This window comes from Catharus ustulatus, chromosome 6 (assembly GCF_009819885.2).
Source record: "Catharus ustulatus isolate bCatUst1 chromosome 6, bCatUst1.pri.v2, whole genome shotgun sequence".
Taxonomy (NCBI): domain Eukaryota; kingdom Metazoa; phylum Chordata; class Aves; order Passeriformes; family Turdidae; genus Catharus; species Catharus ustulatus.
The window spans coordinates 14,298,967-14,359,914 of record NC_046226.1 but is presented as its reverse complement, the minus strand read 5'-3'; the positions used below and the strand labels follow the sequence as shown (position 1 = coordinate 14,359,914).

At 38.3% G+C, this 60,948-nt stretch overlaps 1 protein-coding gene across 3 annotated transcripts; it reads left to right on the top strand.

Moving 5' to 3' along the window:
* The first annotated feature begins 4,903 nt into the window (after positions 1-4,903).
* On the top strand, positions 4,904-40,335 carry VRK1 (VRK serine/threonine kinase 1). Of its 3 annotated transcripts, XM_033062966.1 has the most exons (14): positions 4,904-4,989; positions 5,574-5,726; positions 12,071-12,229; positions 13,713-13,768; positions 17,955-18,024; positions 18,422-18,509; positions 19,904-20,012; positions 20,148-20,240; positions 21,263-21,395; positions 22,618-22,738; positions 23,601-23,659; positions 24,431-24,609; positions 28,973-29,066; positions 38,980-40,335. In XM_033062966.1, the coding sequence occupies exons 3-14, from the start codon at positions 12,076-12,078 to the stop codon at positions 39,060-39,062; spliced, it is 1,239 nt and encodes a 412-aa protein (XP_032918857.1). In that variant the 5' UTR covers positions 4,904-4,989; positions 5,574-5,726; positions 12,071-12,075; the 3' UTR covers positions 39,063-40,335. The 3 variants fall into 3 exon arrangements, with proteins under 3 accessions (XP_032918857.1, XP_032918858.1, XP_032918856.1); XM_033062967.1 differs by lacking the exon at positions 5,574-5,726 and having other exon boundaries at positions 4,913-4,989; positions 28,976-29,066; XM_033062965.1 differs by lacking the exon at positions 5,574-5,726 and having other exon boundaries at positions 4,913-4,989.
* The last annotated feature ends 20,613 nt before the right edge of the window (positions 40,336-60,948 follow it).

The window sequence follows — 60,948 nt, the reverse complement described above, 5'->3', positions numbered from 1 at the left end:
TGAACTGCAGTCGTTTATTTTTAATTTTCATTGTATTGCATCTCCTTCCAAGGAAACAGTCAATGACTTCTGCCCCTATTACTTCCTCAAAGAAAGTTTATATGAGACAATTAATTCACAAAAAACCCTATTTATATGAATATGGATTAACTTTTGATATTAAAAAGGATGAAATGTGCTAATTTTCATTAGCTTTTTGCTGGTTTTTTTCCCCTCTGAACAACACGCTCCTCAGACAAAAATTGCTGTCTCCAATCTTTTATAAGATCTTAGGTCTTTTAGCATGTAGCTTAGAAGTAAAAATATAACCTAAATGATAGATTTTTAGTGCTCTCTCTCTCTCTCTCATGAAACTGATGGATAAATGCAGAGATGAGAAATTATTATTTCCTAGATTTAAATAATTTAAGGTGCAACACAGTATAATAGACCCAAACTGTGTATCTTCATGGGTCTGCTGATATCTGCTAACCTTGATATTTTGCCTGCACATCTCTTCCACAAGTTTTACTGTCCTTTCAAATGTGTCCCTTACAACTGCAAAATCCATTCCAAGCCAATATTCTTCCCTCGACCCAGATTTTTCCCCTTTTAACTGTCTGTAACCACTGACTTGTCAGAAACCAGGTTACCTATATTTGTTCTATTTTGGGAAGTGAGGAGACAGGGTAGAACAACTAACAAAGCTTTTGAATTTATTTGGTATTTACTGACTGTAATATCTTTGAACAAGTGCTATGTTTTCCTCTGTATCTGGGTAACATTCAATAAACTTAGCTTCTTGGCAAGGTATAGATGATAAAAATATACAAATAAGATGCAATCTAATATAATAAAGTGAAACATAAAAATATATAAAGCTGGCATACTCATTTATTTTCTGTGAAAATAATTGAAGAGAATGCTAGAGGAAGTAACAAGTACATGGTGATTCTTTATTTTTCCCACCATACAAATACATTTTCAAAAAGTGCGCAGAAAGATCCTATTTTTTCTATTTGTGAGCAAAAGAGTTAATACTGCATTGTTTAAAAATCCACTGTAGAAAACATACAACAGCTTAGTGACCTTGGAAGAGATAGTGATGTCTTTAAGCAGTGGAAAATATGGAACCATAGATGGGGAGTACAAGGTACAGAGCTCTCCCTGTTTGCATCAAAAGAGGGTTTTAAAAAATATAACCTCATTCTTTCGTGCCTTTTGCTAGAGACTAATTACGTTAAGAAATCACTGTTTGATCAGTTAAGTCCACAGCTAAGTATAGGCTCACTTCATTCAAGAGATCTATATCCTCTGAGCTACAAAGAATAGCAAATAATAAGTTTATAGAATTCTGGTTTCTTATTTAAATAGCATATAGTGACAACACTAGTATTTAGCAGAGAAGTGTTTGGAGGTATGCTAATGACCACAAGAAAATTTCAAACCTCCATAATGTGCTTTAATCACCAGCTGGAGATCAAAAGCCACCATGTGATTTTATACAGCATGGGCAGCTTCCAGAACTGCCTTACATGGAAAGAGATCAATGGCAAAATTGGTAGATACAGCAAAGCTTTGCAATAAAAGCGTTTTATGTATCTTGTTCAAAGTATTTAAGTGCCTTTTAGATCACTGATTGAACCATAGACATTATAAAGTGGAACCTTTTAATACCAAAATAAATTTGCAGAGTAAAATTCCATTACAGGAAAAAGCATTGCACTGCAACAGGACAGATAATAATTCTTTCACATGTAATGGGATATATGAAATGTTTGATGATAAACAGAAGTTCTTTGCATCGTTACATTTGGATCCTGTGCACTGCTGCTTGTGTGCATGTGAGTGAATCTACAGTGTAGGCTATAGAGTGCCCCCAGACAAAATGCATTTGTACCTATAAATATCACTCTAACTGGGATTGGAGGAGACACTTCACAGTCAAGACAATTCAGTCATTTAAGCAGAGAAAAAATGCCCATGCATATGAGTTTGGACCTTGACCAAAGAAAACATAGAAATGTTTACAAACTCATGAAAGTCCTTTAATTTGGATTAATTTAATGCACTTCAAACAAACTCTAGTCTTAGAAACTTCAATTTATTTAAAATTATTTAGTTTAACAGCTTCAAATCATGTGTCTGTTAGCATTACAAAACTGCCAGAAAAAAAGTGAAACTTCCAATAGATCTCACTGTGTAGCTTTTCTTCCACAGCATTTTCATCAATTCTTTTAAAACTTCATCCCCCTGCTATTGAATTACTGGGTACTCTGTAGAGACTGAATCTCTTCTACCCCGTATTCCATTCCTCTCTTTAACAAATTAACTACTTGGGGAATGAATACAGATGATACTTTAAAAGAGCTGCAAGATTTAAAAATATTTTTCCTGCCTCTGCATCTTAATTTTGAATTTAAAATGTTTTGAAAAGTACAGTTAATAATGTTGCTTTAATTCATAGTATAGAATTGAGAGTCATGTAAACCAGGTCTTACTCTGAGATTTGTTACAGATTTCCTTTATCACTTCAAGCTAAACAAACTTTACTCAGCCTCTCTGTGTCTGATTCTTCATTTGTAATAAGAGGTAAATATTTATTTGCTGAAGTGATTCTTTATTAATTTCTTTAAGAAGCTGACCCTAACAAAAACCAATATTATACATTCCTTTGGTGAGGAAAACTTAGATGACAACCTCATCTCATGGGGAACTCTTTAGATGGATAAGTAGTAACTATACTGAGTAAATAAACAGTCTCATCAAATGTTCCAGATAACAGTTTCTTATTCACTGCATTCTGAAGGAATTAATAAACAAAAAATTAAATTCCTTCCTAAAAATACAAAAATTAGTATAACATAGCTAATCCATAAATTAGCTTAACTTGGCTAATTAGTCTAACCTTTCCAGATACCTGGAAAGATGGGAAAACCAGTTTTGTTTCTATCTACCTTTTAACAGCACTCAGACACAATATACTGGTCTCCTAAAATACAAACAAGCTCTGAGGTTACTGGGTAGATAACTTTAAATTCTCTTGAAATATACATTAATGGACAAACAAGACAACTCTGGAGTGCCATACTGATATTCTCAGAGAATAGTGATTACTCTTTTAAAGTTTAATAAATGCACATTAGATGAAAAAAGCCACAGCCTTAATTTAATTTAAGTAGCCTCTTTCCTCCGAGGAAAATAGTGTGAAATGTGAATGGGAGGACAAAAAGTAAGTTTACAGTGAACACATTTTCCCCTTAGTGTCAGTATATTCCCACTGCAGGACAACAAGTGGATATGATGGGAAGTATAATTCCTTGTACACCAGAGTAGGTTCATGGTGGGTGCATGGCAACAAAAGGTACTGAATCAAAAGCTTTTTCCTTGGAAAGTGATCATTCATTTTCAGACAGTTTATGGACTCTGACCACAAGGTTTATAGGAAAACCTTTTATGGTCTAACCATTAATGAGGTCTGCAATTTGAACAAAGTGATTTTTTGGTACGGTAGCCCTAATCTCTACTCCCATCTGTGTACTCTTTTATCACATATCTGTGGCGGCACATTGCCCCCATTCATTTTGGAATTGTCTGCTAAACTTTATTAATTTTTGTGGTTTTAATGCACTGTGGGTAGTATGATATGTTGTTTGAGCAATGTATATGCATTTTTCTTCTCATTTTACAAAGTAGAAAAATAAAGAAGGTTGCAGAAAGAGAACATAAGCCATTTATTTATATAATTTTTGGAAAAATGGAAATGTGAAGAACATAATTTACTTTACAAACTGAGTACTACATTCTATTAAATTGTGATTCATATGTAGAAGTAGAATATTTATTAAATTTCTCAATTAATGTTCTCTATCAGCATCTTAAAACAGTTTCACAATCCAAGTAATTCAACACTAAAGAGGATGGTACTGTAAGTGAAATGTTATCATGTCTGGTAGTGTTCTTCACTCAGTTAAAACAAACTTTTGGTCTTTCCTATGAACTGTAATACCCTAGAACATTCAGAAAAGTTCAAATTCTTGAACATCTCTAGTAGTACCTAGTATTTCAAAAATATGTTTCTATTATTCTTAATGTAGCCCAGGTGGTCAAGGAAATCTATGTAAGTATGGTCCTGATGATCATACTACAGAATGATAATTCTTTGTTCGAAGCTATTTAGTACCTCTAAAACTACAGCATGTGAAGACAGTGGCCATGAAATCATAACACCTTTTTAAAGGTTTGAAACCCCCTGTAAATTAACAAAACAAAACCAATGCCCTTTTCTTTTTTCTGCCTCATTCCCTAAATTCCCTCTGTCAATTCACAGCTTGGCAGAATCAGGTGTGGATGTGCGGACATTTATACCTGACAATGAAAGGAGGAGCAATCACTGTTCCTGGAAGTGTTTAAGGAAAGGCGGGACATGGCACTTAGTGCCTGGGCCATAGGCTGGATTCGGTGATCTTTTCTAACCTAACTGATTCTGTGCTATCAGCTTGACAAAGGCCTTCCCAAAGTTATTACATACTACGAAACAAAGGTTTCTTCTAACTCTCAAAATGTTTTCACTAGAAAGAGTTGGGAAGCACTGGAACAGGCTGCCCAGGGCAGTGGTGGAGTCACAACCCCTGGAAATGTTCCAGAACGTGTAGATGCAGCACTTGGGCACTTTTGCGTTCAACATTGGTCTTAAATGTTTTCTCCAACCCAAGCGACTCCATCGCCGCCAAAGATTTCAGCTCTTGGCCCTTCCCGGGCCGCGGTGCCTGTTGGGAAGTGTAGTCCGTGTCGGGCCCGCCTGCGGCCACTTGTGCGGCCATGGACTACGCTTCCCAGCAGGCACCGCGAGCAGGGCGGGACGGAGGCGGAGGGCCGCTCTCGGCGGACCAATGGGCGCGGGCGATGCTGGGAGGTGGCGCCGGGGCGGGCGGGCCGCCAGGGGCCGCGGGCAGTGCGGGAATTTCGGACCGGGAGGAAGGAGCGGCGCCGGGCCCGCTCGCGCAGGAGGTACTTGGAGCCAGCGGCTGCCTCTGGGGCGCTGTTTGGGTTTTTTTTTTTTAAGGAGGCGAGTTTCAGGGCACTGTTTCGTATCCACTTCGCGGTGTCGAGCATCCCCGGCCCTTCTGGCGGGTTGCGGGCGGTTTTCCCCGCTTCCCTCGCGGAGGAGGCCGGTGGTAGCGCCGGGGCCCGCCCGAGCCTTGTTCCTCCCCAGGGGTAAGGGAGGCGCCTTCCCTTCCCTCTCCGGGCCCAACCCATGGCGCTGCAGGCATCTCCCTGGGCCGGCGGGGAGGGAGAGAAGGGGAGCAGGTGGGGCAGAGCTCCCTCATTGCACCCTTGAGGTCTGGGGCCCGCCTTCCCTTTAGGGCTGTGGGCTCTGAAGCTGCCTTCGGTGACTGCGGCCTAAGTTGTTCTCCTTCCTGTTTTTTTTAGCACTAAGGCTAGGTGGAGGAGGCTGAGTAAAAGCTATGCTCTGTGCCACTTGTGAGGTTCGTCACCTTCAGGATTGTCTCGGTGTGATATCACCTTGGTTGGGAGGCATCTCTGAGTTTTGCTTTTAAGTAAACTTTTTTTTTTTTTTTTTTTTAATATAGGCCTACAAGTCATAAAAATCTGCGATTTTAGGATCAGGAAAGGCCTGGTGTCTAAAAATGGGGCTAAGCCGGTTTCTGTCATTAGCTGTGGTTTTTCTTCCTATTTCTTGCTGTTCGACATCCTTGTTTAAAACTTCACCAGCTGCAGACAAGGTGAACTGTGTTGTTCTCTTTGGTTTTCAATTTGTGCTTAAACTCTCTAAGTAAACTATAGGCTTTTTTTAATTTTTAGGGAATCCATGGGCCCTTTTTATGGCAAAAAAATACAAAAACTGTTGTGAAACTTCCTGTAGCTATTACTGTGTCACAGGGCTTGTGCTTTCATCTGTAGGAATAAGCTGTCCACTAAATTCTTGGGGATAATCCCCAAGTGAGGCAGGATTCCTAATGAATTTCAGAGCTGATGGTTTTTATACAGTGTGCTAAGTTATCGAAAAGCTTGTAAGTGTCTCACTCACTTGTATTAGGTATTTGCAGTTGGAGTGATGCGATTTGGTACCTTACAGTGCTCACTGGTTTTCATTGCAATAAATGAGTGATAATTAAGAATTTCAAGAGAACCTTAAATGACCTTAAAAGGAATTTTAAAAAAGGTAACATGTTCTTAGAAAGCAATATAAAATTGGTAACACAGTAATTCCTCTTGTAAATGGTTGTTTCCTACCTCTGAACAAGCTGCATTCTGAAATATAGAAGTCATCTTGGTTTGTTTAGCAAAAAAAGGATGAAAGGCATTTCCTTGGTGGTGTTGTGATTACGTATTTATTAATAATTGTGGTCCACCAATGGCATTTATTCATTTTATCTAAAAAGAATTTTTTTTTTATTTCTTGGGAGAGAACTTGAGTGCCTCTTTTTCCGTAAGTGCCATTAACTAACCGGTATCTTTATCAGGAGCTTAGATTGGAGACCTTTCACCGACAATGATCAACCAGTCACAGAATGCCTGATTTATGCAATAAAGTCTTTGTTCACCATCTACCTCACTCGGTGTGACAAGTCACTGGCACATCAGTTATTTTTTGTGTGCTCCTTGAGCAAAAATATAGTTATGTTTTCTCCTTGGTTTTTTTTCACTTTTTTTTTTTTTTTTGCAAGCAGAGGAGGATTTCTTCCTTTGACTAATGAACAGTTTTAATGATACATACATTTCAGGTCTTACTAGAACTACCTACTCATGTAGGAGCACAGGTCATCAGCATGCCTTCTCTGGGTTGACAATGAAAATGCATCCTACTAAAATAAACAACTGTAAAAATTACAATTTCCAGAGAACAAAAGAGGAAGATCAGGAGGCAACCAGTTTGACTTGACACACAGCAGAAATTACTTCAAAATAAATTTGTTTTGTATTCATTTCAGAGTTTTGTTGATAATGAATGGCAATAAGAATTGAGAAGTGGCTATTCATATTTATTCCAAGAGTTCAAGTATCGCTTAGGTAGCAGCCATAGCAGACAACATTTATAAACATAACACCACTGATATGCAGACAATTTTGCATCAATGGTGCTATCTCAAGTACAGTGTATTCTGTTTCTTCCAAGATGCTTTATTAGGTAGAAGCCTTTGTAGTACTAAGAGGCTTCTGGAGAGCTTAGACAAATAGACTTTTGTTATTCTTACTACTTAGTAGGAAAATCTTTGTTTTGAGCACATTGTAGTGACATAAAATGCTGCTGTTTACAATCATGCGCCTTGAAAATTGTTCTTGTCAGGTACCTTAGTTAAGTAGGGTCAGGTCTGACACTTAAATGATAGTACAGTACTTGACATCCATGGCAGTGTTTCCAAGGACTTTAGAATGATTGCAGGAACTAATGAATTAAACTTCACAATACCTGTAGATAGAAAATATTTCCTTTTGTTGATGGGAAGAAGTATTGAGAGGAAAGTTTAAGATTTTTTTTTTTTTTTCTTTTTGGAGGGGGGTGGTGGTGAATTTTTAAAGATGATTTTAGGGAGAAGTAGATGGCTTTATTCCAGTTGTGCAATGTACAGTAGATAGCTCTGTATCATGTTTGTTGGTGCACAAGTTTCCTGACAAACCCCTTGTGTTTACTGTACTACGAGTTGAAAAGCACATAGAAGGATAGAATTTGCACTGAATTTTAATTTTCTTCTTTCATTTTTTAATTGTGGGGTTTTATTTTCTAGTTCTGTCTTTTCATGTAAAAAATTTCTGCTGTATCCAGGTGTCTTTGACTTCAATCAATAGAAGATATTTGAATGGATTTATCCAAATAAATGTGAAAGCATGTGCAGCCATTGCTTAAATATTTCCTTGGGTAACAGCTTTTTTGCACGAGAGTGAGTGCTTAGTACTGTGCATGCTGCCCATTGCAAGCGATCAGTGTTTGGCACCTATGGCCTACTGATAGTTTGACCAACTTGTAAGTAGGCACAGTGCCATGTTAACAGATGGGTATGAATACAGACAGCCAAGAAACCATGTATGTGTATCTAGTGTATTTGTTAAGGGCAAGGTTCCCAGCTGGGGACGTTCAAACTTATGTCCATTTTGAATTTTTGCTTTTATGGATAAAGGGAAGTTGTCATTAACAATTTTTTTTTAAATAAATACCTTCAGGCATACAATTATTGACCATGTTAAACAAAATAAGCGGGGGTGTGGAAGAAGAGGGGAGCACCAGCTCTTCCTTTGATACTCTTGAGGAGCTATTTTAAGTAAATTTAATTCCTTTTTAAGCAAGGCTGCTATCAAGAGTCTCGCTGTGAATGTCAAAGATGTGGAGTGTATCAATAGGTTTATTTCACAGGCTTGCTAGCCTTATTGTAAGATAAAAATTTTTCTTTTATGGGCAACAATCTGTCCAGCATTCAAGCACCTAAGTGTGTCTGTCCAAGCCTTGCCCAAATTATTTGTAATAAGTCACAGATCAAGGGGGTACAATCCTTCAAGCCCTCTGCATGGTTCTTATATTGACAATAAGTTGTTTCTTAGCTTAAGGACAAGTATGCTCATTTTGGATGCATTTTGGTATCCTTTAGATGACAGTGTGTGTCATCTTGTCTCACATCTGAGTCACTGGGAGATGTTGCTGATTTTTGCACATTCTTGCATTATGAGTCAGCTTTGGGGCTCCACACTTCCGGTTTATTTCATTAGCACTTCTAATAATTTCAGTCTGCACTTTGTTTTAATCCATTTCCTCGTTTAGATGTCCTGTAAAACTGCTTAAAGGTCTGCAGTGATCTTTCTGGCCTTCTCTCGTAAGTGATAGCAACATGTAACCTTTTCTACTGCTCTGTTCCTTCTGACACTTTGACACTGCTGCTTTCTCATTGGTCTTATCTGAGCTGGCTGGAATTGTCTTTGGTGCTTGAAAGTCTCATTTTTCTCCTGTAGAAAATCTGGAGGAAGGATCTTCCTCCATGACAGTAAACTATGTATTACCTTGAAGATTGAAAAAAATAAAGAGACAAAGAGATGTAGAGAGGAGTTTCTTGAAGGCGCTGTGGAGAATGATGTGGGTAAAGCTAGTCTTAAAATTCATGTCTAAGATGTGCCTTGATAGTAGGGAAGAATGTTTCTGTATAGAAGTGGAAATATGGAGAAGGTAATGCAGAATTAAAGCATCTTATTTCGTGATGATGAGGAAGCTTGCATTGAGTGCAATATAATTATTGATAAATACCAATATCTTCCTGTGATGTATTTCATAGAAGTGTTTTGTTGAAGTTACTCGTTTAGATATAAGTAATAAATTCCGTATGTAATCCAATGTGGTCCCATGACACAAAGATACTTCTCAAATAGGGACCCTAAAAAACAAGAGCATTGGCCTGGAATGATGTACCTTCTTTTCTGTGTTTATGCATGTATTGAGTGTCTGTGGTGTCTGGAGACTGCTTGCTGCCAGAATCCATTACTCTCTGACTAGATTCTTTTAGATGCTCCATGTATAAGAGATGTAATATTTAATATCAAATTTACTTCTTTGAAGAGAGTTGATGCTGTGTGAGATTTCTGATTTAGGAGAGTGATATAAAATATACTGGAAACAACACAATTGTAAGTTACACTTGGCAAAATATAGCAATTGCAATGCACAGTTCAGTTATGTGATTCTCATTACTGATCTCTGCAGTATGTCCACTGTCACAATGCTGGTGTCCCCAGCCACTGGGAAGGCATATCTGGATTGCAACCAGCCCAAGCCCGTTGTTCTCTTCAAAGTTATTCTGCTAGTTATTTAGTTTTTGCATGCTTGTGTTGGACTTAACCTCCTGTTTACTGTCCCCAAGCTGGCCTGGCTAATTTGGGGAGACATTTACACCTCCATTTGTTCCAGTCAGGAATTCTGAACTCCACTCAACTGTCATTTAGCTGTTTTCCTAAAACAAAGGGCATCCACTGGCACCCTTTGTGTTGAGCTCCTTGTGAGTTCCTTTGCAGTATTGTCAAAGCTGCTTGGGCACATCACCATTCTCCATCTCCACGGAGTTTTTTAGCTGCTGTTGGGCTTTATTCTGTGACATTCCACTTCGAGGGGTTTGGCCAATCAAAGCTATATAGCATTAGTGGACAGAACAGCGTTTTCAGGCAACTTGAAAATTATTCTTGCCTTTAGTTAGTAGGGAAGTGGCTTCTGTCTTCAGATTCTAGTTGGGTGACAGACATCATTTGAGGAAGAAAATTTGCTGCAGATACCCAGTCAGAAAAGTTTTGTCGGAGGGAGTGTGCTTTTGGAACAATTGTCACAGTTACGCAGTTTTCTATTTGAGAAATTAAAATAAATCCTAGAGGAACATTAGAAATTAAAGAAGAAAACTAATGCTAAGTAACTGAGTTTGGAGTAGCTAGACAAATAGGAGAAAGTTATTTTGCTACCTAGAAACTTCCCGGATTGTGTGTTAATATTGCTTCCTGCTTACAGCAAAATACTAAAATCCCGCCAGTGACAATGGTATCTTTTAGAAAATAAATGTGACTTGTTTGTATGACATTTATATTCATAACGTATAGGGAAAGATCAGTTTTTTGTAAAATAATTTATGGGGCAAATAATTTTGTAAAATAATGTAGGCCTTTCATGTAAAGAAACCTGGTGCATTCTTTGCTGTGTCATGGCTGCATATTCGGTATTTTTTAGTGCAGCAAAGTCTGACTCTGCTGAAACCTGAAAAGCTCAAAACAAGGCCTTCTGCCAAGAAGGACTTGGAGGTGATGGTGGATGAGAAGTTGTACATGAGCCATCAAGCAGCTCAGAATACCAAATGTGTCCTGGGCTTCATCCAAAGCAGAGTGGGCAGCAGGGCAAGGAAGGGGATTGTGCCTGTCTGCTCTGCTCTGGTGAGACCCCACCTGTAGCATCCAGTTCTGGGATCCCAGCAAGTAAGGACAAGGACCTGCTGCAGCGAGTCCAGAGGAGGAGCACTAAGATGATTAGGGGGATTGAACACTTCTGTTATGAGAGTCTGAGGGAGTTGGCATTATTCACCCAGAGAAGACATTTTTGCAGCCTTTGGTATTTGCAGCCTTTGGTACTTGCCTATAAGAAAGATGGGGACAAACTTTTTAGCAGGGCTTGTTATGATGAGACAAGGGATAATTGTTCTCAGATGAAAAGGGTTTGTTTAGAACAGACAGAAGTTAGAAATTTTTACAATCAGGCTGGTGAAATAGTACAACAGGTTGTCCAGGTAGGTGATGGGTACCCCATACCTGGAAACATTAACATTAAGATTGGTCAGGGCTCTGAGCAGCTTGATCTGATTGAAGATGCCTCTACTCATTGCAGAAGGACTAGATGTCATTGAAAAGGTCCTTTGCTATTCACATTCTGCAGAAAGAGGCATATTCCATATAACAGTGGGCTCTTACATTATTTCTGGAAATACTGCTTATCTGAAACCTGGGGTTGTGAAAAGGCACCAGTAGTAGTTTCACACTTGGCATGTCATAGTAGGTAGTTATGTACTAGTTTTTTTGTGATGACCTACTCAATACTACCCTGTAAACAATAACCAGACTTTCATATTTTTTGCTTGCAGTTATATAGGAGAAAAAATAAATAACTGACTTTTTTTTTTAACAGCTAAGAGGAATTCCTCATATTACTACTGAAGACTTGCAGATTTTCAATATGCAACTTTAACTCTAGGAAGACTGATGAGCTTTATTTCATAAGTTTACTTTTTTCTAGGTTTAGACCTGTAATTGGTTGTGATTGATTGAATGTGATAGATTCCAAGCTTTTTTTAGCATGTATTATACAAAGTCTTGTAATAGGTTTCTCTTGTTAAGATTTTTGCTGTCAAATATTTTTGTGACGCCTGGAAAAATTAGTTGTTTCTCACTTTTAATTCATGCCAATGAAACTGCTTACTGCATTTCTTTTCAAGTATCTTTGTAGCAACAAATTATGACTTAACCCATTCTTTTTTGTGTTTCTAACAGATTTCTATGTAAAACAAGTTGCATCAACATGTAACCTATTTTTTTTTTTTCATTTTTACTTCACTTTCTCTAGGGAAAATGCCAAATAAGAAAACGGCTGGAAAAAGAGCCCCTGCAAAAAGGAAACTTGCTGAAGTGTTTGCTGTGGGGGAGGTTCTAGCAGATACATCAAGAAAAGAATGGAAATTAGGTGTCCCTATAGGGCAGGGAGGCTTTGGACGCCTATATCTTGGTAAGTGTAGCTATCTTTGATAATTCTTTAAAGTGGAGAGTAGATGATTATCCCTATTCAAAACAATGACGAGTTGGCCCTAAGTTAGAAATATGAAGTGTCTTCATGTGTTCTTTTCTACTAGAACCTTAGCTTGGGTCATGGTGTTGGGAAAAAATGACAGAAATAGACAAAAGGTCATTTTAAACACTAATTTTATGAGTTTCCAGTGGTAGTTCATTCTTTTTAAAAATCAAAATCTTTATTAATTTTTAGCCATGGAAAGGATAGTTTAGTATTTATTTAAATTTGAATTTTGGTCTGGTTGAAAGACTGGATTTTTGCAGGAGTGTCTTTATAATGATGAATTCTGAACTGAAGCTATCAGTGCATATTGTCTGGAGGCAATTGGTCAGCAAGTACTTGGACTGGTTTTGACTTTGGTATTGCTTTCATTTTTTCATTGCTTTGTGAACTTTTGGCATGCCATATACTTTCTTTTTAATGTAACCAATGCTAAAAACAAATCGATGTATTGGACTCTACAGTTTAAAGCCCCAGTTTGGGTCTTGGTTTGCAATTCTGTTACAAGAAAAACTTCTTAAAGTGAAATAGTGTTCCATACTTAGTATCTCTTTCACTTGGACAGATGGACAGATAAGGGAGGTGTTGAGACTTTTCTACTTCATTGCCCGTAATCATTTTACAAACAATTTGGAAGGGGTGAAAGTTAATGTGATCATTATAGTATAGTCTTCCTCATCTTGGGGAAAAGGTTATGCTGGATTCATACTGAGTTGGAAAACAGAAAAAAAATCTGTCCTGCTTTTAAAATGAACAGACTGCAGCATAAGTGGGTTAAGGAGAAAAACAGGACCAGTGGGTGGCTTTTTGCCAAAGAAGCTTTCAACTTATTACTCAGTCTCACTCAATGAGCTACTAAATTTACTTGAGTTCCAACTCACTCAAATTCCTGCTTTGTTCAAACCAAAGCTTGCCCTCTGCTTCCCCATCATTTGCACAAAGCTGTGACCCTGACTGTTCCTGTATTTTGTACTTGCCTAACTTGATGTTCTTCATGTCTGTATCTTCTGTCACAAATACCAGCAACTTAGTAGCAACAGAAGGTCACTTTTGAATATGTGACATAGCAAAATGGAATTTCTTTTTTTCTTTGTACCCACAAATGTGTATGTTTATAATAGTCCAAGAGAGCAAAAGAAACACTATTGAATAGGAAAAAGTTACTGGATAAAAAAAAGAGAATGCCTTCATTTAGTAAACTGCCTGTACTCAAACAGAAGGGAGAATGCAAGAATGCAATATCTGTACACAGTAACCTTCACATATAGCATGATTCTCTCACCAATGGCTAAGGTACTGGTCTATGTCCATGTCAGCACCTAGTTATTTGTTGTATGTTTGTCCATCCTGCATAACAAGTGAGTGTATACTGCGTGACAGTTTCCTCTCCTACTACTAATAAAAGCTTCCTTTTTAACAGCTGATGTTAATTCTTCAAAGTCGGTTGGCAGTGATGCCCCTTATGTTGCAAAAGTGGTAAGAGAGCATTTGAATCTTTACTTCACAACTTGAGAATATTTGTTCTAGAATATAATGTGTAATTTAAAACATCTTCTGAAAATAATGCAGTTGCTAAGTGCTGTTTAAAATAAAAGTGTGGGGATACAGAGGAATGCTGCTGTGGATTGGGACTCCTGTGTATGAGGGACATCATAATAGAACATCAGTGGAGTTGGAAAAGATCCATGAAATGGAACAGATTCTGTGTAGTTTGCTTCCTATAAACAGCACAGATATCACCAAATGAATGAAATCTGTCTAGCTTTTGGAGAGTTTCTGTGATTCGCAGTGAGTCTCTGTGAACTGTTCTCACCACTGGATGTTGATAAACTCACAGATCACTTGGGACTAGAAACAGCAAAACTTTAATTCCTGAGGTCTCCACAAAGTTATTTAAATGGTTTTTCATAAACCATATTCTTGTTCTAATTTCTCTTGAACTAAAATAACATTTACATAATTTTTCAAAACTAATGAATATAGAGAAGAAAAAGCATTGTGGATAGCTCATTTTTAGCTCATTGTAGCAAATCAGAAAATTATTCTTATTACTTGAAATTTTCTTATGGTTTTAGTCTAAAAAAAATATTTACTTGGATTTGACTATTTCTCTTCCTTCTTTTCCTTAAATTTTGCCAGAGTATTTTGTATAGATCTGGTAAGATTTTACAAAGTCTTAATAAAATACCTGGGGATATGGGAATAGTCATAGTAGATCCAGACCCCTAATTTTCTTGGTGGTACTTCTGTTCCTGCAATAAAAGTAAATACCAGATAACTGTACAAGAACTTCATAGTGTAAAAGATTAGTTTTTCAGTGCAGTTCAGAACTGCACTGTTTTAACTTTTTTTTTGGTTAAACTGTATGATGATACTGAAATACCTTGCTGCAGTAGCCAATAACTTTGTGTATATGTTAGTGCTTTTAACATTCGTTCCTGAAACTATAAGGTTAGGTTAATTTAGAGTAAAATACATTTTGGTTAGTATATGCCTTTAATCTTGGTATTTACATCTGCTGACTAAAGGGAAATTGTACAATACTGGTTTTGATACTGTTCAGATACCCCAAGGTACAGTTTGTCATGACCCTCCCTCTGAAATGTTGTCCCTTGCTGAAAAAAGTAATACTTGCTAAGCAAATGTCAGACTGCCACACTTTCAACATCAACCTGCTGCTGCTGCCTTAGGTGTTTCTGGGCAGGAATTCCATACAGAGCAGGAGCCCCAGCCTGCAGTTATGTGGTGGCAGCCTGTGTTACTGTGTTCAGCCTGTGCTCCTGAGGGTGGGGGTGTCCATTGTGCATCTGTTTTAGAGGCAGGTAACAACAGTAGCTTGACTGGGAGAGGCTTCTAATTACTGGCTCCTGCTGAGTTCAGACTGATCAAGAAACAGGGCACCATTTAACTTCTATGGAAGAATCTGGTTTGACTTGCTGGGAAAAACATCAGATATGCATTACTTTATGCTGTGTGTAATTGCTGTCACCCTCTTTAGCTGAGCTTGAAACCCGTCCATCCTCTTCTCTCCACTTTGGACTCTTAACATAAGAGTAGCCCCAAGTTTTGGGCTGCTCCTATGCTAGATTCACTTTGTTTCAGCATTTTGTAAATACCTCCATTGCCAATATCCCAGATGACTACTCACTTTTAAATTGACTTTCATAATTTTGTCTTTATGGCAATAAAGAGTAGCCCCAGTCTTTGTGCTAGCCTCACAAATGACCCATAACATATTATTCCTCTACAGTCTGGTGTAACACAACTATGGATAAGAGCCTATTTTCTGATGCCTGGGTGGATTCTAGTTTTTCCATCAGCTGAAGCAAAGTGGTTAACAGCTTTGAACAATTATTAGTGTTTAACAAAATATGTGCTTCTATAGTAATGTTCTTCAAATTAAGCTATTAAAGCAGGATGGAAATTGGCTTAGTCTTTGACATATCCTCATAGTATTGATGTCTGAGCAGTATGAAATGAATCACAGTTTTTATGAAGAAAAGAAATGCTTTTTAACATGTGGACCTTTCAGATGTCATTGTTCAGGAGTGGATGCAGGGTTTAATTACACTTCATTACATTGCTGCCTGAAAAAGATCATTAAAACACTACTTGAAGTTTGTTGAGTTTTGACATGTACTCTATAATCTTTCATTATACTATCTTTTTGAATAAGACTTTAATTTCAGTTTTATAAATCATGTATTTAGAATGACCCTGGGCATAAAGCTGTAGAAATTTGTGTTTGCACTCCTTCTCCACTGTTATGGCAAATAGTGGATGCTGTGTAAGCTTTTTTTAGCATCATATATCCATTTATTTATATGTAGGTGGAATTAATGGTATTGTGGGAAAACACCTTCATTATGAACTTAAAGATCTAGTTTATGGTTAAATCATTTATCCATCCTCCAAGTATGAAAATACAGTAGATTTTTCTTTCTGACCAGAGAAATATACACATTTCCAGTATCAAGACATAAATTTTTGTGGATTAATTTATTTATGGATAAATAATGTAAGAATTATTAACACTACTTTTTTTTGCTGTATTTTAGTAGGAAAACAACATTGTTCAAATCTATGTAAATTAAATGAAAATTATATATGGGAATTTATATTCTAATAAGTTAGGGTATTAATAGATAATGCTGCCCAGGATCAGGTGAGTAGGTCAAGTAGTGTGTGTTACAGGTAACTGTAATCGAAGAATTAATCTATTTAACCCTTGTCCTCTGCATATGTAATCTCTGTATTGCTAATTTGTTGTCCACTGTGGATGAATAAACTAACTGTGAAGGTAAACATGCAGGTACCAAAGTTGGTCTGTCTTTGGTTTCGGTTTTTTTCTGGCTCCTCCTCACAGGGAGAGGCCAGAAAGCTGTCTTGGCTGCACTGTTTATCAGGGCTGTGCTGCTGGAGAAAGTGAGGTGGAGACAGGCAGTAGCTTTGTAATCAAGTGCCCAGGCCTAGGAGTGGTGCCCAGGCTGGAGTATCTGGTTCCAGCCGAGCCTCCGAGCCTGCGCATCAGAGCGCAGCAAAGCTCAGGGGCGCTTTGGGCTCTGCATTGCTCCAGTGGGCTTGGACAGCACTGAGCCTCTCTTAGCTCAGTGCTGCACTCTGGCCTGGAGCACTTTGCTGGATTGCTACATCTGCGTTTTAAAGTTAAAATTAAACTAATTTAAGATTGATGTGTGTCTAATATCACATTATATTATTCTTGAGGTTCTTTGCTAATAATTGCATACGTTTGTTATTTTTTAAGTGTAGGATATTCTGAACAGGTACTTTCACAGAGTTAGAATGAATTTGGATATATATGAGTAACTACACAAAAATATATTGATTAAGCTCATCTCAAAATCAATTACTCAAAAATTACAAGAATTGAGATAATTTTATTTTTCTTTTTTCTTTACCAAGTTTTGGAAATGTAGAATCAAGATACTCGTCCATCTGCTGATCTTGCAGTATTTCAAATCTTTGGTGTTTTCATATCTATTTCTCTCTTGAACTTTATTTGTAATACACAGTTCCCATAGATTTCTCCCTTGAAAATGTAACTGCAATGTATTAAATACAAGTTAGACTTTGAAGTCAAAATAGCAAAATAGGTGTAGCTCTTATAATTTAGAGAAATTTTTAAATCCTCTGTTATTTTTATCTTGGTCAACTACTGTATGGAGGGAACAAAATGCTTTATGTTCAATAAGAATTTAACTTTTGTAAAGATTTTTTTTCATTGAATCATTTCAGGTGTTATTTTAAAATCAGTAAAAGCTACTACAACTGATACAATCCAGCTGTAATCTAGAGAATCTGAGATTACGTTGTTTAATGTTCTCTGCTAAACTTCTGCCAATAACTGTTACTATTTCTATACTTTCTTTTTATTATATTTACATTTATTATCAGTTAATTTCTTATTCTTCAGTCTTTTCTGTGGGACAGTATTTTTTGATACCCTTAATGTCAAGTAATTTATAATAAAAATAGCTCTTAGAGCTAAATTTCTTTTATAATAAGAAGATATTCTATTGAGTTTATCTGCATCAGGTAGAGCATTTGAGGGAGAATGTTTTTTATGGGGTGAATGCTTCAGCTTTAAATAATTATTAGGCGTTAAACAGCAGTTTTTAATTAATTTTAAATTGTCTTAAAGGAACCCAGCCAGAATGGACCTCTTTTTACTGAGTTAAAGTTCTACATGCGAGCTGCTAAGCCAGATGAAAGTAAGCAGTCTATTAAAATGTTTTTAATGAACTACAAGCATTTATGGAAATAGAGCCTGTAGAAGTAAAGTAAGATTGAACTTTGAGAATCTCTTTAGGTAATTTTCAAAATTATGTTTAAATTATTGAAATTGAATTCAGATATATAGTAAATTGGAGGGTTTTGGTAAGAAGTTCTTTGTAGTTCTGTTGGTAGTATTGTCTACATTTAAACTTGAGTTGCATCTCTGGCCCTACAATGGATATGTGGTTAACTTTCTTGTATACTTTGCATATACATTTCCATGAAATAAGCAGCTCACAGGTATGCAAAAACTGTAATCAATGCGACTACTCCCTTTTTATGTAAGTCTCTACTCATGCAAATTCATGAACTTGAATTTATTTGTATTTTCAGTTCAGAAGTGGACTAAGTCCCATAAACTGAAATATTTAGGTGTACCAAGATATTGGGGTTCTGGCTTGCATGAAAGAAATGGAAACAGGTGAATATATCTTTTGTTGACATATACGGGAATTTATTTAATCCACAATAATTATCTCTTTTAGCCTAAGTTACTTTATAAGGTGTATTTTCTGCTTATTTTCATATTGTTCACTTCTGCTACAAATTTTCATGTGCATGGCAAGGCCATGTTTAGGGACTGTATGAATAGAAACATTTTGTCTGTATTCTGTTTGTTACTCCTATTTGTTTTTGTTAGTCTTTATAATTGAGATTTTGTGAACATTGCTGTAAAACCATTATGCTATTTATGTATATGTGGTTTAGAAGCTTTTTATGTTTTAATTAAAAGAGAGTAAATTTCTAATGTTCAAGTCCTGGAATAATATAACTAAAGTTTTTCTTGTGTGCACTTAAAGAATATTTTCACTCACAAATATTAAGGACTTAGTGCTCTCTCAAATCTGTTCCATTTTCCCTAGGGGTGGGGCTTTTTCTGTCTTAATCTGTGAGCTAGAATAATTGCTAGTCTCATGTTAAATTTGATTTAAGTCTAGAGATAGTTTTTAGTGTTGTTCCATGCCAGGAAAGGTTTTTGTTACTTGATCTTTAATGTTAGTGCTTGCTTATGTAATAGTCCTTGCTTCCAAACAGCTGTGCTGCAAAGGAGTTTTAGTAGTTCTCTGGCAGCTTACAGTAGGTCAGGCTTTTTTGTGTGGCTCACTATATAGGGCAGTTGGTGTTAGATGCCTTAGGATGTCAGAAATATCAGTGTTTCAGTAGGTCCTCAACTGTAAAACTAACCTAATGTCAAAACAGCATTCATTTTGAGAGCAAAACTTAATGTAGCATTTTTCTATCTTTCAAATAAAAGTGAATTTGCATTCAGTGTTAAGTGCAATAGTTTATTTAATATAGCCACTATGAACTCTTATAATTCTAGAAACAATTTGTCTATAGCAATGACTATCAGAACACCTCTGGCAAGTGATAGATTTTTATTGTTAACAATAGGTCAAAAAAGTTTGCAATAGATTTCAGCAAGGGAATGTTGTAAGTGAACATGTTAAATCACTTAGCCATTTATAAAAACTAAGAAATGTATTTTTGTAAGTGGACGATGCTTGGTTTTACCTATAGTGAGTTACAATGGGGATGTTTTCCTCTGTGAGTGCTTGTTATTTTGTTACGTAACTAGAATAAAGAGCAGTTCTTTTGATGGATGAGCATTTGAGTAGCTGATGTAAAAAAGGTAAGAATTTATATACAGCATTAAAAAACGCTGTATTTTAGGTATTTCCCACAGTTTCTTTTGAGAGAGATGTATTCAATCACTAGTTAGTATGGTTAACACACAGATAAAATACTTTCCCTGAGTACAATCCCGTAACTTTGCTGGTTTTTGGCTTTTATGTTTTTTTTCCTTGAATTTAGCTACCGATTTATGATAATGGACAGATTTGGCAGGGATCTTCAGAAGATGTATGAAGAGAATGCAAAGCAATTTTCCCATAAAACTGTACTACAGTTAGGCCTGAGAATAGTAAGTTTAAAAAATACATTTTATTTTCTAAATCTGTCTTCCCTCTGTAAATGTCTCAGTCCCACTCAGTGCCGAGTCCAGGTCCTCTGGTGGGCAGACCTGGGTACTGCATTTACATGACTTTTGTTTTGTTAGCTTGATATTCTGGAATATGTCCATGAGCATGAATATGTGCATGGAGACATCAAGGCTGCAAACCTCCTTCTGAGTTACAAGAACCCTAATCAGGTATTTATAATGCATTTTACTCCTCACATTTTAAACCTTCTGTTTGACAACAATGAAAGTGCTTTGAACCTGTGAAATCTAGCAGAAGCTCATTTTTAAGAATGTATATGGTAACATTATTTCTGCTTGACATTTATATCTAGTTAATATTCTGCGATTTTTTTAATGCATTTTGCTGGACAGTTATCAATTGACTATTTGGCCTAAATAGTATTCTAGAGAAATTCTTGAGAGATTAAAAAAAATTGACTCACAAATAGGTATTTTCAGGTGGAAGCCTAAAATTATATAGCACACTGGTAAATTATGTTTGCCTGTCTGCATTGTTACCTCTTTGCTTTGTTCAAGAAATCCATCAGATAAGTGTTATGTTACTTGGAAAAATTGGTCTTTAAAATGTTGATTGTTCCACTTGATTTACGGAAGTCTTTCATTTTTCTGCATTTTTAGCTCTCTTCACTGTTCAAACAATGCGTATTAGAGTTTCAAATTATGTATTCGTTCTTGCCCAAATGTTTTAGCTCGTGAAAGATGTGAAATATTAAGTAATTTCAGTTCTCTTAAAGTAACTGTGTAGTTAGTGAGAAGTAGTAGTATGTAGTATTGTTTGAATGGATCAACTGACTTTAAAGAGGGTAGCATAATGAGTGTATTTATAACTCTATGGACATTACTTGGTTTTTTTGATGTTACTTGTTTTTTTTGATGTTACTTCGTTTTTTTTTTCTTTTTTAAAATCTGATTTTACTGGTAATAACTATTGTATGGCACTTGCCTTCTGCAGCAGCAAGAAGTAACTTTCAGATCAGACTGCTTTATGGCAAATAAAACCTAACTGGCATATTGTTTTCAAATCAGGTGTTAAGATTAATAAAGTACTGAGAGTCATTCAGAGTTGAACAACTCACTATTCTTAATACTTTCAAAGAAATTATGAGAATGGTTTGGAGTTGCATTTATTAGTTGTGGATTTTTTGTATTTATAGTTCTTTAACCTTAGAATGCTTTGTGGAAATTGCTAGGTGTACTTGGTGGATTACGGACTTGCCTACCGATACTGTCCTGAAGGCGTTCACAAAGCATATAAAGAAGACCCTAAAAGGTGCCATGATGGAACTATTGAATATACCAGTATTGATGCACACAAGGGTGTGGGTAAGGATGTAAAACTCAGCAATAGGCATTTTCATATCCTTTTTTATAAATAAAAGACCTAACAAAACTCAGTGCAACAAATAAACAGTTTTCAGGTTTCTCATTCTAAAAAAAAAAAAAAAAATTTTTTTCCTTTTTTCTTTTTTTTTTCTTTTTGTTCTTCATGTGCTATGCTGGTGTTTTCCTTTTTTTTCTATTTACTAACTTTTACTAATTGGACTTGTAATCTAACTTTCTTAAGATCTCCTTAATTTATAAAGATAAGAGGTTCAGCATATTGCTTTTTATTAACCAAGTAGAAATGGAATAGTGCTTGTGAGATTTTGAGTCCTGGTTTTAGGAGAAAAATAGCTGTTACCAATATGAAAATATTTTTCAATTTAACTCAAAAACTTTCATTTTATTAATTAATTATGCCTATTGTTGCTGAACATCAAAAAGCAAGAAGTGAGAAAAGGTTGAATTTGTAAAGGACAAGTTTATCTGATTAATTGTTAGGGATTTATAGTGAATATCAGCTTTATTTTCTTAATTCTTAAATTTGCTTTATTACCATAAGAGTATTTTCTGCAAAAATAACAGTTGTTGAAAAGTTTATTTACTTGAGGGTACTTAAAGCTAAAGATAACCAAAGACAACTTGATCTGCCAGTTTATACTAGTGTAGTCTGTGGTCACTATACATGTGAATTGTTTTGGTGGGGTTTTCTTTTTGGTTGCTTATTTCTAGGTGGGGTTTTTTTGTGAAGACTTGGGGGTCTGATCTCATACTGTCCTTTGTTTAGTTTTCAGGTCACATAAAATAATTCAGCATTGTAGAATATTTTTGGGGGAGGTGGGATTTCAGCGCTTTTACCTTTTTGTAGACGAAGGGAAGTGAAAACTATTTTGAACAGAAAGTCAATCACATCACTAACTTGTTCTATTTTTTCCACAACCCTACTACTTAAAAAGCTTCCCAAATTGGGATAACTGCAGCTTGTCATGTCTTTGAATGGGAGAGATTGATAAAAGACTTGAAAATGAAGTGATCCCTCCAGGTGTAGGAACAATATTTTTTCCTTCACAGCTTTCATGCTAAAATAAAGACATAACAGATACAGTAGTGTTACATTGTTAGCATTGTCTTAATATATTTAAAAAATTTTACTGTTGTTAAACTCTGTGTGCTTTATTAGCTGATGCTATGGTTGGGGTTTTTTTGTGTGTACATATATGTTTAGCACCATCGAGACGTGGTGATCTGGAGATTTTGGGCTACTGTATGGTTCATTGGCTTAGTGGCCATCTACCATGGGAAGATAATTTGAAAGATCCAAATTTTGTCAGAGACTCAAAAATCAGGTGAGAAACTATTTGTTTTCATTCTCTTTTGAAGGTGAAAATGTCTTTCTGTAGAAATGCTTTGAACTTTCAGTGTGTTCCATTTCGGTGAGTAGCTATTGTTTTGTGAACCCCCCATTTTCCTTTCATGTCTGACATATCCTTGACTTGTAATTAAACTTCCCTCTTACTGTTCTGCTGTCTTCTTTTGCATATATGAGATGTTTATTTTTCCACTGCAATATTGGCACTTTAGAATTGCCATGGTGAAGCCAAAAGCACTCTTAGCAGGATGCAGGTTACCATCAGTCATGCTTTACAGGAAGAGAAGTGTGGAGTGTGAGTCTCTTTAACACCATGCTCTGATGCATGTGGCAGAAATGAAGGCTAAAGGGGAATCTTAAATGTCTTTGTGCATCATTCTAGCTAGAGCACTACCGTTACAGGATTTAAAAATTATTTTTCATTTTGTCCCTCAGCCTCAATGTCAACAAGCCTTTGTCTTCCCCTCAGCCCAGATCAACCTTCTCTTGTCACATATTTAATATGAAGAGAGCTGTCCCAGTGCAACAGTTTCTGTCTCATTAACAAGTATTTGTTATTTGGCTTCCTTAGCATTGGTATATGAGGATTAAAAATGGACCAGTTCCTTTTCTTCAGTCTTCTGCTTGCTTTTAAAAATCAAAAACTGTTTCAGATGACCTATCTGGCCCGTAGATTCACAAATGTGCTGCACACCTAGAAATGACTTCACTAAGTCATACCAGAGGTTTATTTCTTGTATCTGACAGTGGCCCAAACTGGGTACTTAAAAAGTTTATCAGAATAGGACAAGATTGGAAATTCAAAAGAAACTGTAGTTTTGGCTAATTTTGTTTTTCAGATGTAGAGATAATATTTCCATTTTGATGGACAAATGCTTTCCTGGGAAAAATAAACCAGGTAAGAGGAGCTATTTTAAAATACTTGTTTATTGAAATTTTGACCTATTATAATTTTTCCTTTCAATCAGGAACAGCAAAGTGGCATAAATTAGATTGCTGCTTAAGAGAAGTCTAAACTCTTCATTTTGTAAATTGATTTTTCACGACTGAATTTTAGATATGTAAATTTAAGAAGTAATGCAAACTTGAAGTATAGGTTGTTCCTGTTTGGCAGAGGAGATTTGCTGAGTGCATTTTTTTTTTAAACTGACTCTATTAGAAATGCACTTTTTTTGGATCTTAATATTTAGTTATTTCCAGCTATTGCTGGTGACTGGAAGAGTTTTATCATTCAAGTGTGACTTGTTTGTTTTTTCAGTGGTCTAATGTTTCTTGTATTGTTTAGTATCTGTTTCAGTCTTGAACTGATGAAGTTCTAAGACAACATTGAATTTCCTGTTCCACATTCTTAGACGTAGGCATAAGAAATACCATGTAAATAAGCATTCACTGGTGACAATTGGCCCATTAGATTTTTTTACGACTGACTGTTTTCTTCATTGCAATAAACATATGAAAAACAGTGATGCTGTCATCATTGGGTAATGAACCTTGGTATAATTTTTTTACTAAAACGTGTAGTAGTAAAGACATAATTATTATGAATTTATAAATAACCATTTCAAAAATAGCATAAGTAGTGCATGCATAATTTCTGTCTCTTTTGTAGTAAGAGTGAATGATTAAAATGTTTTCAAATAGAAATTAATTGGAGGTGCCATTTCTTTAGATGAATTAACCAAATATATGGAAAAGGTGAAACTGCTCAGCTATGAAGAGAAGCCTGTTTATCAGCATTTCCGAGAAATACTTCTGCAAGGTCTCAAGGCCATTGGACAAAAAGATGATGGCGTGCTTGACTTTGGCTCAACAGAGAATGGAGACTTTCAAAGAAATCCTGTGCAAAAGGTTTTACTACAAAAATTCATGTCATTTTTTATTGCACTTTGTTGAGCTAAGTAAGAGTTAGTGGTGTTGGAAGCAAGTGTCGTAACTTACTCCAGTAGTAAAGGAAAGCCTGGCAGAGGCGGGGCCAGCAGTGTGGGGGGCGGGCGGACTGAGCCTGAGCCAGCAGGGCGGGGGAGCCTGGGAGAACTGGGGCTAGCAGTGCAGGGGAGCATGGCAGAAGCAGGAAGCCCGGTGGGTGGGGCTGCCTGCAGCGGGAAGCCCAGCAGAATCGGGGGCCTGCAGTGCCGGCCAGGGCGAGCAAACGCGGCAGTGGTGCAGACGGAGGGGGTGGCCGGTGAGCCTGGCAGCGGCGGCGGCAGCTGCCCCGCCGGCAGGGCGAGCAAACGCAGCAGCGGGGCGGTGCTGACGGGAGAGGGGGGCCAGTGAGCCCGGCGGCGGCTGCAGCACCACCCGGCCGGCCCCGCCGAGCCGTGGCGCTGAGCTGGGCCACCCGGCCCCGTCGGCAGCCATGAGCGGGCCAAGCCTTCCTGGCCCCGCCCCGAGCCAGTAAACCCCGCTATGCCGCGATCCTGTTACTAATTGGCCAATTTGTGAAAGCTGCGATTAAATAGTGATATGTTTAAGTCCTAGTTGCACACATCTAATTCAACTTAACTAATGGTTAATAAAACTTAATACAGAATGATGTTTATAGAGGCAGTTTCATAGTGGACCGTACCTTGGATAACAAAATTTGTATACTTAGATATAATGACATTTGAGCAGGTGCACAGTTGGTTAATTTACTTATTTCTTTAAATTGGTAAAACACCAGGTGGATCAGAGTACATCTAAGATTAGTCTAGTTTTTGTTTCATATTAGTTTCCTTTCCATGACTAGTTAGTAGCTTAGTTTTAAGTATACATCTTTATGCCAAGTATTTGATTCTGGAATTCATGTCTTGATTTCACTGTGATCTAATATGTTATTTTTGAGTCTTAACTATATTGGTAGGCTAGGGGTATTTTCTTTTTTGTATTTAAGAAACCTTGAACTCTGGACTTGAATTCCAATTTGAATATGGCATTAAGGACTTTTGAAGTTTTAGGGGAAATGTATGTTAAAACAGCTTATACCCATAAAAAAGTGGTCACATAAGGGGACAGTAATTATCATCTTCTACTTCAAGCCGCATTTATTACTTCTTTACTTTTCTTAGTAGCAGGTGGACAGTTTATTGGTTCCTTTAGCATGAACCCGAACTGAGAATTATAATACAGGATAATAGTACAAGTACATTGCCTGCCTACTGACATGATCAGCAGAGTGTTAAAGACGAGGAAAAAGTAGGAAAAAAACCTGTAAGATTCTAAAGTCTTCTGGAGGTGTATGTTCAGCTTTCCTTAGATCTGTTTAGTGAATAGTATTTTGGCTAAAATCATACAGCTGTGGTCTCTATACTGACATTTTCTGGTGAACTGAGTGTAAAGGTCCCTCCAAAAGAAGAGTTTGATAGTGTAAGTTCTGTTCCCTTTGTGGTTTGATATGGCTTGAGATCTGTATTTGGGGGAAAAATGATGTCTTTAATGGTTGGCTGGTTTCTTTGCTGAGTGAGTTGGCCTGCTGCAGAGCCAACATCTGTGACCTTTAATGTCCTTGTCCAGCAGAGATGTCTGGTGCACATTTTTAATGGAATAAAAACTTTAAAAATCTTGGTTTTTTAGCCTATATCAGTCAAAACCATTCCCAAAGGGTGAGATAATTCTTTTCTATAGATTCTTACCTTGTGACATTAAATAGAAGTAGGCCTTTTCATTGGGTTTCTTTCTTATGTATACTTTGAGAACCTTATGCATGATCAGCTTACTCAGTTGTCACAAATATGAAGATAAAACAAGGAGAGCTACTGGCCCACTTGAGTAAGTGTTTTCAACTGTCTGCTTCATATTTCAGTGGACTTGATGCTTCATTGTGCCAACTGCTAGAGAATCGGGACAGAGTAAGATCAATGGACGTCATAACCTTACTTTTGACCAAACACAAGGACAGATGACTCTTCCTTCTATGTTGTAGGCCTTGTAGCAGCTGCAGTATGTGCTAGGGTAGAAGATGACTTAGTGTTTTCAAGATAAGCTGCAAATTCCAAACTTCATTAAAAACTACTGTCCGTAATGATAATTTACATTTTACCTTGGAAAGCCAGGATCTTCTATCATGTGCTGAATTTTGTTTGGCATGCTTAATGTCTAATTTGAAAAGGAAAAATGCAGTCTGGCATCCACCCTTGAGAAGATTGTGACCTCTAACAAAAAATATCTTTGACATTTTGGCTTTACTGATCTTTTAATCACAGCAGGTCTTAATACACCTATTCTTGATTTCTTTTGGTGCAATCTACCATAGTATTTTTTTTTAAATGGTGTTATTTGACATTCTGAAGTTACGCTGTTTCATAGCTAGGAGATAATATTTCTAGCTTCTATATAAATATGTTCTTATAATGTGGGATTCTCCTGTTCTAACAGCTGATTGAGCCATGGTGGGCATTATATGTTACATATAAGCAAGGTTGTTCTGGAATCTCAGTCGTTCTCCAGTATTGGTATCTGGATAAAAATCATAGATGTCTGCTGTATTAAAAGTTAGCATTTTGTTTTCTATAGCATGGCTCAGGTTTCCCCAGATGTATATGAAACATAATCCATAGCTATGCTTGAGGTTTTTCCTTTTGTTTGTTTTTTTTTCTGTATAGTAAACATGCTAGTTTGTGAGCATGTTATTCTCTAGTAGTTCTAGACAAACATGAAGCTAGCAGTACTATGTATTGAAGGAAGTATTTCAAGCTCTTGACTAAATTATTTAGAGCAAGGACCAGATTTTACTGTTCAGTGCTGAAGAGTGGCTGGGAAATATTGGGAGTAAAGTAGCCTGGAAAAATACAGATCTTAGTGATTTGTGGTTCCTTCTAATGTTCAGGTTCAGATGTGCAGGTGTTGCTTTTGTCAGATGAATGCTGCCTGATTTCTACTGCTATGTAATTTACCTGCATCAAGATTAAGAAACCACTTTTTAGTAAATAAGCTTGGAAACAAGATAAATGTATTTCGCTTTTGTGTAATATGTATTGAATATCTGTTTTTCTGATGAGCATTTAAAATGTTTCCTAGTACAATTGGGTGGAATGCATTATCTCTCGTATAAAAGCAGTACAGCGCTGAAATAGTCCTCCTTAATTTTGGTCAGAATGAACAAAAGTGTCTGTGTTTATTCCTGCCTAATGCATCACAAATCTGCTGACATGCTAACCTTGGAGTCTTGGCTGGCGGTAATCAGGCCTGTGCACCGGCAGGAAAGATGTACCTAATGCACTCCATCAGTGCAGTTTGCATATGGAAGTTCTCACAGGGGAGCTGCCCTGTGCCAGCTGAGGGTTACCTGCCCACTGCAGTTATTGTATGTAATTATCGAACCAATCTGTTCAGCCCAGCAGGGTTTAGATGGTAATCATGAAGCAACACTTTGGAAAGGAAAGATGTAATGCACTCTCCCCTTCTCCCGTGAGCTGTGTGAAGTTGTAGCCACTTTTAAAGCTGTATTAGTAAAGCTCTAGTGTCACACAATTAAAAAATAAATAAAGAAAAATGAAAGGTAAAACTCCTCCAGTGTTCAGTGCTTTTCATGTATGCCTGATGCAGGTCAGTTCATCTTTTGCAAAAATCATGGCTTCAAAACAATAATTTTCCATAACTACTTCAGGAATACTTTGCAATAGTAAGATTATTTGTAATACACAGATGATAAGAGTTCTATCCATTTAGAAATTTTAAGATAATGTACCTTCAATGGAGTTCAGATTTTCCAAATACCTCTCTTTGGAAACAGAACCTATGTTTATTATTTAAAAAAAAAAAATGCTGTCAGTGAGTATTAGCTGCTTTTAAGCTGTGCAAAGAAAGCCTTTAGAAGCAATGATGCAGATAAACTTGAGTTTTAATGTGGCGTAATTTTTTTAGAAAAACCCAATTAATATGAACTTGGGATAAAATGTTTTCATGTGTTCTTTAAGTTTTTCAGATTGCTCCTTTTGTAACATTTATTCAGTGTAAGTTATAAAACCCTCCAGGTTATGATCACAACACCTCATGTTTTCCTACATCAAAATTTCAACAACTAAAGTGATCTGCAGATTGGGGAACTGTTGTTTTAAATTGTGTATGACTCAGTACCAGTATTCTTGTGTTAATACAGGAATAAATTTTCTCTATGACTGGAGACAGTATATAATATAAAAAAAAGGGAATACCTTTGAGAATATTGTCTACTATACACAATCTTTTCTGCTCTTGAGTTCAACTGCTATTTTTTGTTATTTTTATTTTCCAGAAGAAGCGAAAGGCAGCAGCTGCTGCCAGTGAGAGCGCTGAGGTGGAAATAGAAGATACCGGAAGTCCAAAAAAAAAGAAAGCTGCTACTTCTAGTAAGTCAAAAGATTGTTCTGACAGTCACATGTAATGGTGTGGCAGGATACCTTGGCTAAAGTCCAGACCCCCACACAGCCACTCACTGCCATTCTCTTGGGACAGGAGGAGAAAATAAGATGAGAAAACCTATGAATTAAACCAAAGATGAGGAAATCTATTACTGTTTACTGTTTTGGGCAAACCAGACTCAACTTGGGGAAAATAAATGTAATATATTGCAAATTTAATACGAATTTGTATAAAGACAAACATTAAAACAGCACCTTTCTTTCCCCTTCCTCCAAGCTCAACCTAGTTACTTCACCCTAAAATCTAACACTTTTCTTGTTCAGTGCGGGGGTCCTGGAGGGTGCTGTGGTCTGTGCTGCTCCTTCATCCTTATATTTTCCCCCTGCTCCAGTATAGGCTCTCTCTTTTGAGTTGTAGTCTTTCAAGGAAAAAAAAAAAAGTGGCTCAGTTTTTTCAGGAAATAGCCATTTTCTCCAGGTTGGGCTGTCGCATGAATTCCAGGGGATATGTCCTCCATTCTGGGTCCTTCCTGAGCTACAGGGAATATGTGCTCTGGTGCAATGGAGTACCACTTCCACCTCTGACTTTGGTGTTCTGTCTACTGTTTCCCACTCTTCTCCCTGCACTGCTTCTCCCTTTCTACCTGTCCAGTTATTTTTTTTGTCCCTTTTTAAATCTTTCCACAGAGGTGCTGCAAACAAATTTGGCTCAGCTTTGGCCTACAGTGAGTTTATTTTGAAGCTTTGGCCTACAGTGGGTTTGTACTGGAGCCAGCTGGAAGGGACTGTCAGGCACAGGAGAGCAGCTGGCCTCCCCACAGAGGCTAACCCTGGAGCTGACCTCAGCTTACCAAAACCCAACCACATGGCCATAAAATACCCAATAGAACCTTTAGCAGTTCAACTGCTTTTGGTCTTTTGCAATCTCTTTTTAGATTAACTTTATTTAATAAAATTAAAATATTTCAACTTTCTATGTAAGAAAGGATTATGCTCCAATTAAGTGGTGCCCAAAGCTGGTGCAATTGCTAGGTGCTAAAAGTTGGTGGCTGAACCCTGTTCATTTCCCATCGTTCATTCTCTTCTCGTTCTCATTTTTGTCCTCCTGTCTTGTCCAGTTCACTGTTGGAACATGCTGACTCCTCAGGATTCCTCTTCACAGAGTGTTGAAGCCAAGGGCTAACAGCAGCAGCTTCAAGGAAAGGATTAGCTATAAGGATAGAAAATGCTGAAGCTATTATTTCAGTATAATTTGGCATAGTTTCAGTGCAGTATGGAAAAAGTCATGGACTAGATAAAGTAGGATTATTGAAAATCCAATGTGAGAAATCTGCAGTAGATGTGTATAGGGTAAGCTGGTGGTAAGTGTCCAGCCAAACTGCCTTATGGATCTGGTCTTGTAATGCCTTTTATGTAAATGTGAACTGAATTCAAGTAATAGCAAGTTAATTTTTCCTAAATAATTTTTGATTTATAATTTTAAGTAAAATGCCAGATGTTGTCTGTGGTCCAATAGTCTAAAAATAATAAAGCAGTAAGACTTTAAGTCTACCCCAAAACAAATCTCCTTGTTTAAAAACTGATTTGATGAACGAGTATTGCAGTATGGGAAATTGTAACCTTTCAAAAACAGTAATAATACTGGTGAGTTCTGGATTTACTCTGGTGTGCTTAAACTGTACAGCACTGAAAGTACAAGGAACAAAGCTAATGTTACTCCAGGAGGTGACTCTGCTTTAGTCATTTTCAAGCTTTTTTGAATGCCTATTTACTTTATGACTTCAATTTATTATAAATTCTCTAGTCTGTCAGTAGCTGAAAAAGTGTTAATTGGATTATGCTTTCTTTTAAAGCAATAAAATTATTTTATATGATGCTGACACACTTTAGCATTTTAGATATAATTTAAGACTTTCAAACAAAATTATTATATATGTATATATATATTCTGGTTGTGGTTTGGTAGACATGTGCAGAACATACTTTCTTTTCTTATAATATATTATGCTACTTTTTCCTGGGATTGTAAATTGAAATTCTTGTAGAAGGAGATGGAAAAGAACTTGGAAGAATTGCATTCCAGGGTGGTAACATCAGCTTTTTGTAAACAAGGAGTTGTTTACAGACTAAGTTAAGGTGTTTGGGAGGCTGTATAGATTTTCAACATAAGCTTAAAAGAGAAAACTTCCTCTTACTAGTTCAATAGAGTTACAGATGAAATTGTTCTAATTTCACCTTTTTACACTACTCAGTTTAATGAATAATACCAAGTAGAGTATTTTAAATGCTTTCAGGTGAAATGTGATACATATACTTATTCATTTGTTCTCTCCAAATTTGGAATTAAAAACTTTACCAAACTATTACATGATTCATAAATCTGATTTGAAGGAAAGGGCAACTGTTTCATAATCATTACTGATTCTGATGCTTTTATAGTTTGAAAAGGGTTGATTATAGAAATACTTAAAACTGTGTTTTCAAATCTGACTAGGTTTTGTGTTAGCATGGACTTGTTTCTCCATTAAATGATTTTTCCTATAACTAAAAAAAAAAAAAAAAAAAAAATCCTGAAGTTCAGTAAAATGGATATTTTCTTGATACTCTTGTACAATTTGGAGTCATACAGGAATGCTTTAAAAGTTGTTGAAATTCTATTTTATTGCTTTCTAAGATGCATAAATATGTTGAAATGGTGGTTGCTCTTCAGGTATTCAAACATCTCATAAGTGTTTGAACAGAAAGCAGTGGCAAGAAGAGCTGTGCAGCCTCCTACTTGTTCAGCTCATCAGCATTAACCACATCTGACTGTGCAGTTTGTCTTGTCCAGTCCAAAAGATTAGTTGTCCCCAAAAGATCCTGATCAGCTGTGTGGCATTTTGAGTACCCTGAGGTGTTCAGTGGCTGTAGGACGTCTGCCAGTATTGAAATCTGCTGGGGCTGGGGAGCTCCCAGACTTGTAGGAAGAGGAAGAAAGAATGGCACTGAGAAAGGGCAGTCATCTGGAAATTCTTGCTTCTGCTGTCAGCTGCCCTTGGTTGTTCTCTGTGCAAGTGTGGCTACATCAGATGAGGTCGTTAAAGGCCTTTCCTTCCAATCCTGTCAGCCATCAGTGTTTCTAGAGCAGTCAAGTGACTATTTGGAAAGAGAATTTCAGAAAGCCCTTGAGAAACAAGCTGTGTTGGACTTTCAAAATATGTTGAATGAAATTTGGTGAAATTCTTAATTGTATTTTTTGCTTATATTAGCATGTATCAACTTTTTTTCCTGACATAACAAACCCATGGGCTTTCCTGAAAAGGGGAATTTTGCAAGGTATCCTTTATAAAGTAGTATGGATGATGTTGAAGTACTATATTAGCCAATCTATCTCCACCAGGAAAAAATCTGTCAGAAGAGATGATTTCTATTTAACTGAGAAGCTTTTTCCCCCTCTGTCACAGCTCCATTTTCAGTGTTAGCTGACCTTCACATACAGTAGTAAAATGTAGAGGCTTATAAATGATGATATTGTTAAACAGAATACCAAACTTTGGCATACACTGTACATATCCACCAATGCTCATGCAGAGGTGCTAGTGCATAATATAATAGGATTAATATGCTTATTTTTGATCAGCTTGGTGAAGTAGGCAGATAGTACAAGCATCCTCAGTGAAAATCTTAGAAAAACTGGAAAAAACAAGAGTTTCATGAGAATTTGTGAATAATCTAGGTTCAGTTCAAAGCTACAATAGAAATAAAACAACTACCCTGGTGGGTATTTTTAAATCTCAGGGTTGATGAAGATTAGATTAGAGCAATATAGAATTTTTTTTAGACTAGCATTTTTTCTGTTCTGAATTTTTAAGACTGTTTTGGGGTTTATTAATTAGGACATAGAAAAACACTAAAATAGATACAACAGTGAAAGTACTATATTTTTAAATATACTTTTAAAATAGTCAATACTACTAAGGGTAGGAATTCTTCAGGTCTTATTGCTGGATATCATCTACCATGTTGAGGCCTTAACAGAGGTCTTTGATTACTCTTGCAATATAAATAAAGAACTATGTGAACAAGCTCCAATATGAAAACAGTCTTACTGATGGGATTGGTTAGAAGAACATTCCAAAATGGTGGGTTTATATTATTTCTCTATTAATAGGTACTTAGCTTTATGTTTATTTACCTTGCATGACTTTGCTTAAATCAGTATCTGGGTTATTGTCTTAAGTATTTTTTTCTTTATTCAAGTAAGATTTTTTTACTTAATGATCCATTTAAGTGCATTTTTGCATTTAGAGAATTATTGGCCTTGTCACCAAAGCTTTAGGACAAAGCAAATAATGCTTTTTTATGGTGTTTTTTATGATGCAGCTTGTTACTTGTCTCTACCAATGCCCACATTATAGGTAATTTTCTTTTTAGTCTCTCTTATCTTGTACCCTGAAGACCTTATTTACTGTGAAACCTGTGCTGCACCTATAGTTCTAATTGTGTAATGCTTCTCTTCCTTCTTGTGGAGGATTTGGTATTTTCTACTCTGTTACAGAGTACAGGAGGAAGTAGATACAAGTTTTAACTGTGTATCCATCTCTGTGCTTAGTGACTGAAAGATCTGTTCCTTTCTGTGCCCTTCTTAACCTTCCATTACCTGTCTCAGGAATGTCACAAGTTAAATCTTAGTACAGAAGTTATGTGGTCTAGTTTTAGAAGTTAAAAACATGTGCTGCAATGTTGTATCTCGAAATTACCAGAAAGATCTGACTTTTGAGCAGAAAAATTCTATTTTCATTTGCCTGAAATATTGACAAACTCATTCTATATTTTGCATTAAGTATATTCAAACACAGTAAAAGTGATCTTTCTTTTTATGGCCTGCCCCGAGATTGAGGATCTTGAAAAGCTATTTACATTAGAAAAGGTGTGGTAGGAGGTGCTTTTAATTGTAAAGATTTTAAAATATTGTGGGTGGGAAGGTTAAAATTGATTTGGTTTACATTTATCTTTGTGGTTCTTCATGAACAGTAGGGTTTTTCTGACAATTTTCAAGTGAGAAATTTGATAAGAATTACTTTAAACATGTGCCACAAATCATAATAAAGAGAAAAAGTTAGTGTCCAGCATGTAAAATATGGGAGTGTTACTGTGTAATTCTGTGTGTGCTTGGAACACAGTTCTTTATTTAATCTTCCTTTATTTCTGTACAATGTCTTCAGATCAGTTTCTAGCACTTAAACACATCTAAAATATAAAAATTTAGGTTCCCTTCTTACATTTCATAGGACTTTCTTATGTCTACTGCTAATAAAAAGAATTAGAACAAAACATCTTGTAATGAAAATTTTCCATGTGAAGGTTTTGTATAGTTTTTTGCATGTAGAACTAAGTAATTTAAGAAAAAAAAAGTTATGTCCGCTGTTTTGGTTGTTCTTCTGTGACCTGAAGATGAATTGCAGTGTGTTGAACAAGTATTGCAATTCAAACTCAGATGTAAAATTTGCAAGTGAAATTTTTCCACAGGAAAGAAAAATTGTATTGCAGTGACTCAGATTTTTACAGGGAACTAACCTTTTGCAAGATTGCAAGTAATGTTTTGAATTAAACTGCCTTCTTCCTGCAAATTGCTGTGTGGTGAAGAGGAAGGTTAATTTCAGACCCATGCTGCATGGAACAAGTGATTTCTGTTTATGTACAATTGTGTTTTGAAATATCTTCAGTGAAGCAATTTTGCAAATAGAAGTAAACCAGTTTCAGTTTCATCTGGAACAATTTTATATTAAAATTTTTAAAAGAACACTCATATATTTGATGTTATCTGTAAGAAATACACAGGCATAAAGTCATAAATAATAGATTCTTGTGTTCCGATGTTTTTCCTTATGAGAATATGAAAAGTATTTGCTTTATTTGTTGCAGGGAAAGGAGTACTTGGCAGAACAGAGTAGCTAAAGCTAAGCCCCATCTCACAACTTTATTGACTTTTCTCTCTCATCCCCACTCCGTAGTCATACATTTACTGAAATTCAAGTTCATATTTGCATTCTTTTGGTCTCTCTTTTTTTTTTCTGAGTCGTATTTCTGAATTCTTGTAGAAAAAAACTGCTGTGAAAACAGAAAAAGCCAGCTGACCACAACTACTATTTGTTGCCCTTGCAATTTCTTCAGCAGCTTTAGATAACTGAAAAATGCTTGTCTGAGAAGTGTTATTCACCAGGTTTTTTCAGTTATACAGGAGTTCCCTGGCTGAACTGGGAAAGAGCTTGTCGGAGGAGTTTCTTGAAAGAAAACTTCATCTTCTTACAATCTTCTTGAAGGAAGATTTCGTCTTTTATCTTCTTTAAAAGAAAAGTGTCTCTTCATTGGCACCATATTCCGACTTCTCAAAGTGATTGGGAGATGCTGGTGTTTAACTCATTAAATGCTGCAGCCTGGCCTAAGTTTTCATTTGATGTTTGCAGCTGGTTGTTGAATTTAGTCTTCAGCTTCCAACGCTGTTTTCTTATTCCTTCCATATGTAAATAGCAAATGTATGGGTTCCATTTTCTTGCTTCCTTTTTCAATCTGATGACTGTAGAACCCTTTTAAGGGGCTGTTGAAGGAAAAAGGTCTCCTAGAGAGCCATCGAGCAAAGTGACTTGGTTATTTGATACCAACAAAGACAGCTGAAATATACCTGAAGCACTTTTTGGAAGAGAAAAGGGATACTGTGATCAGGCAGAATTTTGAAGAACTGGAAGTTCTAAGTTTAGCTGCTTTGGAAACCTCAAGTATATATTTATTACTTAAATTGATAAAAAAATTATACTTGGGAATAATTTATTGCACTGAGACCTGATGTAGTGGCATATGTAAAATTGTAGATTAGGGACAGTCTCATTCCTACCTTATCACTTCTCAGGGTTTACTGTGGCAATTTCACATATTTATGTGTGGAATAATTTAATACAGGCATGTAGTTGCCTGTATTAAAGCAATGTCAGTCCTAACACTGTCCTGCTGTGGCACACAGGGTGCCTACACAGAAATGATGATTAAGCTTCATCCATGTGGATACCAGTTGAGAACATCTCTTTCAGAGAACACCACCACATCATCCACCGCTCCAGATTTACTGACCTTTGTTTCTGAAAGGGGTAAACATAGAGCAAAATGTGTCTGTAGGGTTCTGCACACGTATGCATGGACTTTAGGTTTGGGGTTTTTTTTGAGAAAGGAAACCTTGTACTGTCTGATCACTGTCCACCACTTCTTTTGATGTTAGGTGTTTTATTCAGTGATGATGACTACAAATTTGGTTTAAGAGCTACAATTGCTGGAACTCTTCAACCCATTAGCTGGAGACTGGCATTAGCCTTTTTCAGGTGTAGAGTCAGCATATGGAAGTGATACTCACTTGTAGCATGTCTGGTGTTAGATATTTTTCACTTACCTGATGTTTGCTGACAGTCTAAAATCTCTATGTGGCTCTGTTTTCAAATATTCTAACGTATGATGTAACTTAGAAATCACCTAAATCCTACCTGGTTTTATCTGCTCAGTTGCTTGATTTTCACGTTTCCAAATCTCCCTGTCCTCCTTTTCATCAAAGAAGACAATTTAAACAGGAAAGTTGTGACTCTGTGTTTACCAAAGGAACTTCTGTAATTTTATTGAAATTTTTTTTACTTGAGCACAGTTTTATTTCTTATTTCTTTCTGTGGTAAGACTTGTGTGTTTCTAAAACAGTGTAGAATTGGAAGACAAGAAGGGACATACTCTGTGAGATCTGCTCTATACACCAGTCTAATAAATTTATGTTGGTGTTGATCTTGATACATTCTAATATTTTATCTTAAAACCTGTGTGATTATTCTAAAACTTCCCTGGTCAACACCACTTGTAATACTTGCCTATCCTTACTATTACAAAAGATTTAATGAAGGGGAGTATTTTAATATCTTTATTACCTAATATGAATTTCCCTTAAGCTTTATAGTTGTGTTAGCTGCTGTGGACATGAAAATCACACTCATTTTATGCAGCAACATTTTGCACATTGTAGGTCTCCTATTTTTCTTTTTTTTAACTCTCTTCAGATAAACAAACTAAATTCAATGTTTTCTTGTTTTTGGTAGAAAGCTGGAAACCGTTTTTCTCCGCATTTTTCTGAGACCTTTTTTGTAGGATAGAGCCCAGAATTATAACAGTACTGCTGGGTTTCTTTTGTAAAGCTTTGTTTTGCATTGTTTTCTGCCTCCTTGATTCACCCAAGTATACTCATTGAGCTTGAACAATCAGTGACCCCACTGCCTAAAGGCTGTTGTCTTAAGCAAGCAGCTTCTTTCTTAAGGACTTCCATGAAATTCAGTTATTCTTTACCTGTACATTTGACATGGATTGTGGATTTACATATCGTTTTACGAGCAAGAACTGAATAGTTAGGCATGCTATCTTCAAGGAGGAATTTAGGATTAAGAAGAAAAAAAACCCTAAAAATTGCATGACTAGGAGATGAAAAATATTTCATTTTTATTGTATATGCAAAAAGGTAGAAATTTTTACTGTGTGTAATATTTTTTGTCGAAGTGACTGCAGTTGAATGCGATTCACGTGAATGAGCAGTGGTGTTTTGTTTTCTTCCTTTTCCCTGGTAGTAGGCAGGCAAGAATCAAAGTACTGGGAGGTTTTATTATTGCTTTTAGGTATGGTCTCTTTGAACAACCTGCCTGTCAGGTTTACTAGGAATCTTATTTAGATGGGATTATTCTTTACCTTTGTTAATAAAATATTGCCAAGTGATAGCTTGAATCTGTAGGCACAGTTGCACTGATAGCTGAGCTGATTTAACAGCTGACATAACCAAACAGAAATCTTCCTTTCCTTTTCACCTGTGCATTCCACCTCCCCTTGTATAAACTGCATTCAGAATGCCCTAAGATGCCACATTTCACTAAATTGTGAGAATACCAGAGCAAAATTTTTTTGCTAAGTGTCCTAGTTTCAGCTGGGATAGAGTTAATTTTCTTCCTTATAGCTGGTGCTGTGCTGTACTTTGGATTCAGTATGAGAATAATGTAGATAACACAGATGTCTTGGCTGTTGCTGAGCAGTGCTTACCCTAAGTCAAGGACTTTGCAGTTTCCTGTGCTCTGCCCGTGAGGAGCTTCACAAGAAGCCAGGAGGGAGCATGGTCAGGACAGCTGATCCAAACTGGCCAAAGGGATATTCCATACCATGGAATGTCATACCCAGTATATGAAATGGGAGAGTTGGCTGGAAGGGGCCAGTTACTGCTGGGGAGTGGGCTGAGCAGCAGTGAATGATGAGCTCTTGGATTGTGCTTCATTTGTGAATTGCGGTTTTTTCACGTGTGGTAATTAATCTCTTTACTTTTGGTATTATTATATTTTACTTTTTCCATTTCTCCTCTACTTGCCACTGGGAGAGGAGTGGAGGGGGAGTGAATGAATGAATGAATGAATGAACTTTGCACAGTGAGTATTTGGGGTTTGTTGTGGGCTAAACTGTGATCCCAGAGCTAGATGAGCTTAAAACAAGGTCCAAAAAATGGCTTAATACTGGAAAGCATTATAAAACTAAAAGTTGGCATATGGGGAGGAAGGAATGGTGTAGATTTTGAGGATCTAATTCTTTTGGTGAAGATGAGCTAAAAAAATGGCTCAACTGCATCTGATGATACTGCGTGTGTGTGTATGTGGAGAAGTTGAGCTGTACAACATGTTTTTTAGGAGAAGGTCAATGCCCAGAAGTACTTGTAGATTCTCCTCTGTCCATGGCATATTCCCCATCCCCACTTATAGCTCAATGAATGATTTGAGTTGAGCTATCCTTTTGAAAACCAAAAATATTTTCTTGTGTTCTGTTTTTGTTGTTTTATTTAACACAAAGTCTTTTTGTTTTGTTTGAATTGTAGATGCAATTGCTACCAGAACCCAGAAAACGACCTCACCAAAACCCAAGAAAAGCACAGCAACCAGAAAGCGAGTCCAGAAGTAAATAATACATGGAGCAACAAAATAAGTTGCTCTGTGGCTCATTTCTGTGTTATTTTTTTGGGTGGGTTATGTTTTTTGTTGTTGTTGCTTTTTTTGTAGCACTGGAATATTTTTCTTTCCTTTTTTAAATGATGAATCCTGTAAAAAATGGACTGCTGTTTGTACCTGGTTTTGAAGAATAAATGTTTTATTAAAATATTTGCATAATTTATGTATACTTAAATACTAATGCAAAATTTTGCCAACTTTTGAAGTGGGGATGCATTTTTATTCTTTATATACATAAATTTATGTCTTACAGGCAAACTAAAAGAGAGTGCTTTTTTCCTGCTTTGTAATGTAGAGATAAAGCCTTATTTAATAGTTTCATTATGGATACTGTGTAAAAAACAGCAGTGTTGCATCTGATTTCTTACAGTTTTGAGTAAATTCATATTGGTGGTCACTTAAATATGCACTGAGATGAAGTCTGAAGAAGCAGAAGTAACTTTTAAATATGTTTTAAGTGTTCAAATTCAAAACTACACAAGGCAAAAAATCATGTCTTTCCATTCTAGTTTGGATGAAATGCATTTAAACAATTCTTTGGAAGACAGGTACTGAATTTTAGCCATTTTTTTGCATAGTATTTGTGTTCGTATCATTTTTCCAATTATTCTCAGTTTCCTTGGAAAGAAAGAGATCAGAATTTCAGAAAAAGGACCCGGGGCAGAGAAAAGAACCAACCAAAAAACAATGCCTATTCTCAACCACCCCCTCAGGTTTTCTTTTTATATTAGTGAAAAGATTAGAATGTAAGTGTGAGTAACTTTATACAGGATCTAGTTCCAGTGAAGTATTGTCTCATGTCTGCTTCTAGCAATAATGGTTTACCATTTTAATACTTGAGGAGCATGTAATCTTCCAAGTTCTTTTGTAAAAGTACTTCTTTGGTTAGCTTTGAGTCCTCTCTTCAGAGTTGTAAGTCAAAAAATAGTGTTGAATTGCGGTGTGAAACACTGCTACTTTTCATATATCTACTGCAACATCCACGTTATAAGGCATGAATATCATTCTTATCAGGGCTACCGAAAGTTTGGCAAACCAAAAGGAGTCCATATGAGCCAGTGAGAGTGTGTTCGTGTGGTTGTCCAGCTTGCTCGATTGTATAATGTCTGAGTAGCAACTCAGAAGATTAAATAAATATGTTGTAGCATGAAATGTTGAATGAATGAATGATGTTATGTTTTGTAATGAGGGAATCCGTTGTTTTGAAATAAAACTGGAATACCATATTTAAGAGGTGCTTTCTCATTTCTTTTGACGGTTAGGCTCGTTTTCCTGGGTATTAGCAAAGTGTGGCTAACAATTTTAAGCATAGCATTCTCTTCATTTCAGATGTAAAAATAGGATTGCTAAAGCCTCTGTCATGTTTAAAACTCTTCAGATCAAACTATCATTTTAATGAGTTCATTTAATCATTTTGTTCAGAAAGTATATTACTGTGTTCTGAATAGCTATTGTCAGGAAGGCATACTGTATTCTCTTCCTTGTCACATACTCAAAGTTAATGTCATTCTTTTGTACTTTGGTTGTTTGACATTTTATTTTTTTTAGTAACTTATTTACCAGTAAACTTCCTTTGATTACTTTTCAAGTTTTCAAGCACTGTGTTTTCTTTTGACACCAGCAAAGCCAAATGGAACAAGCAGTTATTTCCATGTATTTAAAAAGAATGTTTTGAGGTGCAAATTTCATGAGCCACCTCTACCTCCTCCCACCCTAAAAACGTCCTGGAAGAAAGATTTCCTGGCAAATGTTCTATCAAGGAAAAGGATGCATTTTATTCAAGGTGACTGTTGTTCCAGGGCTTGTCTCTGCTCACAAGGCACTGCAGAACGCCAGGCTCCAGGTCGCTGTAACTGCAGTGTTTAAAGCACGGGACGGCCAGGAGGAGCGGAGGGGAAGGCTGTGCTCGTACCCGCAGCGCTGCCGTATGGATCACATACCGTGCGTGCTTGCACACACGTGCTCTCTCTGCTTTGCTGAGCGCTGATGGGGAAATGCAGCACTTCAGGAGAGGCGGAGGGTGCAGTCGGATTTTGTTGACATCCCCGTTTGAAAGTAAAGTCCCTAACACAAAAGAAGCAAGCTGCCTTTAGACTGCATTTACTGCTCTTGATGACTCCAGTTGTGTGTAAATATTAGAAAACAGCAGGGTCCTGCATTCCAAGAATCACTTGAGCAGTGCCATGAAGACAAGTGTCCTTACTAGTATTGTAGTCATACTCCCAAGCTCTCCTGCTGTTTCTAATCTGTGCGTGCAGCCGTGAAAAAACTGGACTGACATTTACAGGCACAGCAGGGAGACACTTGAGTAGGGAATGTTAAAGACTCCGCTACCTATGTTTCAAAGTGGCCACCATACATGATAAATCTTCACAGGAGAACTAGTCAGCACTTCAGCTGATGGTGTAATGAGGATATTGATAATGAAGCACAGAGTGCTTTTAGTGCTTGAACATTTTGCAGACAGATTGTTTATATTTTTCCCTAATCTAAAATATCTGGAGAGACAGTCAAATTCAGGATGGATATAACATATTTTTTAGATGGTGCTGGTTTGATAATTTTACAAGATTATTTTCCAATAAGTTAATATAAAATAATAATTCCTGATATTTGCTACAGCTAGCATTAAGAAGGGGGTCAGTTGCTTTCCTGAGTAGTTTGACAGACTTTTCTCACTGTTTTGTCCCAGTGAGCTGCCAGATTTTGGATGCCATAATACCAGTAATGCAATTAGGTTTTCTGCACGTTGTCTGGTTGACTTCTCAGTTAAGAGTTTCTTTCCCTTTGGGAATAAGACTAGACAGACTGTCATTTGCTATTACTAATTCTGCTTAGCATTATCACTGGAGCTTTTTTGTAATTAGCTATCTTAGTTGGCTCTTAAATTTTAATAGCCAATTGAAGCTACATTTTAGCCAAGTTCCATATCTAAATTGCATTCAGTCCATTAACAAAGTTGGTTAAAAGGCTATTAAAACAAAAGCCAATACATGGTGGTTAGCACTTACATCTTTGCAGCAGTAGCAGTACCAGCCTCCAATGAATATTCTCAAGAAATGGCACTTCCTTCTAGAAAGGAAGTGTACAAAGAATAACCAAAGTTTGTTTTGGGAACAAAGGCTGAATATGCAGAATACCTGTAGACAAAATAAATAAATTGAATTGTGTCTTTTCTGGAAGAAGGTGGGAGAGATTGTTGGGGGGAGATGTAGAAGGGGCAATTAATGGTTCTGCTCAGATTTGACAGGTTCTGGAAAAGCCAAATAAATGAAGTGATGTTTTTCTCCATTTCAGCTGATCAAAATTATTAGCAAAACCATCTGAAGCACCTTCTGGTGGAATTGTCATCTTGCTGAGTTTAGTTTGTAAAACATCCTGCCAGACATTAAAAAAACTGTAAGCATGCCAGCACATAGGCTCAGAACACCACTTCTCTAATTGATAGACCCTATAATTTTCTTTTTTACTGAAGACCATGGCTGGATACCTCAGCCTCCCATGTAATTTAATATAGCATTAGTCTGAATTTTTTATCCCTAGTAGCATTTTTTTTTTAATTAGCTTTTTCTCCTCTTTGTTTTTCTTAAGGTGTAGACAGGAGATTAACTGCCTTTAGTTAATCCTGTGACTAATAATGCCTTTCTCAGATTTTCTGCTTAAAAAAAACCCCAAACAAACCCCTTTACTTTTGGGAAGACATCAGATATTAGTGCTGTTATGGCTTTAACAGAGAGTCTACCAGTTGCTGATGAGCTGTTTCAAGGATAGTTTGCAATGCCCTATATAGGTGATGATAGGTGAGTATCAGTAGCTTCATTGTAGGAGGTGTGAGGCAGACTCCAGATTGTGTCTTAATAACCAGTGTATATCTGCTTTTACCAGCATATGTAGTGGGACATCTAAATGAGAGTTTGCATAATGTACCAGTTCCATTGTAAAACAGAACACAGAGCTGGTGCTCTTTGAGCAAGAGTCAGATCCCTTTGTCTGTAGTTGCACTGCAACATCAAACTGAGTGGAAAAGTTCTGTGGGAGCAAACACCAATTCCTTTACCTCCCATATTGTTTTGGGGGTGCTGGCCTCTTGCAATGCTGAGGTACTCAAAGGGAAAAGGAATCTTTTCTTTGTGAGATATGATTTTCATTATATCATTTCTGAAAGGCAGAGAGAAAGCAGATGTGATAGGATCAACTTTTTTGAAAAATCCTAGAGTCCTAGTTGGGATCTCAGATAGCTTTATGCAACTGCATGCTAACTCATAGGCATTTCTCTATTATCATCAAGATTCAGCAGCTGAAGATTTAGAAAGTTGATTCAATGAATATGATGCTTCATTTAAGTTCTTTATCTCTGTGAATGGTCCTCTACAGCACCAGTTTTGGGTTTAGAAAAATGCAACAACTCTAACTGGCTGCTACAATTTGACTACTTTACATGAATGTGCCATGTTTTTAAATATGAAATCACAAACAGTATTGCACTTGTACTTCTTTCTGGAGTCTGTGTTTCATCTTATCCTACCAAAACCCGTCATCTTCCAGATAGGTGCATATCCTGGCCATGTAGTCTTCTGTGCCAGATTTTAATGCCCTTGCATTTAGTTCTGCATAGAAATACCTGAAATTGTCCAATGGCCCTCAGGTTTCACAGCTACCTAAGCTGTTATCAGTAAAGCTTTTACTTCCCCATGGAGAATGCTGCAACAAATCAAAATTGAGGTTTTGCATTTTCTCAGGAGTACCTGAAAGAGTAAAAGAGTTGTGGAGGGACGGTCATTTGATAGAAAGATTGGCTCCCATATTTCTACCCCTTGTCTTGCAAGGTCAGCTTTCCAACACTGCAGACCTGTGCTGCTGTGATGAGCTTGCGTAAGTATACTCAAAATAAAAGTGATGAGAACACAGTGAGACAGCTGTGAAGTATAGTAGAAGTGAAAAGAAAATATACATTTTTATGAACTTTCCTGAACTAATTCCTTTTGCCAGACCACTCCTGACAGGAAGAAGCTGGCACAGTGGGGATCTGCATCTGCAGCTTCTGAGAGAAGAAAAAGTCTTCCTTGGCAAATGGAGCTAGAAACCCAGAAAATTAAGGATTAATATGTTCATTTATACAGAAGCAGTGAGAACACAATAACATGAAATATAACCAAGGAGGATGCATTTAAAAGACAAAAGAACCCTGGAAGGGACGGTACTTAGCTTTGTTCAGAATGCAAACTCTAACACGCAGTTCTGGGAATTGGTGAATTGCACAGCTTAATGTTAAAAGAAATTACTTCATACCACAAGAAATACATGATCTCTGCCTTGAAAACCTGAAGGTACTTTCCTTTCTCTTTCTGCCAGGAGAGGAGTGGAACACTGGATCTACTTGAAAGTAAGTAACCCTCCAGCTAATTTTGTCTATCTGCTGCTAGAGCTGAACAAAAATATTGTAAGTGATAAATTGAATACCTTTCTGAAAAGAGATATATCTATAAAAAAATAATAATGCCTTTGTTCTTATATTCTCACTAATCTCTCATTGTGGAGCTCTTTCCTTTGGATTGGTGAGGGTGGATCTGCTGTAGCAAATGTGCAGTTCCTGACTCACTTCTAACAATACTTGATGATAGCCACAGCAAAAAATATACAGCAAAGAGCCCCACATTTAGAAGAAAATGTAGTGCTGAAAATATCTGGGTGTGGTGTAACTAGTTTCCTCTGTCACTGAGAGAGCTGATCATCAGTAATTTGTAGGCTTTGGGTTTTTTAAATAGGTGTGGTCAAATCGGAAAGGAGGCAGAATTTGAAATGAATGTCTTATCCAGAGCAGGTATCACCTGACAAATCTCTGTGGAGACTGACAACAGTTTTTGCCTTTATTATTCTCATATGGGAAATGGTTTATGTGTGTCAGTGACTTGTGTTGCTGATTGCTTGTTTCCCTTCCTCATGGCAAAGCCCTCCTACAAGCAATTTTGAAATTTGCCCTCCATTTCTGGTGAAAGCACAGCCTAAGATTTTCTCTAAATCTGACCAGAATACTTGTCTTTCAGTGTATGGAAACTATTCTGTTTTGGGGGTGAATTTCAGTTATTTATATTGAAAGCCTGACCTCTGTATTAGAACCCAAAATCTTATTGAAGCCAGTAAGGGATGCAGGTAACCACTCCCTCTGAAAATGAAGTTTATGTTCCTTTAAAAGTGTATCCTTTGCCTGCGAGGAATCTAATGATATTTTTAGCTGTCAAGCACACTGCCAAAGTATCTTCAAAAATTAGGGGTAGGAGCAAAATTGCAAGAGAGACCCTTACAAGGAATGAGTAATTCAGAAGTGAAATTGCATGCTGCAAACAAGTAACTCGAGCTGAACCACACAACTTGTGCTTGAACTTGACATTCTTTGATTAACTAAGGGTACTGTGTCCAAGGTAATGAGGAACTGGAGGAGTGAGAAAAAGTGTATTTAAATATCTATGTATTTTTGCTGCATTCTTCACAGCTTTTTTTAATAATATCTGTTGTAAGCTCTTTCAAGATGTGGTTGTCTTCCTACCCTTCTGCAAAATACCTGCTGCATTAGAATATGAGAAATTGAGTGCCTGTGATAAAATGAGTTTCCTTTTATTAGTTATTTTGTTTATTTCAGGGCAATATGCTTCTTCCTTCTACCTTTCAAGGGAGTATTTTGATTATTCAACAAGTATTTTAGCTTTATTAGGCTAATTATGTAGCCTCATTAGATTAAATATGAGCCTTAATGAAATTCAGGTTGCCCTGAAGACCACAGAAAATGAGGGGAGATATGAGATACCTGGGGCACCAGCAGGCATTGGAGTAGGCCAGGGCACAACATTGTGCTTATAGCTGAGGAAATGGAATGGCTGTTCTGGACAGGCTCTCTTGCCCAGGCTGATGATTCAAGGTGTGGACCTTTCCTACAAGTGTGGCTGCCTTGCTGCTTCCTCTTCATCACATCTGCCTGGTAAGAGCAAGACAGAACCATCTGCCTTCATCAGTCTCTTTTAATCCTATGCATCTGATTTCTTCCCCATTTCAGCACAGACCATGCCATTTGCTGCACTGTTCTAATTAATCATTCTTGCAATGTTCAGAGCCCTGGGACCACATAGTCTAAGTCCTGCACAGGTACTAGGGGCCCCACTAGATCACTGTAGGTCACTTGAGTTTCACAGCTTGGCAGGGGCTATAAGATTACATGGAGCTTTTAAGGAGACACAAATAGTGCATGAGAGTTTCCTCTCTGTTCTCCCGTAAACTCTCTCCTTTTATTTCTTTTTTTCCACTGTAGCATTTCCTCAGATCATTATAGGCTCTGCAGATGTTGTTCTGTTCCTTCCATCCATTTTCACTCCAGTTCTCTCCTACAGAAACATCTGAAGACTCATCAGAGAAGCCTACACTGGCTGTGTTTCCACATTATCATTTTGCCTTTGACAACCCTATTAGTTTTTCTGAAAGACCATCAAACTGGGAATTAAATGTACCAAGGAAGCAATTTCTTCTAGAAAAGGGTTTTATCCAATTGTATGATGTTCAGCCACCAAAGTATTCCTTTATTTCATAGGCATGGTAGTTTTCTGTGTCTATGTCTTATCTAGGTATGGCTTCTCAGGAATGCTTGAGTTTCTTAATATACTAGTAGTCCCCAGGAGAGAACCCCTATTTGTCTCTTGAAGTCTCACATATCTAGATTGAAAGATGGACAAAGAATTTTGTGAGTTCTATCACATTCCACTGGGAGGTTTCTTTCCCTGAGGAAACCTGCCTGAATACATGGATAGTCCATTTAGGTCAGCAGCAAGCAATGGAGTGTCCAACTAAAAATTTCAAATTATATTTGTAACCAAGACTTCTTCAGACAAGTGCCGGGGGATATTATGCACCCAACAGCTGATCATTCTAGTCAAACAGGGATCCAAACCTCTGGTGGCAAAGGAAATGACATCACTTTCTGCCTTAGGAATGGCTGCCTGCTCAAAAAGTGGAGCTTTAACAGGAACAGCATTCATTAAATAAATGTCCATAATTAAAAAAAATAATGTCTATTAAGAGATTTCCATTCTTTTGTATCCCTTGTTGCAACCTGAAGATGATATCCCTGTCTGAACTGGTAAATTCAAGCCCTGCCCCAGTAGGTGCATTCCAGTAATGGGCAAGAACACACCTGCTCTTGTATCACAAGCAGTGACATGCTTCTAGTGTATGATCTGCTGGCAAGTTATTTAAGCCATCAGCCTATAAAAGACTATCAAACTGGCATAACTACACACCTTATGACAGAATTTGTGAGCATTGCCAGTTAACTATGTCTGTGTAAACTATGGTGCAGTTGTGGTCTGTTTTCCCCTCCTCCTGGTGACATCCCAAAGTCTGAAGGAGATACTCATCAAGAGAAAGGGTAGGGAATATCTGATGGGTGGATGGGAAAGAGAAATTTTAGGAAAGCTGCTCCAGATATACTTGTCTCCAGGAAGTCATAGGTCTCAGTTCCATGTACACTTGATAATCATCACTTCTGCCTTTGATACCATAATGCATTACCCAATTTGCTGTCATTTATTGTCATAGGATGCTCTGGAAAGTTTTTCTATTCTGTCATAAGTTCTTCCAGGTCTTATTCCAGGATCTGGATTTCTTGCTTTGTGTTTCTCTGAAGGAATCAAACATACATGATGACTGCTGATTTTCTGCATTAAGTTTTAGTGGTAGACTAATCCTGATAATTAATGAAGCACTATCAAATGTTGTAAGGGAGACATTTTTATAAGTCCAACGACAAGGCTGGAAAACTTAGAAAAGAAGGTTGAAGAGAATTGATCTCTCTCTGAATGGAGCACTTCCTTCCTTTTTGAAAGCCTGGGGTATTTTTTTGTCTTTGTAGAGTATCAGCGCAGTCTAAACACTGAAACAAGGTGGGTGAATAAAACTTCAACTGATCTTTGATCATTCAGACTCTGCAGAAATTCAGGGCAAGTCATTGCTGCCTAGTTCTGTTTTCAGAACAAAGGTTTTTAGAGCAGTCAAGTTCAGCAATTACTATTTTTGAAATTTTAACGGATCACTAAGATACATTAATCTTTTTTTGCTTCCTCCTCATCAAAGCATTTGATTACCATTTGATGGTTGGAGGACATCACAGTCAGAAACCCTTTGGCTCTCACTGCTGCATCCTTTGCAAAGCAGCAACTGAGTTCAAGACCTGCCCCAGAATTCATGCCTGGTTTCTACCTCCTTTTGAGAGGTTGAGTGGTGTTAAGAGTTGTACATAGCTTACAGAGGGCATACACATAAGTGATACCAAATGGAATTGAACTATTTCTGAAATGCTGAGGAGTACCTCTGATGCAGAGCACGGTTCTTTTAAGAATTAGGGCATGCTATTCCTCTACATTCTTTGCTGTGCCAAAAGAGGACTAGTCAGTGGATTATTTATATAAAACTTATATTAAGTTTTTCTTCATACTAATGATGAGGATAACGTGTAGAAATTTATTTTTTACTTTCAGGATTTCTTACAATTAGTCTATTTTACCAAGGTTAAGGTACATTCTCTGTTAGACTCTTTTGTCCTTATCAACAAACCTGACATTATATTCATGAGATGAAAATATGAAAGAATCTACAAACTCAAATTCAGAAAAAGAGGTTTTTTTCCCCCTTAAGTTATTTTGTCCTTCCTACCCTACAAAATGTAATCAAGCACTAGAAGAGAAAAATTAATCAAGAGCAAACCAAATTATATAAAGAGAGACATTTTTTCACCTATCCTTTTTAGAAGGGTAATTGAAAGAGACAGAAGTCAACTAAATTTAGTACACTAAAACAATGTACAGTACTGTGAGTACTTCAGCGTAATGGACCAAATATAGTTCTTTAAATCCTTCCCATTGCAAATCCAAGGAGAGGGAATTAAAAGAAGTTTTATTTTCAGCGTTGTTAGTCAGTTAACTGTAAAATAATTTTCAAAGATACAAAGATGTCCTTAATGCGTTATACTGTGTGGATTCAGGTTGGAATACTTTTGTTCTGCAAAGTTTCCATCACCAGAATCTCTTTCCTTCCTTGTTCAGGGATTTAAAATCCACATTCAGACCTATCAAGTCTTATACTCAGAGAATGAGACTAATTTGGTTCATTCCTGTCTTACATGTTTCTATAGATGGGTTTGATTACAATCAGAGAATAAATTCCCATTTCAACTAAGCCAATCCAGTGGGCACCTGGGGTCAGTAGCACAGCCCCATTTCCTCCTCCATTTGTTTTCTGAAGTAAAGTATAAAACCCCTTTGTAACTAAGAAATAATTCTATTTCCCTGGCTCTTAATACTTTAATATCATCCATTACTGGGCTGGATGTAAGTCATTCAGGTACTGGCCAAAAGTGGTTGTTGAACAGCTCTAAACACCTGTATTGTCCCAAGAGTTTCACATGGCTTTCTGAGAAATTCCCTTCTACCTTTGAAAAATGGAGAATTAACCAAATATCTGATCAAGCTGCATTACTATGCCTCATCACCAATATTTTCATATTTAGAATAAGATATATATTCTTATTGAATATATATATCATCCATTAAGTCACATGAAGTCACATGTACAAGTCAATTATGAAAAACAAACTTTTGGAGGCCAGAAGAAGAAATTAAAAATCTACAATCACCTCAATTTTCCAACACTGCTTCTAGCAGTGAAGCCTCAGGCATCACCAGGCATTGTCAGTCAACCTGGTGCCTGCGTCACATTTTGCTGTCTCCTTGTCACCAATCTAGCAGGTCACAGGGTTAATTCCAGAGTGTCCATTTCAAGCTATTAACTTTGTAATCAAAAGAAGTGTTGGTTTGGAATGTGATGAAGTGGTTTAGGGTAATTTCCAGGGCTGTCAAGATGCACATGCTACCCTGTGACTGCAAGAGACATGCGGTAGAAGCTGAATGATTGGCAGGGACAAGTTGGAACTAGTTGCTGCTAGGTTATCCTGTATGGGTTGTTTCATTATCATAAAGCCATGAATCTTCAATAGGTGGATTTGCTTTTTCATGAAATGGATTACCAGTAAGTTTATGAAGTGGTCATGACATTATATTTCACTGTAACATTGAGTGGAAACAAAACTCATATCCTTTCTTGAAAAAGCAGTGGCCTCCAGGAAGTCTCTTTGTGTTAGATAATGAGAGCTTTCAAAATTTTAGGCACTCACCTGAAATGTGCATGTCTGAAGCTTCGTGTGGTATAATTATAAAGGGAAGGCATTCTTCCCAGTAGTGTATTACCTGTTTGAGAGAAAGAGAAATTACAAAGAGTGTGGAGTGTAAAATGAGTCTTGATATTTTAAATAGTATTGACTAGGGCCTCTAAAGAATTCCGTGGGCAGCTTGATAATGCAGAAAGAGACAATAGAGAATTTTCTACATGCTGGCTTTGCAGAAACATGTTCTATATTTGATTGTTTCATTGAGTGCAGCAACAGAGTATGCAAAACATTTGGGATCAATAATGTTTTTGTACATCTTTTTTCTAAAGATACCAAGTTATTCTACAAGAACTGAGCATCAGTAGGAGAAGCTCATATCCAGGAACTAGGTACTCTCTTCCCTTTACAGGGAAACAGGGGACCAGAAACACAGTTCAGCCTGCTCAGCATCACACGCTAAGTCAGGCTCTAAATTGCATATAAAATTCCCAGACAGCACATGTCACTCCATCTCCTGGTCCTTCATACAAGCCGAGAAAAGTGTTTGTTCTTGATTAATGGCCAAGAGAAAATATTTAGGTCCCATGTTAATGTCCTGTGGAGGCCTTGTGAAGTAAACCAGCATCAGTCTATTCAGTCAAATTCAAGGAACTATCTATCTGCAATGGAAACTATACAGGTTCTTCTCTAAACTCCTTTATAAGTCACAAATGAGGAGTAGTGTGTGTTCTGGATTATTTCTCTAGTACATTTGCTTTTAAATATGAAGGGTAGCACTGAACTAATCATCTGGTCAGTCCTGGACCGGATATTACATTAATCACCTTAGGATGGCAAATGTATGTGCTGCACCAACCAAGCATTCACCTGGCTGCCAATTTCCCAAAGCCCCTTAGCAGTTAAAATATAATTACCTGTGTGGACATGAGATGGTTGACTGAATAGGTTATATTATCAATATAATTATAATGCTACTACTCTGTAGGTATTATGGAGGGCAGCAGTTAGTACCTTTCTGCCTTTTTATCTGGGGGAAACTTCCTAATGCTTCCAGCAGGGAAGTCAACATGCTGTTGGGTTCAGTGCTTTTCTCTGTTGCTGAGACTGGATTAGTTTCCAAGCCTTTCTCACCTCTTTTTAAGAAATGGTAAAACTAAGCCTGCTTCTGAGAAGTTCTTTGCATTTTATAAACAAAGAATCCTATCCAAAAGAAAATTCTGATTACTTAATTATTTGCAATATCTTGTTGAGGTCCCCCTCTACTTTCCTGAAACATTCCACTTCATTCAAGTGGGCACACTAAATAGGCATTACTTTATTTGCATTTTGAGGATCTGATCTTTTCAAAATGGTAGATGCTCTTTTTATAGGAAGCATCTAGTACATCATTAGTAAAAGAACAGAACCTTTTGAAAAGAAATTTTGAAATAATTATTTACAAATTCTCGTTTTTCTGATAATTCCATGATTGCAATCAGGTCATCTGTTTGTAGGAAGAATTCTAAATATATATTCATAGAGGGCTTTTTCTCAAAAAGGGAAATAACAATGCACAACCTAATGTATTAGAGCAGTAAAAGTCTTCCACTGTTTTTACAAGTTTGGGTTAAATGTAAGTTGTTTTGTAATGCTAGTAAAAGTAGCTGTGCTTCACTTTCTGAGGATAATGAGGGGAGACAAAAGTGGTGTCTCCATCTTCTGAAATTTTGAGGGTGAAATTAGTTTGTCAGGAGATGGTTTGAAACAACTGCTTAGATAATGTGAGGCACACATGGCACCGTCCAACATTCCTAGATCCACTGTTGTTGAATACAGCCTCTCCAAGATGGCATTCCATTCTTTTTTGTATCGAGTGCAATTAGGTCATTACAGAAATGTGTTCTGTCTTCCTCTTCTCAGTGTTTGCTACAGCATCCCAGAAGGAAGCTGACACTTCACATTACCTTGTGTTTTAATACCTTTATATGCAAAATCTCTGCTGCTTCTTGCCTGCTGGAAGCCAGCTGTGGCCTCCCATCAGAAGCTGCGTATCAGGATTCAAGAGCACGTCATAGTGGGGTGGTAAAACCAGTAGAGCCACATATCACTGTGTGTGGTAGCACACAGAAAGGGGTAGTCATGCAAGGCATGCAAGGTGAGAATAATTGTTTTCAGAAATAGACTTCTAAGATCCAGCTGCCAGGTACTCACACACTGGGGTGTATCCCTGCCTGTGGTTTTGCTCAAGGACAGAGCAAAGCTTGGGAGCAGGACACAAGGAGAATATTTGGGGGTGGAATGTGGGACAAAAGACTGAAACTAAGGACAAATTCTGCATCCAAAGGTAGTAGTGGACTTTTTGATACTCCATTCTCCAACTCCTCAGTGGAGTTTGCCACAATTCATGCACAGCAAGGCCAGAGTAAAGTCATGCAAGGGGCTGTCCTGCCTGGCATGGCCATGGGACACAAGGCTGGAAGTTGGAGGGTGGGCCAAGCCTGCAGCTCAGGTTTGTCATCATCTGAAAGGCAGTGTGGACTGCAGGAAGGCCAGGGGGTTGTGAGACCTGGGGTGGCACTGAGGGATGGCAGCCTGTATGTCCAGTCAGACAACTGTGTGGTCCCCAGGGGAGTGCACTTCCTGGGATCTGGTGATTTGAATGATTACAGTGAAGCTCAGTCGAGAATTTGTGGTTGGAGGAAAACTTTGTTTTTAATACACAGAAGAAATTTTCTTCGTGTGGGATGCAGCTTCTACTTACCTCCACCTGCAAGTCCATAAAGACGCATGAAACTTCCCAGCTCATGCTCCAAAAAACACACACACTAGACCTACACCACAGTTCTGGCTGACAGACTGCCAAAGCTTTTAAAACTTTATAAAGTTATAAACATATATAAACTATATACGTACACTGGAAACAATCCAGATTCAAGAAGCAGCTGAGAAGGCACGTGGTAAACACAAAGTCAGTAACTTTTATATAACATGGAAGCTACTGGTTTGCTTCAGAACTGCAGATCTCTGACCACAAAGGATTTGGAAAGCAGGCTGGTGTGGCTTAAGGCAGACCTATTTTCTGCTGGAGAACTGATTTCCCAGGGATTTGAGGGAGAAATACTATTTCCCTTCAACTAAAAGTGTCTCCATGCCTCTGACTGCCTCATGGAGCCAACTACACTAAATGCACAAAATACCCAGTTGTCATCCAGGGTACAACTGGATCTGAGCAGTCAATGCATTGTCATTTTCTCCCACCATGCTAAATGTCTTCAATTTACAATTTCTTTTCTCTTACACTTTCATGTTCTGCAGCTGCTTGTAAACATGTGTGCTGTACCCAGTTCAAGTTGCCTTCCCCACAAAGAGCAGTCACAAAAATGTAACTGTGGGCTTTTGCGCACATAAACACATTTCAGCCATGGGTGCCTCTGTTAGAAGCTACTTGCTGGGCTTTGAGCCTTCTGTGCCCCATTTCAGACAAGCGGCATGTTTATTTAAAAAAATCTTTGTGCATATTCAGGTTTTATAGCCAGGACTTGCAGCCACTTGCAACCACAACCATTTTCAGCCATTCTGTGGAAACAAAGAAGTAGAAAAGGAGCTAGAAACTGCTTTCAAAATTAAAACATCCTTCAAGGAAGAGAGGTCTCACTGTTCCATCAGAAGAAGGAGGGCTCAGTGATGGGCTTGCCCAAGACCTGGGGTTGGGCTGCAGTCCCCCTGGATGTCATCACAGGAGCCTCTCACAGCCTTGTGTACTTGTCATTATTTGAAGGTTTGTTTTTAGAAGTGTGTTTATGCTCTCAGTTACGCTTTTCAGCTTTTTGCTTCTCTGTTGCATTACCTCTGAAAGAGTTAACATGAGAATGAACTACAAAGCCAGGAGACTGATGAGTAAATGGGACCTGAAGGCTGGGAAGGGTTGCGATCCATTACAAGGGACTGGACTGAGTATGGGCACTGGCAGCTGGATCAGTCAGCTGGGAATACAATTTCAGAGGCCCCCAGCCTGACAGAGTAACCTGTGGCTCATCACCCCTACCCTGCTGTTGCTCTTTTGGTGGGGTCGGGGCTGCTGGAGCATTTGAGGGGTGTGGGTTCAACAGTGAGCAGGCTGAGCCAGTGCCATGGGAGGGCAGCATTGCTCAGACACAGCCCGGCTCCTTCCAGCCTTGTCTTGCTCACATCCATGGAAGGGCTTCTCCTCCGAGAGCCCTCTGCTCTCACTGGACCTGCTGCCCTGCCATCAGCCCAGGACACTGCAGGAGAGCCAGACCAACTGCTGAGCCCATGGCCAGCCTTGGCTGCTCACCTGTCCCTCGACAAACTCTGCTGTGCATAAGCTAGTTCGGTGAGTTTTTCTCCTTTTGTCTTCAAGTGCCTTCAGAAGATAATTACATGGAGCTGGGGCCATTTGCTCAAGTTACTTTTAATTCCCATGGTGGTTGTAATGAAGTGTGTACTGCACATCCATTTTACTAAAGTAGTGTATAAGGACACACTTGACTTGCTTTTCCTCTGCAATTGAGAAAGGACAGATCATTAAGAAAACAGGACCACTACGTTATTGGTGCCTTCAAACAGATCCCCCGGCCTGACTCCTTTGGAACGGATGCAGACTGAGTCTGAGACATATGGAGGCTTTGGTAAAGGGCTTTAAAATGCTTCCTTCCCCCTCAGGCTGGTGCTGCTCCCAGCATCTTTGCAGGTTTTATCTCAAAGCAGATAGGCTTGATAGTGAATGGGAGAAGTGTCCATTAGAGGAAATAAGGGAGAAACATCCTGCACCAGTGAACAAAACCATTTCTGAAGATTTCCACTTTGTAGTACAGTAATTTCACGAATACAAGCCGCACCAATTTGACCAAAATTTTGGTGGAAACCCGGAAGTGCGGCTAATATTCCGGGGCGGCTAATACATTAACAAAATTCTAAAAGCTGCCAACACGGAAGTGAGAGCCCGCGGCAGCCCCAAGCCAAGATGGAGCCCGGCCGGCCCCGGCAGAAGTGGGAAAGCCTGGCAGAGGCGGGGCCAGCAGTGTGGGGGGCGGGCGGCAGAGCCTGAGCCAGCAGGGCGGGGCAGGGGGGTGGCAGAGCCCGGGCCAGCAGGGCGGGGGAGCCTGGGAGAACTGGGGCTAGCAGTGCAGGGGAGCATGGCAGAAGCAGGAAGGCCAGCGGGTGGGGCTGCCTGGCAGCGGGGGAAGCCCAGCAGAATCGGGGCCAGCAACATGGGGGAGCCCGGCGGTGCGGGGGCCTGCAGTGCCGGCCAGGGCGAGGAAACGCGGCGGCGGTGCAGACGGGAGGGGGCGGCCGGCGAGCCCGGCGGCGGCGGCCCGCCGACGGGGCTAGGGAACGCGGCGCGGCCGGCGAGCCGGGCGGCGGCAGCCCGCCGGCAGGTCTAGGGAACGCAGCGCGGCCGGCGAGCCGGGCGGCGGCGGGCAGGGCTAGGGAACGCGACGCGGCGCGACCGGCGAGCCGGGCGGCGGCAGCCCGCCGGCAGGGCTAGGGAACGCGGCAGCGGGGCGGTGCTGACGGGAGAGGGGGGCCAGCGAGCCCGGCGGCGGCGGCAGTGGCTGGCCCGCCGGCAGGGCGAGTACGTAAACAATGCAGCGGCGAGGCGGCCGGCATGCCTGCCAGCGGCGGCAGTGGCTGGTCCGCCGGCAGGGCGACTACGTAAACAACGCAGCGGCGAGGCGGCCGGCATGCCTGTCAGCGGCGGCAGTGCCTGGCCCGCCGGCAGGGCGAGTACGTAAACAACGCAGCGGCGAGGCGGCCGGCATGCCTGCCAGCAGCGGCAGTGACTGGCCCGCCGGCAGGGCGAGTACGTAAACAACGCAGCGGCGAGGCGGCCGGCATGCCTGCCAGCGGCGGCAGTGGCTGGCCCGCCGGCAGGGCGAGCACGTAAACAACGCAGCGGCGAGGCGGCCGGCATGCCTGCCAGCGGCGGCAGTGGCTGGCCCGCCGGCAGGGCGAGTACGTAAACGCAGCGGCGAGGCGGTGCTGACGGGAGAGGGGGGCCAGTGAGCCCGGCGGCGGCTGCAGCACCACCCGGCCGGCCCCGTCAGCAACCATGAGCGGACCGAGCCTTCCTGGCCCCACCCCGAGCCAGTAAAGCCCTCTATGCCGCGATCCTGTTACTAATTGGCCAATTTGTGAAAGCTGCGCACGGATTCTCGCGACGAACGAAAGTGCGGCTAATATTCGGGGTGCGGCTTATCTATTGACAAAGACAGCAACATTGTTGAGGCACCGGAAGTGCGGCTTATAATCCGTGCGGCTTGTATTTGTGAAACTACTGTAATCCTGGCAGGTGCTCTTCCCACAGGGTTCTGCTGGGGGTTTGAGATTTGTGTGTTTAGGTGCTGGCTGGTCTGCCTCATGCTGAGTGCCCAAGGTGCTGTCAGAGGACAGATATTTTCAAGTTCAAATCCTCCTTTCCCACTTCTTGACTCCACAGAAGTTGCAGCACGTACAGAGATGCATTTTCATTTATTATTTCCTGAAAAATCGCCTCCTTGAGGCTGCTCTCCATAGAAGCACTATCCTGTAGTCTCTCACAGAGGAACTGATGACAGGGATTTAAATCAAGCCCTTCCTGTATGTCAACAGAGTACATAACTCCCCAGCCAGAGTGCATTTTGAAACTGAGATTACATTGGAGCTTTCAAGCTAGATATATTTTATAAAAAGTAATTGCACAGTCTTGCGTTTAAGATACGCACTCAAGTTTCTGTCTTTGATCAAAGAAATGCTTATTTCCCAAAGTGGAACAGTGTCAATAGGAAATATTCATACTTCTAATATTGCTTCAGGGCTGAGGTGCTGTCCTGGGAGACTGAAAATAGGGCTGCTCTGTTCCAAGTGATCTCCCTAAATATTGAAATTTGTGAATAGAAGTCAGAGGCGAAAAAAGGGAAAGTTGACATCAGCAGCTTTGAAATTATTTAGACTTGCATTTTCTCTTAAAAAAAAACCCAACAAGTTACACAAATAATTCTTTTCAATCCAAACAAAATATGAGGGTTAACCTTTGTCACATAAAACACAAATATATTTTTGTACTGGATCAATTTCATTTTCTTCTTTTATTTTAGTGAATAATATTCTCAAATATGCTTGTAGGGGGTCTATGCAGAGATTCATTGAGCAGGAACCTGTTCATATTTTTGCAGTGCTTTGATCACTGGACTTGGCATTGTCTGTCAAAACTTTGATTAACGTGAGAAGATTTTGCTAGTATGAAAAGGGATTATATTGGTTTTTTTCATATCTACAGGTGGATACAGATACCAGGAAAGGATAGAGTTAAGTTCCTAATATGTGTTAATAATTTCCCTTTGTATTATCCTGCCATCCTTCATTTCTTCCACCAAGTTTCCTAATGTCAGAGCATAGTGGAATGAAAGTATTACTTTGGAGTAACTGGGACTGAAACTCTTGCTTCTAGGATCAGGGACATCACTGTAACACGACAGTGTTTCACTACTGATAAGGTTTCTTTCGCTGTTCTGCAATTCAAAGGAACTTTGGGGCCCTCCTATACAAAGGACCAATATAAACTCTGAATAACCACTAAAAATAAACCCATTTGCTATTTGTTATTTTATAGCTGAATGTGGTAGCTACTTCAGGGTTGTGAAAAGAGAAGACATCCTTAGTTGTCTGTGCAGAGCATTTGCAGGCTAAGGAGTCAGCAAGCACTGACAGGATATTTAGAATCATGCAGTACTCTGCTATGTTTTCAAGGAAAATATATTCTCCTGTAGGAATTACTGTGTTCAGTCCTTTGCCCTGTGTTAAGCAGATAGTAGCTCAGATGTTAGGGGTCCTTCATCCCTTAAAGAATATTAACCAAATCTTCCACTCTGAGTTAAAAAAAATGCCATTAAAGTATTAAAGCATTGGAGTGTTTCACAAAAAAATCCAAACCACAAAAAACCCCCAAAACTCCCTTTGAACTCTAGATTATAATGAAGAGATCATATAGAAAAATCAGTTAATTTTGCAGTGAGAGTAAAACATATTTTTTGAACTCCCCAAGGCAGGTTTTCCTGTGGTGAGGCCTCAGGAGGAATAGTAAGCAGAAAAGGATTCCTGTGATGTTTAGGCTTGTGGTTTGCTGCTTTGCAATATAACACATAAATTGGTGGACAGAGATGTTTATTTTCTATTAAGTGTTGCTAACAAAGCATCCATACTTCAAGTGAACTCCAGTTCTGCATTGTTATGTTCAGGAGTCAGTGCTGATTTCTTCTCTGCATTCCTCTATGGCAGCCTTAAATGCCTTTATTTTGCCATGATGCAAGATTGGTATCAGTCTATTTTCTTTCCTTTCTCACTGTATCTCAACTTGAATTGAGCTTTTGGTGGGCTCACCCCATGCTTCCCTTAGTATCACATTTAAGGCGTCCAGATGGGGTGACAGAATGGAATAAGACACCAGCCCTCCATCTGTTAAAAAAAAAAAAAAGAAAAAAAAAAGAAAAAAAAGAAAAAAAAGAAAAAAGAAATTAAATACAAGGTTTTATTGTTCTTTAAGTAAGAACAGATACAGTCTGTATGTCAAGGCCAAACTATATGCTATTAAATCTATCCTTTGAAGTCTTCCATTGGGCTGACCAAGGACAGATGGTAAACTGTTATCAGTTGGTATGGGATTAGGTCAAGTCGAAGTTCAAGACTGAGGGTAGCAGTGAGAGTCTCAGTTCAGTTGTGAAATGTATTAGTTTATTGAACAAATACCACATAGTCAGCATCTTTGCTACTGTTCTACTAGTTTAAAAATTGGGAGATTTGTTTACCCAAGGATCTCCACACTTACATGGCAGATGTATCTGTTGTAACTTAGTAGATGAATAGCAATAAAATCTTTATTCTTTTGGAGGAGAAAAGCATTCAGATTTAAGATGTATCTGCCAAAAAGATACTGCAATTCTTTTTAATTTTTTGTTTCATTTTTACCTGGCTCATACATTTGCATCATTTGCTTTTGTGTTTCTATTTTCTTTGCATATTTTCTTTGCAGCTTCAAAATATTCTCATCGGAGAAACTGATTACTAGTATCAGATGTAGGGAAGCCTGTAGCAGCATTTCATTTCTTACACTTTATTTTCACACCCAAATAATGAACGAAGACTATTGACCGTGAAGCTGAAGTGCTGCATACATGTCAGGCTGTCTATTCTTCAAATTTGGCAGAGGAAATGGGCTTGTCTTAAAAACAATCTAACCAAACATGTTTGGAAACAGCTTTTGCAGAACTGGCTGATGTTTGCCATATGACACATGCAATGGACATTAGACATAATTTGGAAGCAAGCAAAGCAGTTAAGTGTATGCCAGTGAACAAGCTGAGACAAAATGAACTTTCAAGATCTGGTCATAGTCTTACACAATAATTCTGTGTCAAATTCATGGTTTAATAATGTGCATGGTTTATATAAGTTAAGGACTTATGGGATGAGCCTTTGCTAGCAAAGCTAGAGCTAAAAATGCTCAAAATAACTTCCTAAAGAACAGCTCTTCTTTATAGGTCTATTTTTTTTGCCTTCCCCGTGACTCCTTTAGAAATTCAGTGAAAAGGAAACTCTTCTCTATAAAGTGTGTTCAAACAGAAAAGAGGAGCAATAGTCATGAACCCTGATAGTGCAAAGTTCTCTACAGTCACAGGAGGAAAGGCTGCTATTGCAGCATTGAAATTATTTTTCAGGTATATAAATAATGAAATTAAAACAATCTAAGGTTTTCCTAATACTGCTCAGTATATTATGGGTACACATTGACTTCTCCATATGACATTTGTTCTTTTATGTACTTATTACATATGTTAATGTGTCATGTGAATAAGTAAATATTGCCAGAAAAACAGGACTTTTGAAGTTGTGACACTTTGTGCTTCATCACTTGACATTCAACAGCTCTTCTTAATTTTTACAGTTGGGATGATGTGTAGCTGACTGTAGCGTTATACTGTGTTACTAACACATCCAAACTAAAAAAAGAGACAACCCTAGAACTGTTTCTGGTTCACTCTCAGCTCAAAGAGGTTTCTGTCTGAAGGCTCAGGACTCAATTCCCATTTAAACAAAATTTTAAGCTTGGCTGAAGATGCTGGGAAAATCACTTCATACTATTTTTCCTGTTCCCTGGACTTGGTCTGGCTGAAACTACTGTTCTTTCCTGTCACAAGAAGTGCTGTAGCTCCCTGTGTACTTCTGAACTTCAGGGCTCAAATGTGGCAATGTCTGATCTACAGAATCCTTTGCTATGCTCCTTTCTGCCCTTGCTTTTCTGTGTTGAGCTACAAACTCCTGTGCAGAGTGACCCTGGGCAAGTCCCAGCAGCAGCAGGTGCACAAGGCACAGCACAGCCCCACAGACCTTCTCAGGGATCCACAGCACTCTGCACTGTAGTAGTACATGCATTTACATGCATTTTTTAGCTTCAAGCTTCAACTACAGAACTGGTAAATCTAGAAAAATCACCTATGCACACCAGACTTTTCCTTACCCACTCTCCCAGGTACCTGTGTCTGATTCAGGGAAAGAGGTTGGAGTCAGTGCAGAAAATAGCCATTAGAAGCTTGTTGAGCATCTCTGTGAGCATTTTCTCACCTCAGTGTAAGCTTCACACAATTACCATAGACTACAAAAG

Excerpts from the sequence above, each read along its gene's own strand:
- VRK1 (XM_033062966.1), top strand. The coding sequence starts at position 12,076 with ATGCCAAATAAGAAAACGGCTGGAAAAAGAGCCCCTGCAAAAAGGAAA. Across the intron at positions 12,230-13,712 it reads CTTTGGACGCCTATATCTTG|CTGATGTTAATTCTTCAAAG; the intron begins GTAAGTGTAGCT and ends CCTTTTTAACAG. Across the intron at positions 24,610-28,972 it reads AAAGAAATCCTGTGCAAAAG|AAGAAGCGAAAGGCAGCAGC; the intron begins GTTTTACTACAA and ends TTTATTTTCCAG.